Source organism: Ixodes scapularis, unplaced genomic scaffold (genome assembly GCF_016920785.2).
Source record: "Ixodes scapularis isolate PalLabHiFi unplaced genomic scaffold, ASM1692078v2 PGA_scaffold3__209_contigs__length_174095766, whole genome shotgun sequence".
Lineage (NCBI taxonomy): Eukaryota > Metazoa > Arthropoda > Arachnida > Ixodida > Ixodidae > Ixodes > Ixodes scapularis.
This window is the reverse complement of record NW_024609868.1, coordinates 18,334,329-18,396,536: the sequence shown is the minus strand read 5'-3', so window position 1 is coordinate 18,396,536 and position 62,208 is coordinate 18,334,329. Positions and strand designations below refer to the sequence as shown.

The 62,208-nt window shown below is 42.3% G+C and overlaps 3 protein-coding genes across 3 annotated transcripts; all 3 read right to left on the bottom strand.

The window, feature by feature from the left end:
* Window positions 1-4,280: 4,280 nt before the first annotated feature.
* Window positions 4,281-9,360, bottom strand: LOC115320545. The gene is made up of 5 exons (XM_040207315.1): window positions 9,235-9,360; window positions 7,573-7,733; window positions 7,304-7,389; window positions 5,747-5,827; window positions 4,281-4,432 (listed from the first exon to the last, which is right to left on the bottom strand). Exons 1-5 carry the CDS (start codon window positions 9,358-9,360, stop codon window positions 4,281-4,283), a joined length of 606 nt encoding a protein of 201 aa, XP_040063249.1.
* A 9,905-nt stretch (window positions 9,361-19,265) lies between these two features.
* On the bottom strand, window positions 19,266-33,874 carry LOC115320546. Its single transcript, XM_040207314.1, has 5 exons — window positions 33,752-33,874; window positions 24,652-24,812; window positions 22,443-22,528; window positions 20,250-20,330; window positions 19,266-19,420 (listed from the first exon to the last, which is right to left on the bottom strand). The coding sequence occupies exons 1-5, from the start codon at window positions 33,872-33,874 to the stop codon at window positions 19,266-19,268; spliced, it is 606 nt and encodes a 201-aa protein (XP_040063248.1).
* Window positions 33,875-50,030: 16,156 nt separating this feature from the next.
* LOC115320544 lies at window positions 50,031-56,613 on the bottom strand. Its single transcript, XM_040207316.1, has 5 exons — window positions 56,491-56,613; window positions 55,453-55,616; window positions 53,381-53,469; window positions 52,805-52,897; window positions 50,031-50,200 (listed from the first exon to the last, which is right to left on the bottom strand). The coding sequence occupies exons 1-5, from the start codon at window positions 56,611-56,613 to the stop codon at window positions 50,031-50,033; spliced, it is 639 nt and encodes a 212-aa protein (XP_040063250.1).
* Window positions 56,614-62,208: the final 5,595 nt, after the last annotated feature.

Here is a 62,208-nt window from a genome sequence, read left to right as displayed (position 1 = left end):
AATCCCCAAACATGCCTCCGCGAACTACTGTGACCTAAGTTGCGGAATTTTTGAGTCGACTATGTTTAGTATCGCTTTTAAAATAATACCACGTGTAGAACCTTTCAATGCCTTCCAAATTAAGCAAAGTTTGTGCCTTTGTCATGCACGAGTACTGAGAAATAAATTATGAAACAGAGAAGGTTTTCACTTTTCGTTCATTTTCAGCATGCTGTATTAGAAAAACCCCATTTTAATTTTTTTTTTCTTTTTCTCGCGTCGCGTTTTTTTCACGCCCTTCTTTTACCCAGAATACATTCCGTTAAAGGTATTTCCACTGGTTTTGAGTTTTAAGCCTCTAAATAATGCTAAGAAAGAGCAAATGCCGATGGTGGGTTTTGACGATTGTTGTGTGTGGCGTTTTTGAACCACTCTCAATCTCAAAGTATTCAAAAGAGAGCTTTATATATTTTTATTGTTATATATATGCAAGTCGGTAAAACGAAATTCCAACTACTATTCGTCGATCCAATCTTTGTAAAACATGCCTCCGCGAACAACTGTGACCTAAACTGCGGATTTTTCCTTTTGAGTCGACTATGTTTAGTATCGCTTTTAAAAATATTCCACCGTGTAGAACCTTTCATTGCCTTCAAAATTAAGCGAAGTTTATGCCTTCAACATGTACGAGTACTGAGAAATAAACTATAAAACAGAGGTTTTCACGTTTCGTTCAATTTCAGCACGCTGCTTTTTGAAGCCATATGTTTATCGTCAGTGATTAAAAATGACGATTAGCCCCATATAGTATGTTCCCCTTGCCGCATAACTCGCCTACACAGATCGAATCAGTATAGCTGTCGTGGCTTTTTTAAACAAATTCATAAAGCCTAAAAAGACACCCTGTATAATAGTATACTAATACAATAATGGTATACACTTGAAACCAGAACAAGGGGCAGCGCAATCAGATACGTGGGTTGGCTACTGCTGAGATCTGCAGAGACTATTGATAAGGCGCACTTTTTGTAGGCCAGTGTTTTAGGGAGGTCTTGGTTTTATTTCGAAAACACGTAACACCAACTGTTGTCCCTGACAGATAAAGAAACGAATGGCGTGGCGTCCTCCGAGCACTTTATGATCGCTCCGGAGCCAATAAGAATTCGACATTCCCCAATAAGGATGCTAAACAGCCAATCAGGAAGCCAGAAGCTTGGACGTAATAGGCCACGCTCTGAGTCTCTTAAATTATCAGCGACTATACTCAGATATGTTCTTATATTACATAAAAAGAGAGGGAGAGAAATAAAGAGAGAGAGAGAGAGAGTGCATGGAAGCAGATTGATACCAAAATAGTGACCTCCAAAATTGTTTCTAAGAGTCAAGTTAAAGAATAGGGCGGTTTCACAAAACGGCTCTTCCCTTACGGGAAGCCGGGTCCCGCTATTTTGACTAACAGCTTCCACCATTTCGACATTTTTTAAATGCAGACGCTCACTTATTGGCGTCGGTTTTTTGGTGTTGCTGAAACGCTGGAGCATGGCTAGTGGCCGTTGACGAGAAAACAGAGTATGAATGGTATTTGGGTTGCATATGCTCGAGCTTACTCCGATTTAATTTCTTTCAGAGTCGCTCCGCGGCGGCGTCTACTGGGGCCATTTTGGCCGCAGACGGGTCGACTTCTTGTTCGTCGGCTTCACTTAAATCCGATTAAAGACCGCTATGTATGAGAATCGAGTGCCAGACGATTGTCTTCTATATCGAATACTCCGGCAGACGCGGTCGATCACGACACAAAAGAACATGACCGAACTAGAAAACACTGCCAACGCGCTTAGAACGACATACAGGGGGAAAGTTTATGGCCTCCGGCGACATATCGAGCCGGAAGCACGTCATGTGAAACCGTCCTATAGCAACTGCTTGCCGCCGAACTGAAATCTGAGTTACATCTAAGCTGCATTTGCAACTGTAATCCGTGCTGTGCTTAACCGACCCCATCCGTCAAACCGGGGAATTTCACAAGTTGTTTTCTGTATCCACAACAGCTACATACTGCGACCTTTCGAGGTTCATGGGACCCTATTGAGTCTTTTTCCATGACGTCAATCGGCCATTTTTTTCATGAATTGAACCTGTGTTTTGTTGTTAAATGTGAGTGAAATATTTCTTGACGTTATGCAGCACTGGTTTTCAAGTTCCTAGCCGCCGTGCCCCACCAGAAACGCTGTCAGAAATGCAGCACTTGTGATATTAAACGAAACACTGATGCAAGTAGAAGCAGAAGCTAAACGCAATAAAAAAGTTTTAGCAGAAAACAAACACAAAAAAGTACACGTGTTGGTTAGTACTGAATTTCTTTTGGTGGGCGTTTAAGTGACGCATTCGTAATGCTAGAACCGACGCACGTGTGGATTAAGGGGTGAACGTTTCTCCAATATTATCTCTGTATTCGCAGATACTAAGGAGGTTGAGAATAGCGTATGCAAGCGCTTTGCGTGTCCAAGAATATTGACCTTTCGGCACATTATGCGCCAAACCTAAAAGGCATTCTGGGTTATGAAGCGCAGGCACTTCTTTAGAAATTGGGTAGTTGCCGCGAGTATTCAAAACTGTATACAATGTCCGGAACGCGTCTTCGATTAATGTGTTGAAGTCCGATTCCGCCCACGCATCGAAAGTTGTCCCGACGTGGCAACTAATGATGTCACAAAAGCTTGAGTGCCAGAAGTCGCGACCCTGATAGTTGATTGTAGAAATTCTGGCAAAAGAGCACGAGCAAAGGCGAACGTCACTGTCGTCGTAGAGTCCCAACTCCTGGCTGCCGAAGTTGCCGTGGTCCGTGGACTGTCGAGCTGGAGAGCGACCTGCGGCAGAACAAGCGCCTGGCACATCCACCACCGATGCTCTGTCGCCGCCGGGATCGCAGCCGGCGACAGCACGACACGCCTATTACGCAGTCAGGAGGAAATTGAGGGACCACTTTATTGGACGTACCAAACACGCCAGTCTGAGACGTGTTCCAGGCACCATTCCAGAAGTCTCCGCAAAGCGAAATTGCTTGACTCTTGCGAGACGTGAGAAGTTGGGAGAGGGCTATGCGGAACGCAAGTTCGTCTGCTCGTTGCACAGGGGTTGAGATGGTGTCAAAACGCCGTGATCTTCGGCGTTTTTAGTGCTTACGTCATGCTTAGGCTAGTGTCACATCTTCCTCGTCACTCGCAGAGCTCCTATACAGTAGACTGCTGCGAATTACTCTCCCAAGGACCCTGAGGACGAGTAGACGCACCAGATGTCTGAGAGTGTATCGCTTGGGTCACTTTGTGGGGTCTGTGTAGTTCTCAAATCCTTGAATTGCAGCTTTCCACTGGTGCTACGTTTTAAATTGCACGAACTTTATCGCTGCAGCTGTCGCGCGTTTATTCTTAAAGGAGCTGTGCAACGATATTCAATTGGAATGTCTTTCTCTCTACACGAGCTTACTCGCACACCTGGGACTCAAGGATACTCACACGCAACGCCATTGGCCAAGAAACTCCTTTGTTGCGGTGTAATTTCAAGGACAAAAGCGATCATTTTCATTCAATCTCTCCTTTGCAAAATTTGGTGACGTAACTCGGGGATCGCAGTACACCCAAGTGACGATATTTGAATGCGGTTCATAGATTGGACCCGAGCACTGCGTGGGCACTCGACTTGGGCTCGTGACAATTGCTAGCTCGAGAGCTCGAGAAGCATTCGGGTTGTGACCCGTGTCCAATCGCTGCAACGACGACAACAGCCGAGCCATAACAATATCTGGAACTCAGCGCGTGTCCTGCGCTTTGCCAACCCCAGCCCGTGGCTATGATCAACACTGGCGGCATATAATCGGCTCCAGATCACGTGGCCGCTTGTTCTGGCTGCGAGTTGAGGGGGTGAACGCTGCTCGTTTTTCTTAAATATTTTTCTGAGACTTCTATTGCGTGGGGTGAGAAACGAATGCGTGTTTCATAGGTCATTAACGTTAGGGATCCGTTTTAAGCGGTATTTGTGCACAGTAAAAAAATTGTTGCACAGCTCCTTTAATTTCTTCACAATATGCCGGGTCAGTAAAGAGTATCAATCAGCGTAATATACATCTATATAGTCAATGATGGTCTAAGAAGCGCATCACGTGACCTATTTTGGTGACGCTTCTCATTTCGTGGTTTTTCTTCAATGTACTTATCGCCGGCTGCTTCAACCTCATTAGCTGCTGAATAATAAAAAATAACTACAGTACATATAAACCACAGTTATACCAGTAATTCTTGTATTTTCTAGAGCTCGGTACGCTTAAAAACCCCACATTTTCTCCAGTCGAACGAAAGGGTTTTGTTCTGGTCGGCCGCCAAATCATAAATCAAGGAACACGAATATGGCACGTCGTTGCGTATTTCCAGGTAACCTTTTGTCACCCAAACTTGGACTCCTGTAAGACAAAGATGGAGAAAGCGTTCTGACGAGAATTATGTGAATGTAACGCGATTTAAAGACTTGAGGGATAATCCACACACACCCATCGTGGTTGAAATGATTAAATTTTTAGCTACGATTCTGCCGTCTTAAATTTATTGTTGTCCCTTATTTTTGCGACCAGAATTACGACAGGAAGCCTACAAATGCTGCCATTTATATTTTGTCAATTGTGTTTACTATTTAAAATATCTGATTTTTTTTTTCTATTCAACTCGTGAAGGGACGTGTCTCTGAACTATTAGTCGGCGCACGCAAATTTATCAGTAATTATAGTCACTGACAACATAGGAAAGGCAAGGGGTTATTATGTTTACGCTTCTTGCATCGTGATTCGTTCTTAACGCCCTGCATTTCTTGAGCTATCTTCTGCTATGCGAAGCGCCAGTTCATCTGCCTCTTTTGCGGGGTTTGTGCAGACGTCAGAAAGTTGCCGAGCTCTGATTGGCTCTGATTGAAGGATAATGGGTAGATCTCAAGACAAGCAGCCTTGAGGTCTAGCCCCCTATCCTTCCAATCGGGGTCAATGAAAGCTCGGCGTCCTGACGTCACCACAACCCCTGCAAAGGAAGCAGACGAACTGGCGCTCCGCACAGATTCCTCGTGTGTAGTACAAAACCACCATAGAGTGCCTCGTGTTTTCTAGACTTTCAAAGTAGCGCGCAAGGAATCTGCAGCACCATTGTCACTGGACCCGTCACCCGTCGCAAAGCCTTCTCATATAAGCCCGCGCTCGTTTCCAATCAGTGGAAGCATGTGTGCGTGGCCTAGTCGTTGGGGTCACGTGTCACGTGACGTCAGACATCGCCAAGGAATCTCATAATTCAATGCGCTCAGCCAGGTGTGACGTCACACGGGGCTGTGACGTCATGACCCTATATCGACCCGCTAAAATTAACATCAAATTTTCCGCAAAATTTCACGGGAAAGTTTTTCGCTAAATTTATCGGAAAATTATCCCGCCAAATTTAGCAGGTCGATAGGGTCATGACGTCACAGCCATGTGTGACGTCACACCTTGATGGGCGCGTTGAATTATCAGATTTCTTGGTTCCACCGACGCCGACACCAAATTTTCTGCGACAAGACAAAGTCATCCTGAATTACTAAGCCCGTCGTCCTTTTGCTCTAAATGATTATTAACGAACTAGTTACTAGTTCGCGATAATTTGGCCTCTGGTTTGTGTGCGAACAGGCAGTATATATGTCGGGTAGCTTTTAATTTGATTACCTTCTTTAGCGACGTCGTACTTGAAAAGAAACAGCTTACCTAGCAATGTCGACTTCAGAACAGCGCAAAATTTGTAATCTGAAAAAAGCAACTGGTACCTCTGTTGGCCGCTTTTTCTTCCTGATAAGAAAAAAAAAAAAAAAGGAGATTGAATTAGTCCCTGAAGTAACCGAAAAGTCAATGAATGACATATTAGACGTATAATTTAAAGATATTACAAAATAGGGTTTTTCTGAATGCATTGAGGCGTGTTACGATAGAAACAATCTATTAGATCACACACGAATAAAATAAAAACAAAATTACGAAATAGACTGTGAAAGACACTAGGGCAAGAGATTTACGTGAATACTAGCGAAATCGTTATCTAATAATTATTTTCTGAGAAGCCACATTGAAACCAGATACTTATTTCACATCTTATAAAAACATTATAGTAGTCAAAACATTTTAGGAAGGAAACTTCAGCCTTGGCACTGTTTACTTCCGAATTCAGACTTGGGGGGGGGGGGGGGGTTATTGAAACTAAAAGGGGACAAAGTTTCGAAAGTTCCACATCCGAAGAGACTCCAAAGTTCGTGAGCCTTGAGCCACTACCACATGACTCATATATATTGCACTGCTGGCTAATCCGCTCAACCACCCACTTCTAAAACCCAAGGGAAATAAGCAGGTATTTCGACCCTCTACCTACCTTAGTTCTTTCCTCAAACCCGCACACCTTAAATTATTCTCTGAATAGCACGACGATTTCAGTGCAGTAATGTGTTTTTAATATGGGCACTTCACCAAGAACCGTCCATACTGTATTTTTTTTTTATTTGATGAGACCCAGTTTGTCTCTCAAAATGTTGCCTAGTCTGCCTTTCCGTTCACGTATAGGTGACCAGCTGGTAGGCGCAATTGGATAACACACGGCAAAATGGGACAAATAATTGACGGCTTTATAATTGTTTTCGCTGAACAAAAGACGTCCATTTGTTTCTTTGTGCCACTTAAAAACTTTTTGGCTTAATGATATATGTTAAACTTTTTTTTTTGGCCGCCCCTATCCTTCTCGTCGCAAGCCTCTCCTAAAACAAATTCTTGACTTTTTCTTTTTTTTTGGTTTCGCACGTTATTAGGAGCGAACTTGCGAACTAGCTTGGAGACGACGAACAAGTTGGTAGAGGCGGTGCAGGTCGCCATTTTCGCTCTTTCGTCAAGATTTTATCACCGCTGAGTTGAGCTTCACAATTACAAATAGAGCTTTTCGGTAAACGACGTGAGTGAGCCCAATTTGAGGCATATATGCGCCTGGAGTTTGAATTTCTCGAGACGGCCCAAATGTGCTGGTTTTAAGGGCCACACTCAGTATGTTTTTGATGTAATAAAATATCTGGAATGTGTCGTTTTTGTGATATAGTGAGCAGAAAGTTAAGTTTTCTTAAAGTGTTTTATCGGACCCATTGCAAATAAAAAATCCTTCACAGAAAAAAGTGCAAGTATTACTAATTAGTATCAATTAGACTAATTAGAAAAATATACACTAGCACAGCGGTACATAGTTTTCTAATGAAATATTGTTTCTATTTACACAAGTGATGAGATTCTTACCCGGGATATTTTCCACAACGAACATATTTTCATTTTCGTATGCAGGGTCCGACTTCTGAGCTTTTACATTCACCGATCCAACTACTCTGAAACAATGCAAAGTACAATACATTTTATCCCGAAATGGTGATAACAAATATAAGCAAAAATAATTGTGATTCAGGCAGAACTGACCGGTGCGAATTAAGAAACAAAATATTAATACCGCCTTTTTTAAGTATACAAGTAATTGTGTCAAAAGCAGGAGGTGACAGAGTATACACACTTACTCAATTGACTTTGAAGTTAGGTAATAGAAGGCGTACTTTGCCGATTTGCTGCTGGCGGTAGTTTTCGATCTTGCTGCCATCAAACAATTATGATTTTTGTCAAAACCGGGGTTTTGTGAGTGATAGACAAGGTAAAATGGGCTACGAACTTTTCGAACAAGCTGCAAAATGAGAAGGGAAGGTCAGTTATAAATATTATTGAACGAAATCAGCCGTATGATCACGGACGTTCTTTGTGCGCTTGTAATTCATTTTACAAATTAATCGGTGAAACCTGCTGACCGCGCGAACAAAAGACAAGTTAAATTGTACAAGCACAGAGAAAAATACGATGTCGGTAACAAAGTTATCAGTGTGTGTGTGTGTGTGTGTGTGTTTTTCTATTTTGTAGTTGCTTACCAAAATGCATTTCAAACGCACGAAGCAGATGTCTTACATGAACTATGATTGTTTTATTACTTGAACAGGTACGATACACTTTAGTATTCTTGAACAGGAAATATGTTTTGATGCGAAAATACAAAGTAATTTGGTAGACACAAAAAGGGATAATTTCAGGCGCAAATAACCGCCGAGTACCCGGGGATTAAATCATAAACTTAGTGGGGTCAGGACAGAACCTACAGGTTTCCCAAAGCTTTGTTTCCAAACTTCGTATCGTCACCTTTGGCGAGAGAATGCATGACAGGCAATCCAGTCTGGCAACGGCGGGCACGCTTCTGTAAGGCTTGATATCAGACAATAAGCACGTATCCAAATGGCGGAGCCCACAGATCGTGGTTGCAATGATCTGAGGACTACTGCATACATATAAAAATAAACAAATCAAGGCAAGTCTGACATGGTGACGCAAAAGCGGGGGAAAACGTGTCTGTTTTTTTAAAAATATATTTTAGAAATTGGGCAAAAAGTGCATAAAGGGCATGCATTTTTATATAACAAATATTGAAAATGTAAGGAGTTTGTTTTCTACCGTCGGTTATGCATAGTGGTTTTTATGGTAGATAACGGTAAAGTTTTAAGATCGATGATCTAATGCTCACTTAAATTATAAAGAAGCAACTTTGAATCGTCTTTCCGTCCGGTTGTCCTGAACACAAATTTGTTAAATACAGTTCAAGTTCAAGTTCAAATACAAATTTAAGAGGCTTGAACCAATTCACTATATTAAAGACATACTAAAACAAGAAAATTGAGCAAAAGACAAATCTAAAAAAATCTGTGTTAGTGAGAAACATATGTTGGCAACTAGAAAAAAGAAAACATTTCGTCAATTGCGGTTGAACCGAAGTGAAGCGAGCATATAAAACGGGGAAAAGCATAATGGGCTCATAGCTGGGACTATGCACTGTTACTGACAAACGTTCCTGACGATTACCATAATTTACTTAGGTGGGCTGAACATAATGAAATAACCTGAGACCGGGGTTTTCGGAAACAAAAAGGAGGAGGGCAGTCTTTTTTTATTATCCGCTTAGTTGTGCATCATGTTTAGACAACAACGCAATAAATCTATTAAAAAAAAAAAAAAAAAAAAAAAAAAAACGCCGCCAGGGTTGTTAAAGGTTTGGAACGAGCACATTTCAACTGGCTGGAAGACATTTTAGGAAGTCAACCTCTGACACACGTCAGCGACAAGGGTGAAAATATAAAACCCAATACCTTCCAAGCATCCGGAGTCTCCTCGAAATACTTTTCCATCTCGCTGGGGTCACAGACATCGCCTTGGCACTGTGTCATCTGTACCGTGAGTAAAACCAGCAGGGAGGCAAGCATCGAAAACAACATGACTCATTTGACGACGTTCCTCGACAAAGTGAACAATGTTTCGCCTAGCTGGTTTGCTAATGCTATTTTTCTTTTTTCTTAATGCACACCCCGGCGAAGAGTGTATGTTTGCGTACACTCGACGTCATGAGGTTACACCCACATAGGCCTGTATATACTCGAAGTTCATATACAACAAAGATATAACCTCTTACACGTGCGTGCTTGTGTTGCTTGCCGGTTTTCTCCTGGGAAACTGCAACTGCGGGAGAGAGAAGGTCAAACGGGAAAGGAAGGGTCTTTTCCCCGCTGGAAGGTATACGCCACCTTTAAATCTACAAACTATACATCACGATACACGGTTGGCGAATAATCTGAGAAAACCTACAATCTAAAAGAAAAAATAAATCTTAGGTAGTCAGAAGTTTGGCATTTTTCTCGAAGAGCGAGTTAGGAAAGAAATAAGAAAAACATAGATGCTAGAGTTCACATTAAAGACACTGAGAGTGTTTCTGTAAACGTTAATTTAAAGCTTTTTTTTTTCCCCGAGTTTAGGTTATCGCATATAGCAACCGCAAAACATGGAGTGAGACACTCAAATACAACTATAGTGCGTGATGTCACGCCTGCTTATGGCGCGATATCGTGTGATAATGATAAAGACAAGGTCACCGTCAAATCGTTCCCTTCAGTCGCAATTTGAAGTTTTTTTTTTTTTTGGTTTTGTAATTTGCCGGGTCCTGTTACTATAGATTATGGTGATTAGCACCCCGAGTGCCTTGCTGGAAAGCGAACACGCTTAATCATTTAGATAGTAATTATAGTCACTGAGAGTTAACAAAACGCAGGATATGGCGAGTCCCGAGCAGACTTGCACGTAATCCATTAAAATTAACGAAATGATATGTATTACATTTTCAGTAATTTCTAGCGGAATAATTACATATTTTCTTGAGTAATTCTGAAATTATTTCTTTACGTAACGTCGCCATTGTAAATCGTTACATTTTTGTTCACGAAAAAAAGAAGCGGAAGTTTTGAAATTGATAAACCTTCAAAACTGTTTCTTCTTCACACTCAAGAAGAAACAAAATGGTGTTCATTTTGATAAACTTGACCGCAACGACGCCGTCACGCTTTGACAAATGCAAAGAGAGATGCTGAAATCCTTTCTTTACAATCTCCAAACCTTTGATTTGATTTTTTTTGTTGACCATAAAGGCAATATTACAAAAAAAAATATATAATTTCTAAAAAAAACAACTTAATATTCTCAAAGCGCGAGTAAGTTTCTGTGGTGTATTCAAATTACATTTTCTTTTTAATAACTTTGTACTTTATTTGCAATCGTAGACGGGAATTGGACACCAAGTGATTGTCTGCCTCTTCGAGAAGCTCGATGGAGTAAGTGCTGAGACAAGAATTAACAATGCCCCTCTCGGTTATTGTGACTACGACCATTTTCACAATGCCACAACAGGTAGGGACGTATTCTATTTCACTGGAAGTAAGTCGAATCCTAAAATCTACAAAAAAAGATGTGATAATAACTGAAGGTGTTAGCAGGAGTCCATGGAAAAATAGTCACAACCATCCTTGCTCGTTGTTGCTTAGACGATATTACAACACTTTTCATCTTAAAAAAAGAAAGATGTCTTTTCTAAGCTGCTTTTCAGTTTATTCAACCAAACACAAGTTGCTTTTGGTAGCGGCCAGCTTTTTTTTTGTCGAACTTTTATGGCCGGCCTGATTCCAGGTTACCTGCATTTTTGTCACTCTTGTTGTGCGTTAGCTTTTTTGCGAGCTTTCCTGAAATGGTTATGGTCTTTCTTTTAGAGCGCAGCTCTTAGGGGCCCGTTTCCGGCTTGAGCGGCGTCGGCGTCGCCGTCGCCGTCGCCGTCGGCGTCGGCGTAACCGCGCGGTGCATCATGGGAAATATCCCATAATGCACCGCGCGAGCCCCCCACCGGGGTCACGTGACCGTGGGGAGGCACGTGACCCCCCCGAGGTCACGTGACCCCCCGGTCACGTGACTCCACTGAGGTCACGTGACCCCCTCCTCGAGGTCACGTGACTCCCCTGAGGTCACGTGACCCCCTCCTCGAGGTCACGTGACCCCCCGAGGTCACGTGACCCCCGCCGATGTCGCGTGACCCCCCGATGACGTCATCAGTGATGATGACATCAATGATGATGACGTCATCAGTGACGATGACGATGTGGATGCCGGTGACGTCATCAGTGATGATGACGATGACGATGTGGATGCCGGTGACGTCATCAGTGATGATGACGATGACGATGCGGATGCCAGTGACGTCATCAGTGATGATGACGATGACGATGTGGATGCCGGTGACGTCATCAGTGATGATGACGATGACGATGTGGATGCCGGTGACGTCATCAGTGATGATGACGATGACGATGTGGATGCCGGTGACGTTACCGACATCCGCATCGTCATCGTCATCATCACTGATGACGTCATCAGTGACGTCACTGATGTCGTCACCGGCATCCGCATCGTCATCGTCATCATCACTGATGACGTCGTCAGCGACGTCACTGATGACGTCACCGACATTCGCATCGTCATCGTCATCATCACTGGTGAAGTCATCAGTGACGTCAGTGACGACATCATCGGCATTGGGGGTCACGTGACCCCCCAAGGTCACGTGACCCCCCCTGGTTAGTCTAACCCCCCCCCCCCCAGCGCCCTTCCCTCCTCCTCAAGAGCTGCGCTCCAATTCGGCGTTACGGGGAGTTGTAAGCGGCTTCCACTTTTTTAACTGTTTTTACCAAGTCAGGACACGTCTCTCGGACACAAATCTTTAATATTGAGAAAAATAAAATGGTAACTAATGTAGACTAGTAATTATGTAAAATATTCCAGATTTGAGGAGGGAGTAGAACTCACGAGTCACGGCTCGTTCTCTACCATTCGCTGCCCGTGGTATCAGGGGACGTCCATTTGGAAAAATATGGAGTGTACTACTGCTGACCGATGTGCCGTGCGTTCTAGAACTGCATCCAGAAATGGTATGTACATACGGCAAACAAGCGTTTGCATTTTCTTATCTTGACCGACGTTCTAAGGAAATGTTTTGAGGAATGTCCTAGTGTTTTTATTTAATTTTATAACTTAAAGTATTTATAAAGAACGTTTTATTCACTTGTTCAGCAACGTCTCAGACGAGACTCATCCTGGTCAGAAGAACGGTAAGGTAAATATAGAAACCACGTTTATTGTTTAATAGTCACGTGTAACTACCCTGTCTTACTACGTGCACCACCGTCTGTCGATATCGGCCGGCATATTTAGATTAGATTGATAGACTTAGATGTATACTTCAATCGATTCTTATTGCAGCTTTGGTCAGTTGTTTCATTTCGCCTTTATCAAGCGCCAGCTGCAGGAAGAAGCTTTGTTTTGTTTTTTCTCAGGGGTAGAGAGCACTTCCATTGCTTCCCTGGAGAAGCACAACGTAGTGCCTCAAGCATGCGTGAGGCATAATATGCCTTTCCCATCCAGTTGAAAGGATGTCCAGCCTAGAAGTCATTACCTTCAGGAAGAAACATGACAAGATGTGTTACGATACTTTCGAGATCCAACTGTTGCTCAAAATACTCAAGGTCAATAAAACGTTACTGACGGGCCAAAAAGAAAAACACACACACACACACAAATAGTCCTCTTTTTGTTTCTTACTCGATTACAGTAATATGTTGGAAACTTGGAAGTAATGCGCCACGAAAGTAACAGATTATTTTCGTGGCGGATTACTTTTACGGTCACTTACTTTTATGAAAGGGTAATTATAAATGCAATTAATAACAAAAGAGCCTCGAGTAATTGTAATTTTAACTTGTTACTTTTCTTAGTAACATCAACAAATCTGGCCTGATCATCCTTTTATTCTTCCACAGACAAGCAGTTTGTGGCATTAGCTGATCATAACGCCAATCATTACAGGACGCGTCCTGGATTTCATAAGTTTCCTGCGACTATCGGTGTCTTCGGCTATTAGCCCCGAGAGCGAACACAAGCGCCGCTGCGGTCGCCGCGCTCTGATTGGGTGAGGCGTACCGTGACGTCAGGGCGAGTACTCCGCTCCGCGATCTCGCATCGGCTCGCTTCCCAGCACCGGTTTCTTGGTTTGGCGATGTGCGCCGCAAGCTCTTCGAGGAGCTGGACATCGTTTTCCCGGTGTACAAGACGTTAAGTTAGGCCGATATTGACGTGCTCCCGTACATTTTATAAGCCTGCTCGTCCCTTTTACCTTTAAAATTGGGTTACAAATCCCGAAAGCAATCGACGGAGGCAATTCTGCGAGGGATCGGTGAAGCGGTGCCGCAAGTGTTTCAGACGCTGGAATTCTGTTCCTTGCACGTTCATCATTTAGGACGATATTACATCCCGCTTTCAAGGCATTTGAAGTGGCATTTATATAATGGGCCTTTGGGTGGTCGGCAAATTAGCTCGCGGCTCCGACTTTGCGCTGCCACTCTGCATGCGCTGGTTCGCAGATGTTTCAAAGGCCCTGTGTTTGATTATCTTTGAAGTGCTCATGGAACAGGGTTGGCTTACATAAATGTAGCTTCTTTGTGAATTAATTATATAGTTTATACACGTATGCAGGCATATTTCTTAAAAGATTCCCAATTACTGGAAATTAGTTTGTATGGTAGCAGCAAAGACGGCCGAATTGCCTCCAGTTGCCTGTATGCTATGTATTGAACTGCCCAAAATATGCACAGCAATAGTGCCGTAATTTGGAATGTTCATATTTTTTCCTGACATTTTTATTCCAGCCTTGGGTATTCACAAAATACACCGTTTAGTCTGAATTGTCATTTCCAATCAAGAGAGACACTGCTGCAGGTCTCCAAAAGCTTCCTCAGCCTCCAAACTCCCTACAGCTGGACTCTCTGACAACAGAGGAAAGCAGGAGTAAAAGCAAGGATTCGAACGTCTGTCCAGTGGTAGATGCAGCACTAGTAGCATAAAATGTGGAACCTGTGAAGGGCGACAGTCTGCGTGAGAAAAGCTTCTGGTATTTTAGCTTCAGTACATTTCGATTTAAGTAAAATCTCAATTTTAGGACTTAATGGACTAATAACGAGCTAGACACCTTCGCCTACGTTTGTTATACATTACTTGAGGGTTGATATACACAAGTCCACAGATACCACCCGTGTATTCCATTGAAATACTATCCGAATCCAGCAAAGGTCAAATGCGAGCAATGTATATAATAAATGTTCCTTGTTTTTTTTCCTTCGCCCCTGCACTTGGGCTGTCTTACTTGTGATTCTCTCCCCATGGCCCAGACTGTATTTAGCATGTTGCTCGAGCAGCATGCAGCTTTTCTGCTTCGGCGATCTTGTTTAAAAACGGAGACACAAAAAAAATAGTATACGTAACCTGCCAATTCATCCAAACCATCAGCAGCGTTTATTGTGTGAGATGTAAATCTATAGTGATGCTCCTGCAATTGCGGCCATATTTCTGTGTTTTCATATACCAGCTCCGATTCATGCGTTGCTTACCCTGTCTACCATGCTTAAAATGTTGGTTGAAGTTTCGCCTGTAGCTACAAGCCATACCTCAATAAAGGCACATATAAACGGTTATACTTCCTACGAAAAACATGCCAGAAAAAAAAATTATAGAAACGAGCGCGCCGACAGCTAGCGTCGTCACAGCCTCCACAGGGCGAGCGGCGCGAGTCGGGGAAAAATTCACTCCTCGCCGTGACGTCACCCCGGTTTGCCGTAAGGGGGCGCCACGCGAACTTCTCGGGGCTAATACTGAGTGACAGGTTAAATTTTTCTTGTCCATGTCCATGTCCAGATTTCCTGCTTCGCGGTTTGATTTGTGGAGATCTTATCTGGTAATCTTATTGTCTACGGAGCGAGAATATAAAACTCGGAACTCGCCACATTCCTGTGTTTCTTAAGTTTTCGGTGACTAGGGTGGTTCCATTCGAATAGTGCTGTGTCATACATAGCTTTTACAGTACCCGAGAGAACCACGACATATCCGATATCTTTGTAGTGTTGAAGCTAGGAATGAGTCTGCGCTATCCGGTTCAAAGCAGTATTTGCTAGCCCTTACCACAGAGATATTATAATGTACGCTAGAGGCTCAACTGGCGTTACACTCCGTTTCACCTTACGTCCGGGAGCAGCGGCTGCTACGAGCCATCGGAGCCAATCAGAGGCCGTGTGTGGGTCACGTGACCTTGGAGAGGGGTCACAGCGACGCGCGGAAAGCGTATCACGGACTGCGTCCTCAGAGCGGGATTGGCTAGGATAGCTCGTAGCGTCCGCTTCGTCCGGGCCTAAAGTGAAACGGAGTATATAGTGTCTATGCGACTTCCGGGAGGCGAATGAAGCAGACAGCAACCAGTCTATACATTTGCGGTGCCTCTGTTCATTCCAATGGGAAAACGCACGTACATTTTGTTTCTTCGCCGGAAGATAACGTGGATTTTTTTTTGTTATTTGGGCCTGTTAAGTAACGAAGGATTTGTAATAAGTAAGATTTGTTTTTAGAACAGATGATCTTTCTATAGTTGCGTCGGCATTTTTTTTTTTTATCTTTCTAAGTTGGTGTCGGCGTTTTGGAGGGAGCATTTGCGGGGGCAGAGTGTCAAATTGTCGCGTTTTCCCTATGTAATAATTTAGCTGTTGGCGCCATACAGACTGGGAAAAATGCAGGCAATGACTCTAGAAAGAATCAGGTTTTGGCGGTTGGAGCGCCAGGCTGACAGCTCGCCGACCATTAAGTAACAGTGTACCTTGTGGGAGTGGTGGAATTTGAAGGGAATGGTCGGTCCCTGAGGGGAAAGGTGCCCCTACGAGTCTACAAAAGGAGTGCCGAGAGGATTCTCGGGGATTGGATTGGATTCGGTTTTGGGAGACCGGGGACAAAAGTATGGGGTTGAATTTTGGGATTTTAACTCACTGTTGAGTTTATGTTGTTTTGAGTCGTAATAAACATGGCCGCACTGGCCACTGTAAATCCTACCAAAGTCGTAATGTATACAGCGGGATGTCGGCCTTCTCCATCTTGATCACCCCCCCTGGAAAGGTTGACTGGGCCGTACCGAATAGTGTGTACAGTACCTTTATAACATTGTAAAAATATAATTGCTTTAGTTACATAATTTTTCTTTACCAGTGAATGATGTTAAACTTCACTATATTTCAGGCCCCATCCTCTGTTCCATAGAAGGTATGTAAAAACGAGCGACGATATATAAAATAACAATCGAAAGGAACGCGGAGTGTGTTTTTTTGTTTGCCAACATTCCGGTGGCGCTTATATATAGTATTGCTGATATGCACGTCCTGTCACTATATAAAATAAGCACGTCGTTTATCTTGACGAGCGGTTAGAAAACGTTCCAAACGTAAAGAATAAAGTACGGGGGCTATAAAAGGTGTGTCTGTTTATTGTTTTCTATGTCGGGCAGCTTTTATCGGGCATCTGTTTTCTGGCTTCTACCTTTTTTCAAAGATTTAGGGCGTGCGGATTATGTGTTCAACGCAGAACAAGCAACTTCGCACATATTCATGAGCAGAAAAAAATAAAACAGTACTTATTTATTGTAAGTCGAACTATATTACGGGAACTTTAATTAATTTTGATCACCTGAACGCCGAAAAGGTTCCTTATCCAGTATTACTGCGTAGTTCTTCCCGTCTCTCTTACTTTTCCAGATGTCCTTCGTTCGTTTGGCACGTATATCCCCCATACTGGAAAGTGCCGACGGCGTGTTCGCGCTAACAGTGTCCGACAGTGCACATAAATACATATACGAAGCCATTTCAGCACCGTTTGTATGCTGCAATGAATCTGAAATAAAAACGCAGTAACTGACCCATTATATGGTCTGCGTGACTGAGAAATGTTCCGATCTACCTAGTACGCACGAATTATTCGTGATATTTGCTCTTATAATCAAGTCCATGGAGAAAAGGCACTCGCTTTTCCCCATAGAAAAGCATTAGTGGAAGTCAATTTCCGACTGGTTACTGTCTGCTTCAATTTTCCATAGGACACTAGTGCCAGTTGAACCTCTGGCGTACATTATAATAACCCTAGAGCCCTAACAATGTAAAAAAAAAAAAAACAAGTTGAAGCCAGCCTAAAAAATTTATTTTCGACGTTTTTTTTTTAAATTATTGTTAGCCTGAAGAACCTAGAATACTGGGCAAAGGCTAGTACATTAAGTATAGAATGTCACGAACTGTGGAAATCTTCAATCAAACTAGAATTTAAAATTCGTGTGACATTCACGGCAAAAAAAAAAAAAAAATATTGGCTATACTATATGTTTTACTACAAAGTGATACGCTTACATTTGCAATCATAAGATTTGAAAGGCACAATGGCGACATAATATTAAAAAACTGAAACTATTTGAACTCTACAAAATCTCGTTAACAGATAGAATAAATAAAATATGTTCAAGTGTTAAGGCATGCGGAATACTGAAAACATGAACATGGTAATGACGGAGTTCGGTATATAGGGACAAATAACTCAAGTTGAATGGTGTTATTTTACGAATAATATGCAGCTTTTCTCGATAACGTTACTTTATTGCAGATAAGAAGTGTCATGCGAACGTACAATGCTGTACCATATTGAAGAAGCTGCTGGTGGCAGAAGGTTGATATCTCTTCAATCGCGTTTCTACTTTAATGTTTCTTTATAGTATCAAAAATATTTCCTATACGATATTTGTCTTAAAATTTTAGCAATATCTTAGCTTACACAGCAAGTTTCTAAACTCAAATGCGATACATTTTGTTTTGATATAACAAAAAAGAGCTTAAAACATGCACCTGTCCTCCAACTGTTTTTTTTTCCTACATAACATATTGAAGTTTAGCTTATTTCAGTGAGATCCTGCATCGAAAGGACGTGCAATTTATGATCCTTGCGCAAAGGGCACTGTCGACAGCCTCAAGAAATTGGGCAGTCACCATTCAGCCTGAAGCAGAATGCTGAGTCAAAGTTATAATCAGACAACACCGCAAAGTGTCAAGCTCTCTTAGCATTAATCAAAGGCCGAACACTAATGTTACAACTATTACTACCACAACGTAGTTTAGAGTTATAATAGTTTTGCTATGACTTCAATCAAAATTAGACACGCCCAGAGCGTTAGGAATTCTCCTTCAAATAGTCATAATGTTGCCGATAGGTACAAAATAAATTAAAGCTTTAAGTATGATAACTTAAGGCGTTTTATGACTGACGGTGAGAACGGGCGGGCGTCATTTTCAAATGCCCGGCCTCCGAGCGTACTCGTTGCCTTCCACCGTGCGTCGGCTGGACGTGCACGCTTGAGTTTCACGAGGTGCCGAAGCCTTATCAAAGGTAGGAATCTCACGCCGGAACTAAAACAACATAAAAACCACCCTGCAGTTCTAATCCTTTCAGAGACATAGTTCATTATTAGTTTCTTACCCTTTCATGCGCACCTCACACGAGGGGTGACGATCTTTTCTTGAAAAATATTACCAAGGAAAAATTTTCTGTACAAAGATAATAAACGACAACGTCATACTTTTTGCGCGTTTTATTCATTTTTTTCTTCTTCTGATAATGATGTTTGCTTGACAGTCCTAAGGGCGAGAGAAACTCAGAGCCCCTAAACTGAGTGCACTTCAACTAATTTATGTGCTTTTCCGAATCCAACCGGATGACAAATACGTGACTTTATTCGGAAAGTTTGCTCCTTGATTATTGCGTGGTAATTTGTTTGCCTAACGTAGGCGTTATATTTCCCTCGGATGTTTTCGTGGAGCGTATTTGGTAAATAAAACAAAATCAAGATTTAAAAACCACAAATCAACCAAAGAAAATAAATCAATTAATTAGACCTAGAAGAATAGTCCGTTTATTTTCTCGCTTCCTTTAGCCGCAGAGGGCACTCTTTCCAGTCATATAAAACCTGTCTTGGCTTGTCCGTGGCCAGGTCGTATACAAGAGCGCATATCCAAGGAATTTCTCGGACTTTCTCTAAATGAGATTTGGACGCCCACATTTGAATACCTGAAACATACGAGCAAATAAAATACATAAATTGTTCGGTATCAAAGGAAACAAAAGTCTCAAAGAGGTGCATAAAAAAGGAAACGGAATCTCAAATAAATGAAATAGAAAACCAATCCCCCACGCCAGAGAAACGCCTAACTTGGCAGAAGCTTGGCAGTCCTCTGGGCGTAACATGGGCCTTATAGAGTATTATTCTAAGGCCTTCATTAATGCCAGATAACTTTTACTTTGGTGTTTATATGACCCTTGCCTGACTCGCCACATAAGTGCCGAAGTGCGAAACTTGAGCCACATTAGCCAAATGACAGCAATACCACCAGTAGTGACATCCTAGAACTGGCACCCTTTTTCCAATTCAGGCCGAAGTTACGACATGGAAACAAAAAAAAAAAAAGGAAGTGAAGCCTAGTCGTCGAACTTCTTTTGCCATTTAGGCCCAATCATGCCACATCACAACCCAATTGATCGTAGTGAAGCCTAATCTCGGCACTTGTTTGAGGGGCCAAGATGCCCGGACTCTCCAAAAAAAGTTAAAATTTCGCACCACGTTGGCTTTTTCAGGCTTTTAAGGCCCTAAATTCCCAGACATAAAACCAATTTTGGCCCAAAAAATTGTACTCCTTAGATATGATAGACCCTGCATTGTAGTTTATTAGTGTTCTGGTGGCAATTCAAATGCTGTGAGACATTTCGAGTGACCGTATTACCCGGCCGATTCTCTCGAAAGGGAGCGTCAGATGTCGCGCATATTAGAGCTGGCCAGCATTCACGTGAGATTATTTCAGCGTCCAATGAATATTTATTTTACTATTTTTAAATCACTTACCAAAGAATTTTGATTTTAATACAGCACAATTCATATAATCTGTATAAAGCAGCTCAATGTCGTGCCATATATAGTTTTCACCTGCAATAAAAACAGGTTAAGTTGCCGTGGATCATATGCAATGCAGCTGTATAATGAAAAGTACATTTAGTGTTCGTATCTCATTCAAACAAGAAAAGAAATGCAACTTGAATGTTGTTTTGTTGATTTCTACCTGTCTTAACAAGGATTTGTGCGTATAAGCTGTTCGGCATAGCGTTATCGCTTACAGCACTTTAATAACAGTCTTATTTTATTAAGATTTTCATGACACATTTTTTCTAAACTTAAATAAAACGCACTGTACCGGAAGGCACTACTTATTACATTGGTGTTTCTGCAATCTTATCAAAGTGAAGCTTTTCGAAGAGAAGCATGAACCTGTTTTTGACTATGCATGAATTAGACTTTCCTCAACTGCACTACAAATTTCTACCATTCATACAAATGCGAACCTATGCTTGAGCAGGCATTGAAGCAAAACATAGTATATAAGCCTGTAGGCAGCAATGAGAGTTTCATTAAGACGTAAAGCCACGGAGGAATTGTTACTATTTGTTTCATTAAAACGTTTTGTAATTTGAAATAATTTAAGCGAAATTTCGCAGTTAAAGGGGAAGGCGCACGCTTTCAAAAGTAAAGTCTTTTGTCACAACGAGCTTAAGCGGAATGCCTTCGTAGAACTTTTTAATTTAAAACATAATGAAAAATAACAATCACAGAGATGTCGTATTTGGCTCGATATTTTTATTCGCATCAAAGTTTCTGCGCGGAAAGTAATATTTTGCAGTCTGTAAGGAGTTGGTTAAGGTTCAACAAATCTGATTGAATTGGTTTACTGTTATATTACTTTTTTTTCGAGTCTAAGTTTATGATAATCTCTTGAGACAGATTGTATCGGAGACAGTTAAACCTGAATCTTTACTTTCTTTAAAAACAAGTGTAAAGTGATCAAATTTATATCACTTTTAAATACTTTCAGACACCCCTCCGCACTCGTTATCCACCAAAATGTTGAATCGCAACATTTACTTATAGTAAGCAGGCAATCGTATTTCTTTTTAAATATCTTCTTTTTCAAACCAAGTTTTAACATTATCTTATTTTTGCTATGAGAGTTTTATTTGTTCACATTTTGTATAGCTTTGGAGCAAACTTATGCCTAACTTGCGTGAAATTCTTAAAAATGAAAACAAAATATTCGTAAAAATAGTCAGAGTGCAGGCGAGCTGGTGTAAGTTAAACTTGACTGTAAATCGGAGACTTGGGTTTGAAAAGGAAAACGAAAAGGAAGACAGAAAAAAAGATGACTGTCTTCCTTTGCATTTCCCTTTTCTACCCAAGTCTTAGGTTTACAGTCATGGTCATAAAATATTCATTTGTTAAAAATGCAATATTCTCTATCTAATTTGCATGGTCTTTATGTTCTTAATCTTTTCCCCTAGGAAAATTTTTTTCTTGACCTATAGTAGTGATCAATCAATCAATCAGTCTTTATTTTTGGGCTTATAGCCAAAGGTAGCTTGCAAAAGCATACAAAAGCATACAAATCATGCAAAAAGCTGCCAACGGCAGCTTGACGGGGTCTGGGCCCGTAATACTCGTTAAAAAAAAACAAAAAAACAAACAACGTTGTGCACAGTGCATATAGAGGTATCTTAATATTGCGGCATTAGACAGGTCTGCTTAAGATAAAATCTTAACTTAAAAAAAAAAAACTACTTAAGCTGAGAACACACCGAAACTAAAATGTGGTGGGATGAATATTATCCAAATAGTGGGAGGACCAACTTTACAACTTTTGTAAAATATTTTGTTTCAGTATAAACTTCTGGGCTCCTAGATACTTTTTTTTTATTTTGCAAGAAACAAACAAAGCAGAAAAATAATCTAGTTCAATCTCAGTGGCTCTCACCCCACATGCCACATCCCACACATAAAATAGGTCCTAGATGAATTTTCTTTTTTTCAGCCGGTTAAAAGTCAGTTGATGACGATCACACAAGTGGATGGCTGTAAGAATAATTACGAATAAAAGGAAATACCAGGAAATCAATGCGCTTCGTAAGCCTTGGGCGTCCTAAGCTTAACCATCAACACACGATTCTCGTGACTCTTGTCTGTGGCGTAATCTGATGATATGCAAACACCTACCCTCGTGGTATTGCACAGAAAACACGTTTGGGTGGTTGTAGGCATCATCTTTCGTCTTAGTTTTCACCTCCTTAGTTCCCGTCAACCTAGAAAAAAAAAAAAAAGAAACAAGCTCGAAGCGCGATTTTTTTTTTATACTGCGAATCATTTGTTTTTCATTGATTGTCGCACACGAAGAAGGCTTTTTATTAGTTTTTTCTATCGTTTTACAGAACCAGGCTTTCTCAACTGGTGATGTCTCCTCTCCTACACATGAGTATGAATACGCTTAAGACAGGAATATTATTGATTATACAAATTGTGAACCTGAATCTGAGGGTGAATGGTCCACTTCTAAAGATGTAACACTTAAAATTTTTTCAGATGCTTGAGAACAACCTGAAATTAGTTTAGAAAAGTGTGCTTTAAAATTTCTTGTTATCACCTAAGGAGCAGCATTAAAGAAACGTTCGGCTCTTTGCGCAGTTTGACCGACTTCCCCTTATATTGTGCTTTATAATAGTTGTATGAATTTTTAAAATTATTTATTAGTAGACACGTTTAACGAGTAGGAACTTCCTCCTGCCTAATCTGAAACCTTATATAGAATAATTATTTTTCAAAAAATGGAGGCAGATAAAGAAATTGTAGAATACTGAGAAGTTATAACCTAAAGTTTGGGAACATAGTCGTTAGAATTTGCAAAGTCAATGAGTTTCAGAAATATGATAATATTATGAGGAAGTCTATTTTTGGTTTTGTTTCTCAGATACATTCTTAACGCCATGGGCTAATAGCAAAATTAGGGGAGAAGACACAACGAAATGCCTACCCAGTTCTAGTGACGTCAGGCTAGCAGTTACCAGAGTCGCTGTGAGCTTAAGAGAAGCAGAGTGTGGTGAGTTACGAGCCAATGAGATAGCGGCTTTAACCGACCAGAATGCGAAAGAACGAAGTACGAAGCAAAGAGCGCGAGCAAAGTAGGTCATGTCGTTTGTTTCTTAAGCTACCAGTGACTACGCGGCGTGCACGTTCGTCTGCTTCTTGCACAGGGGTTACGGTGATGCCGGAACGCCGAGCCCTTCTTGGCTGATTGAAACAAAACAGCGGGTAAACCTCAAGGCATCCAGCACTGAGGTCTATCCACTATCCTTTCAGTCAAAGTCAATCACTGCTTGACGTCGTTCTGACGTCACAGTCACTCCTGCGCAAGAAGCAGGCGACTTGCTCTACGCATTGGTACTGGAAAGTGTGAGATATGTATTCATCTAGAAATATTGATTTCCCATAAAAATAAAATGGCAGACAAAACAAAAACAAAAAAAACAACAACATTGTTGTGCTTTCAGCTGATCTCTCATATTCGATACTGTGGTCATCAACAACACAGAATAGGAAACAGCCAATAAGCAAAGAGCGTTTTCCAGCGAGAAGCAAGGCATGCTATTTAGTGTAGCTTTTCTTGAAAGTTTTGATTATACCATTTTAGTGCGGGAGTACAAGTGCTTCGTGGTTGTGTATTCAAACAAATATCCTACCTTAGAGAAAAACAGCTGCCATCAATTAAATTATATATATTTTTAAAGTGGTGTAGATATTTGTATTGACGCCTATCACTCATGGGTCCACCTTTATGGTTAGTCGCCTAACTTTTGACACATTGATTAAACGATTATTTGGCAGATTAATAAATTAACTGTTCAAATCAGCGTTCTTACGGGCTAATGCAGCGGTCCCATTGGCTGCAGAGCAATAATAGGGTAGTAGGAACTGTTTTTAAGTTGTCAGTGTCTCAAGCTATATATTTATTCATCCTTAAGCTGACAGTGCGGTGGACGCTGCGTGCTTGCTGAACCAGTAATACGTGTATCTTTCGGGACGTGACCACACCCTCGCCCCAACCCGCCCCAGAAAAAAGGTTCAGGTGATGAAAATGAGACGTTTGATTGATCGGGAGAGAGCGTAGCGCCCACCTTTCTGTCAGCTTACAGATGAACGGAGTATAGAAATTCACTTAAAAACCTTCAGACGCACATATAGTCGCATGATGTTTAATCTAAGAACCAAATGTTCTTCAAATGTCTTCACGCCGCGTAAGGACTATGCATAGAACCCGCTTTACTTTTAATGTCAGGAAACGTCTAGATATAAAGTAGAAAGACCTACGGTTCCACCTTTTTTTGTGCTAGAAAACAAGAACAACTAACTACTTGATTATAAACATACTCACGTCACTGTCGTATTTGATGCGTATTTGTAGACACAATGACCGCTCTTGCTCTGTTTATCCAACGTTGATTTTTGAACGTTGAGGCATGGAAAAGTGTTACTCATGTCCAAGTCTTTCGAGTAATAAACGAGATAAAATATGTCCTTCAAATCTTCAAGGAGCTGAAAAGTCCGACATGCTAATTTTAAATAAATAGTAATTTCATTTAAAAATACAACATTTTAACCCACATGGGCAACTGCTTCAACATTCAAAGTGAATAAGAACGGTGCATGGAAAAGTTAATGTGTTTAAAAGCTAGCAGCAGCTTCCGCGACAACACGCGCAAAAATCGCTCAGCACATGTGTGACTGCCATAGTCGTTTACAGCTTAAAAAATCCTGGGCATGGAAGGTGGCGAGCACGGTATTATTGCTCCTGGTGCAGTGATATTGCGGCATGTGCTGGTAAGAATGCTGCAGAACGTATGAGGAAGAAAGAACTATAGCAATTTATAAAACATAATTAGGATTTTATTCACAATATCGAATAAAATCTTTTCACGAGAGAAAGTTCCCTGTTGTGCTTGCTTCTGTATTTTTAATTTAATTTACATAAAAGTGTAATCAGACGTAGAACAAAAAACATTTTAAATTTATACTGATAATTTACGGCCTACAACAACAGTCCTCACTGAAACACGCACACCAGTAACAGGGAACCACTCTAAGCGCTGATCGAGCGGTGCCTTTTTACTGGTATTGTTGTTTTATAATGAATTATTCTTGTGCGCCGTAAATTATAAGTATAAATAGCCAACTCGCCGAATTCTCCATCTTAAGATATTTCATTCAGATTTATTCTGAAGCTGGCAAAATCAATGTTTCGTATGTATGTAACCACGCTGATTTCCCTGCCATACCAACGATCACACTGATTAAAATTTGGGTATTTATAGAATCTAGAAAATATTGTGCTTATATGGTTAGAATCAAAACCATCTAAAGGCGATACCGTTCCGATCTTATCACTCGCAAATGCTTTTTTTTTTAGATTTGTTTATTTTTTGGTAATTTTTAAGACGTAGCTTCGCTTATTTTCTAAGAATGCAATATCACGGGTGCTTGTAGTACACGCATCTTCGTGAATTACGTAGTATAAGCTTTTAGAGCGCAGCTCTTAGGGGCCCGTTTCCGGCTTGAGCGGCGTCGGCGTCGCCGTCGGCGTAACCGCGAGGTCACGTGACCCATTCAGGTCACGTGACACCCCTAGGTCACGTGACCCCCGAGGTCACGTGACCCCCTTAGGTCACATGATCCCCCGGAAGTCACGCGACCCCCTGAAGTCACGTGACCCCCTTGAGGTGACGTGACCCCCTTAGGTCACGTGACCACCAGAAGTCACGTGACTGCCTTGAGGTCACGTGACCCCCTAAGGTCACGTGACCCCCTGAAGTCACGTGACTTCTGGGGGTCACGTGATCCCCTAAGGTCATGTGACCCTTCAGGTCACGTGACCCCCGAGGTCACGTGACCCCCAAAGGTCACGTGGGCCCCATGAGGTCACGTGACCCTATGAGGGTCACGTGACCCACCCCAGGTCACGTGACACCCCTAGGTCACGTGACCCCCCGAGGTCACGTGACCTAGGGGTGTCACGTGACCTCGGGTGTGTCACGTGACCCCAGAAGTCACGTGACCCCCTAGTCACGTAACCCCCTTGAGGTCACGCGACCCCCAGAAGTCACGTGACCACCTTGAGGTCACGTGACCCCCCTAAGGTCACGTGACCCCTGGTCACGTGACTTCTGGGGATCACGTGGCCCCTAAGGTCATGTGACCCTTCAGGTCACGTGACCCCCGAGGTCACGTGACCCCCAAAGGTCACGTGAATCCCTGAGGTCACGTGACCCCCGGAGGTCACGTGACCCCCTGAAGTCACGTGACCCCCCTTGAGGTCACGTGACCTCAAGGAGTCACCTATCCCTCAGTACGCTTCCATCTTCCTCCTCAAGAGCTGCGCTCTAACCGGCGTTACAGGGAATTGTAAACGGCTTTCATTTTTTTCCACTTTTGTTTACAGCTAATTAGATATCCGGTGTGACAAAAACTCAGGAACTAAGGAATTATCTCGCACTCGCGTTCGTGTAAGTTTGCTACTTGCCCCATCCTCCCATTTTCTTTTCTGTATTCTCGCATACGCCAATAGTTAAGGTCAATCTATATCATGACATCAAGGCTGTGTTACAAACCTTACCTAAATAGATGCTCTCGTCACCCAGGCACGTAGCCAGGGGGACGGCCCATAGGGCCCGGCCCCCCCCACCCAAAAAAAAAAAAAAATCTTCCATTTTGCTGGGACTTCCTCTCCCTCCTCCCCCTCATGCAGCATTTTGTCGTGAGCGCCCCCCCCCCCCCCCCCCCCCCGAAACAAAATCCTGGCTACGTGCCTGTCGTCACCTATGGAACACGCATGTTGAAGCGGAGAATGCGACGTTCGAACAGTTTCTACTTCTCTAGAGCACAGTCGATGAAGAACCAACGAAGCTGGGGCATTGCACGGCATTTCACTGCATGGGACTATGCTTGAGCGCTGGGTTGTTGTCAAGAATCGCCGATGCGTGGTCTTTTATGTAATACCACCATTTTTGTCTGGTATCACGGGTTTTGAAAGGCCATAATGTACCCTTCATAAGTTTAGAGTGCAAAAGAGGATTGTGACATTGAGTGGGATACTGCGATCCATGCACGAGACATTATATTGGTTCGACTTTGCAAAACAACATCGCTTGAATTTTCTTGGGAACCAAATGAAATGTATTAAGGAGTGTATTTAGGAATAGCTACCGACAGAGACCATTTAGATTCGCTAGCCTCACTTGATTCAAGGTTGGCATTTATTTATTTATTTATATATTCATACTGTGGGCCTATTGACCGTTACAGGAGCGGGTTTCTTTATTTATTTCAGTTTACCCCGCAGCACCAGAGGCATTATAGCAGGGGGGGGGGGGGTGTAGTACGTTTGCGTATAAGATTATATGGTACTTGCGTACACAGTGTACAAATAAGCAAAAACACAAGCTCACAGGTGAATATACACTTGCACAGAATCAACCAAACACGGGACAAAAAAAAAAAAAAAGTTCGAGTGTTACAAAAACAGGCACGAGCCTCTCCACTCACATCAACCACAATAGAAAAAAAAGAAGCACACAAATCAATAACATAAAAAAAAACTCAAAACAGTGCAATACAGTGGCCACAGAACCCGGCTTATTTTCCACAAAAGAAGGTAAACGTAGGGGAGACATTCTATTCTCTTCATTCATGACTCCTGCCCAACCATCGCGCGGTAGTCTGTCGTAAAAAGGAGACTCGGACACGATGGAAACAGTTTCGTCAGAAAGTTCATTCTACTCTTTTATGGTGTTAGGAAAAATTGAATATTTAAAAATGTTGGTTCGGGCTGTGTATCCTCTTATTTTCTTAGAGTAGTCCCATCTTCGAGAGATAAGGTGAGGTGGTTGTATGAGCTTCGGTTTACTAATACACGTACGATCATGATATATTGCGTGAAGAAACTTCAAGCGCAGTCGTCGTCTTCCTGAGCATAGTGGTTCCCATTCTAATTGGTTTTCAAGGGCAGTAACTCTTTCTCTGTAGTTATAATTTCCTGTAGCAAATCGAGCTGCTCTGCTCTGAACTTGCTCCAGTTTGTTTGCGAGACAGCGCTCTTTTGGGTCCCAGAAAGCACTGGCGTACTCTAGGATTGGTCTTATGTTAGATGTATAAATGGTTGCTTTTACATTCCGGGAACATTTCTTAAAGGGCCGTCTTAGAAAATTTATCATGCGGTTAGTAAAATACCCAATTTTTTAAAGTACACTTCCGCGAATGAGACATACAATATTGATTCAGACATAGATGCATTTAAACATATATTAGTATCAGTAAAGTAAGGAACAGAAAAGAGAAACGAAAGGACACTGGATTATATACGATTATATATCGTTTGGCGAGGCCTCTCAGGCTGACTTCAAAACCTTCAACGGTGTCACATTCAAATACATCTTGCAGTAGGTTGTTCCACTCAGTTATGGTCCTCAGATGAAAAGATTACTTTAAAAGGTCGATCCGGCCTTTCATCGGCATGAGCATTTCAGTATGACGTTTTAGAAGTCCTCTAGTAGAAAGAGACTCGAAATATCTCAGCGAATGTATGTTTAACCTTTCCTTTTGTATCAAATAACGCATTTTTTTATTTGGCAACTCTCCTGCGTTCATGAGCATCGCACTGACAGTTGCATGAGCATCGCACTGACAGACTAGCTCTGTTCTTCAGTATCTGGATGTGATAAATCTTTCAGCTCTCCTTTGTACCTTTTCTAATTTTTCAATCTCATTTTTTTAAGACAAGTCGTACAAATGTTGTAGGATGTTAATTTTGCTTCATCTGTTGCTAATTTGAGGTCACGGCTCAAGAAACACAATTTTATTTCTGCGGTGCTTGTCAAATTGTCGACATGGGATTTCTAAATAATATCGCTCGACACGGTTACACATAGTAACCCTAAAGCGGGGGGATAAAAAAGGGACGGACAAACATGAAACTCCGCTATCCCAGATAACGAAAGTGTCTGGAGCAAACTAAATTTCTGCGGCATTATTTTATCGTTGGAACTGTGTACGGGCCCCGAAATTCCCCTGAATCTTTCTTACAGGATATTCAAGACTATCTGTCAGTCCCTTTTTTGTTATTGTCTCCTCGCTTCAGGGTTACCATGTCGGTCCTTCACAAGCTCGCCTGCCTACTCGCTTTAATGGTTACACAGAGGTATATTAAATATTGGTGAACGCGATTGGACTCTCGTAAGGTTCATAACAAAAAAAAAAAAAAAAAAACAAAAAAAAAAACAAGAGGTTTTTAATTTTATTTGTAATAGGTAAAAACACTTTTTTTTTTGGGGGGGGGGGGGGGGGGTAATTTGCACTTTCGACCGCTTGCATTACTCATTTATAGTCCCTAACGTCGTGTTCAAAGCGATCTGATCTTCAGGGCACACAATTTTGGAATAAATTAAACAATCATCTGGGAATAACCGAGTGGTAACTTTAGAGCTAATTATTATCTGTACTACTAATAATATAACTTATATAAGGTGACTTTTAATATAACTATTAATAATATTTAATATAATTATAACTATTATTAATATAACTTATATAACGGACTTTTAATGTATTATACCTAGCACGATTAACTTCTTCAAAATGGGTACAATTGGTGAGTTAAGCTCTGATTCATCTCATTACTGGTACATTTAGTCCGGTGCCTACTAGCTTTTTAATGAAGTGTGCATGTGGAACGCGATCGAAAGCCTTTGAAAGGTCCTCGCAGATTACATTTGTTTGTCCGCTCTCATTTAGCGAAGTCGCAAAATCGTGTATAGTTTCTGTCAGTTGTATGACTCGATAGCCTGAGCCAGAATCCGTGCTGGTGTGGGTTAAAGGCGTTTAAACGCTCAAAGTAATCGAAGAGGTAACCCGATAATACGTGCTCTAGTATTTTGCAACAAACGCGGGTAAGGGAAATTGGACGGTAGTTTTCAATGTTATGTTTGCTGCAAGTTCTATGCGCCGCAGTAAGTTTTGCTGTTAGCCAGTCGGTAGGAAAAACGGGTGGTTCTCATTTGAACCCGTTCGCATTTCTACCTTCTCGTTTTTACCTTCTCATTTCAACCCAGCGCAAAACAACTTTCGCGTTTCTCCCTTTACCATTTAAACCGTTCTCAAAACAAACTTTCGGGTTTGGACCCTTCTCAAAACGACTTTTCTCATTTTAACCTTTCTCATTTTAAATTTTCTCAAAACATACTTTCTGGTTTTGACCATTGTCAGAAAGACTTTTCTCATTTTAACCTCTCTCATTTCGAACCCAAATTAATCCAGCATCATGATCTTGCAATCTTTCTGCGGTATTTATGGCGAATTCGGGTAATTAATTGCCTTCGAGCCCTTGCCTGTGGCACCGGCGAACAAAAACGCGTCAGTGGCGCATCACGTGACCCACTCCACCCGAATGCAAAGCACAATGAACTGGCGTTTTTATTTGACTGGGTCGCGAGTGAGCTCTGTTAACTTCTTCTTCGATGATTCTATGGTACCATGAGCACGCTGCATACGCCAACAACATAAACTACGACTCTTTGAGATGCGCGTAAACAGAAGCGGCTACACAAAACTTTTCAAAATATTGGCATTACCACAGTCCGTACAGCTGACAGAATATTAAAATATAAAATCAATGAAAGGGCAGATGTATAAATCAGTGTGGTGCTGCCTGCACGCGCGTCAAATTTCAATAAACTTCGTTTGGATTTTCGATTAACTGTTGCCACGGAGGCTTGCCAGCGTCGCTTTCCATATTCTGATTACTGTTAGTAGAGAGTTTTAGTAGATCGTTCCCATGACTCCGATAACGGTACCCGGTACTCCGCCACCGCCTCCCTTGCGCATGCATAGTATCGTTATCGGGGCTATCGGGGGTATCGGAATGATCTACTAAAACTCTCTAGTACCTTTTTTGGAATCCTCAGTCTTCTCATTGCACCCACCCTCCTTGAGATTGTAATGCGTGTTCAAGTTTCAAACTGCATCACTATGCAAACTTTTTTTTTTCAGCGGTGTAATAACTTGTTATTACAGAGTTGTAAAATAAAGTGATGTATGATGCAGCTTGTGTCTCAGAGCAAACATACCTTGCTCAGGTTGGATAAATTCTTCCAAAAATGTTGACTTTCTTTGAAACATAAATTATATTCCTCTTCGTTGTTTTTGCTATATTGTCTCAGAGCACAAAAGGGCGTCTGTCTCGATGGCTTCGTTTGCCACTCGAACCCGCTATTTGCCGCCTCAGCGAGCATTGTTTCGTTTGGTTCCCTATCCCGATTCGGATATGACGATATCGGATACAGTCTGGCAGACAAGCTGCCCGACCTCTTGGAGCTCGGGAAAACTTCTGCTGGTAAATTGCCGGTAAACGCCTGAGAAGCGCAACCCAAAAAGCTTGCACCCGCCAGCCTTTGACCACGCGAACGCCCTTGCCGAAGATAAGGGAAAACTTTTTTTCAGGGAAAATGAACACCCGAATTGGCCATTACAAGCAATAACACACGACTAGCACAATGATCCATCCGCTCCACACGACTACACCTTACGACATACAGCGACAGAAGAGAAATGAAGTACCGAATCTGCGCTAGCACTTTTGAAACCACGTCACCATGTGACCACGTAGCTACGTCAACAGACTCGGGGTGGCACGCAGGCATAAGGAAAATTGTTTCATGTGCTATGCAAGAGATGGTGCCGCTTCGCTTCATCTTCAACCTTCATCCTTAACTGTTTTTCCTTTCTCTATACCTCACTACGGAGTTCAAATGACAACGGGTTCAAATGAGAAAGGGTCGAAACGCGAAAGGTTAAAACGCGAAGGGCGTTTTGCGAATGGGTTCAGACGAGAAGGGTTCAAATGAGAATGGGTTCAAATGAGACGGGTATAAATAAGAAAGGGTCAAAACGCGAGAGGTTAAAACGAGAAGGGCGTTTTGCGAATGGGTTCAAAGGAGAAGGGTTCAAATAAGAATGGGTTGTTTCGAGATACACCCGGAAAAACATGTCGGTCCAAGTGTGCGCGGAAGATGATTGTCCGACATTCGGACAGCCAGTCCGCATAACGTTTCAAAAATTTGTTAGGAACATTATAAGGCCCTTCAGACTTATTACAATCAAGGTTCAGCAAAAAACAACAACAACAACAACAATACCCTGTTGTGATATACAGATATCAAAGTCAGCTTGAGACCCTCCACAAGCGCGCTTTCCATATACTGTGAATCACCAACGCGACTAAAAAAACACAGTGAGAAAACTTGTATCGGAAAGCCATCTCACTAGGATCAGAGATAGCTTCATTGTTCGCGAGCACATATTTTTGCTTACATCACCAGCTCTACTGAATTCCCATACGTAAATGGGTAGCTTTCTTTTATTGCGTTGCAGTGAAACGTTTTTCATGCACAACGACACACGCTTATGGTCCAACCGCCCATCTTCCATTGATACTGAGTAGCCTGATTCATGGCCATCAAAAAAAATAAAATCGAGTAATGATCCAGCAGTTTTTCCACATCTCGTAATCTCGTTTACAATTTGAACAAGTTCATTTCTAAACGTAATGTCCAGAAGAACTTCCGAGCTTTCTTTTTTTTTTTTTTAACATATGTTGACACCGTTTCCAGCCAATCCCAATTTATTTCTGGAAGATTAAAATGTCCCGGAATAATAACGCGAGAGTTGACCTGAATCTAATTTGTTAAATAGTCCTGAATAGCCTGTAAGAAAGAGACATGGGAATTCGGGGGCCTGTACACAGCTCCGAGAATAAAATAATACAACAGAAATATGTGTTGCTCCAGACACTTTCGTTATCTGGTATATCGGGCACTCGAACTAAGTCGATACTATCAGTACTATAGCAACGCCCCCGCCACGTGCAGTGCGGTCATTGCCTATCATTTTGTACTTGGGGGATAGTGGAAGCAGTTCACTATCTGTCACTTCAGGGCGCAGCCAATTAAGTTCAACCACATCCGGACCGCAGGTGATAAACAAGAGCTCTTGATTCCCAAATTTGCTGGCTGTACTACGTGCGTTTACATTAATCTGCTTGAATTCCCCGCTCGAGTTATTCGACTGCCATTCGGATGTGCTTCGGTTTGCCACGGATGAGGCGAGTTTTATCTTACAACTATTTTCGTCATCCAAAGTATACAATTTATTATCGATCACAATCTTATCGTAGACGAGTCCTACTTACACCCCCCTAGCTCTGTCGCCTCTTGTGATCTCCGATAATTGCTTTCGTTTTCTTAAGGTGCGGTAAAATATAATCCAAAGGAGCGGTATGTTTACTTCACGCAATCCATGTACTTAGTATTTCTGCTTCTCTACTCTGACATAACAAATACCCGACACTGCTTCAATGAAGGAGTGTAGGGTAACTAAATTAGTTCGACTTAATATGTTTTGAAGAAACAGTATAGGAAAAACTTAATTACCTTCCAAGCGTTGGGTGGATGCAGCAGAAGACGCTCTATGCCTTTTGGGAAGCATTTTTGTTCCTCCATTTTACCGAATGAGCAATCAAGGACTATGAAGGCGGTGAATAAAAAAATATACATCGGTTTTTTCTTTCCGTTCGCACAAGTTTGTTTCTACAACGTTCCGAAATTCACAAGCTTGTGATGTTGAACGAAGTTTCAAGCTTGAACAAACAATGAGGCGCTTTCGGCGAACTTCTGACATTTAGCCAGTGTTGCCAGAAGGCAATGTCGAGATCCGCCCAAGCTGCATGTTGTGATATGCGCCAACTGCTTGTTAAAAAAAAAAAAAAATCTCCAGCGCTCAATGTAAAGGCGCTTCGCACCTTTATATGAAGCGTTGGAGAAACTTTTTCTCATCTATTGTTATACTTTTATATATATTTTTATTTATTGTTCTTTTTTATATTTTCATAGTCACGGTACTGACGTATTAGTATCTGCAGTTGAAGCAATTCAAAATAGATTCGTCCGATTCATACTTACTAATTATCACCGCACTGCCAGCGTAACATCCATGAAATCAAGTTTGAACCTGCCCAATCTTGCATCGCGTAGTGAAGTTTTCCGTTTGTGCCTGTTTCACAAAATCTACCACCACAATCATACTTTGCGTGACGAGCTATTAGCATTTCCTTTTTACATATCACCACGTCTCGATCATCGACACAAGATGGGCGTACCTTCATGTAACACTACTACTTTTCACAATTCATTCGTACCCCGAACCACAGTGTTGTGGAACCACCTTCCAGCGTCTGTGGTATCCATATCTGACAGCGTTGCTTTAAAAAACTTGCCTTAACAATATTCACATTTCAGCGTTTCACCAATATGTACATATTGTTTTGCATTCATAGCTTGTTATTTATTGTATGTTGTTGATTTCCAGTGATGTAACCCGCTCCCCTCTGTAATGCCCTCGGGCCCGGAGGGAACTTTTAAATAAATAAATAAATTGTTATATGAAAGGCTGTTTACCCGCCATCTGCTATTACATTGATTGTTATATGTTTCACATTCACATGTAAAGAATATAACAATAAATGTAATCGTAGATGGTGGGGAAACAACCTTTTCGGGTTATGGGACCCGAGTTTAATGTTACAATATGAAAACTCCAACACGTTAACCTTTTCGTATAGTCTTCCGAAAAAAAAAACAAAAAAAAAAAACAGTAACTGACAAGCATTACATTGCACATGATCGCGTTCCCAGAGAGAGAAAGCAAACTGCGTTGCTAGCAAAAAACGATTTTCAGTTTTGGCATTCACAGAACATTCTCGACTTTGATCGCGGTGATGAGAATACCAAGTATTCTGCGCGAAAGAGCACTGACACGCAAACCTGCGACCAGAGCTGAGCGAATATTATTATGAACCAAATTTGTTAAAGAAGAACTATAAAAAAATGGTTGTTTGGTCTAGTTTTTGTCCCTGGAAACTTTACGTCATTCTGCGCCTAGGAAAACATTAGAGTTATACTTTTTCTACTTACGTATTTGGTACCCTGTGTTAAACAATCATTTTAACTCGATTAGGTCTAGGAAAGGGTCTAGATTGGGTCTAGTGGACGGAATTAAAAATTATAGAGTTAGAATATCGACGTAAGCAGGCAAAGAGTGATGCTGAGGCGGCAGAAACCCAGGAGTTTAGAACATGGATTTCCCTTAGCTTAGTTGCTTGAGGATTGCAGTTTGCATATAGTCAAGGAGAAGTAAGAGTGACATGGTAAGAATTATAAGTAATATCGACATTTCAATACTGGCGTACAGAAGGCCACAAATAGCATAAAAATAAACGTATTTCAGTCGACCGTATTTTATCATTTTCAGTTTCATAAACTTATGATTAGCTATATACACTCTAAAAAAAGTCTGTGCGTCTACTTTCACGAACAATACTCGGAGAACCAATCAGCGCAACTTACGGAGGCAGCTCAGCGAATGACGATGCAGAGACATATGTTTAGACTATAAAACGCAGACTGAGTTGGGACATTAGGCAATGCAAGCGTGACATTTTGCATTGCTTAATGTCACAACTCAGACTGCGTTTTTTGGTCTAAACATATGTTTCGGCATCGTCATTCGCTGAGCTGCCTCCGTAAGTTGCGCTGATTGGTTCTCCGAGTGTTGTGCGTGAAAGCAGACGCACATACTTCTTTTAGAGTGTAGAGCGTGTTCAAACTAACTTCAGTCAAGATTTAAATTATTTCGATACATTTTAGGAAGACGAAACCAAATGAATAAGTTTGTTAAATATTTGGAGCATGTCAAGGTATTTTTGTATTTTGCGTAATGAAATAATTAATTAGAATTAATTAATGAACTTTTGAAATGTTATATATAGATCACAAGTTTAATTATAAAGTTGTACAGCATCCTCAAAAACATCACATTCAGTGATTTTATAAAGAGTATCCTAAGTTAATTTTTTACGGGCTTCGAAAAAAGCTCTCGTATTACGAAAATAACATGTGATTTTGCGCTCGCCTTCCCTAAAGGGGCTTTAGAGTGCCTTGTATTGTATCGCTCACAACCGTGGCTTGAACTAACTAGACCCAAGTGCGGGAGAGGGCGCTGTTGACAGGGCGCTGCTGACAGATTCGCGCTCTTAGTCCCGAGAAGTGTGCGTGACGCCCTTTTACGGCAAACCGGGGTGACGTCACGCTGAGGACAGAATTTTTTTCTTACTCGCCCCGCCCACGTTGTGGAGGCTTTGGTGACGCTAGCTGCGGCACGCTCATTTCTATTTACTTATAATGCGAAAGCATTAACTGTCCCATGGAGCGCCGCCGACGTTGTCTGTGACCGCGAAAAACGAGCAACTAATGCGACGCCAATGGAGAAAATACCAGACATTTATTTATATCTAACAAAACGTGAGGGCGCAAGTGAGCTGGTGTATACTGAACATATTAAGCAACACGAGACTGAGAAAATACGAAGTTTACATCACGACAAGCGAAGGAAAACGTTTTCCTTCTCTTATCTTGGTGTCACCTTTCGTATCTACTGAGTCTCGGGTTTCTTAAATATGTTATTTATATCTGTTTACATTGCTCGCGCTTGACCTCCGCTGGATTCGGATAGTATTTTAATAGACTCTACTGGGGTTACCTGTGGGATATTATATTATATCTGTCAAGTAATGTACAACAAACGTAAGTGAATGGGTGTCTAACCCCTTATTAGTCCCTCCTCAAATATGAATGTTTTACAGGGTCTAAAATTGAGATCTAAATCAAGTTGTCCTAAAGCCACAAATAGCAGAAACCTTTCTTACGAAAAGTATCACCCTTCACCAGGGATGGGCAGTATTTCAAATACAAGTATTTGAAATACGTATTTCAAATACTTTGTGTATTTTGCATTTCTATTTAATTACAAATTGGGTAATGTATTTGACGTGTGTATTTAAATACTAAAACGTGGGTATTTCAAATACAATTGTAATTAAATACAATTTTGTGGGCGAAAATACATTCTCAAATTTATTGTTACTGTCCAGAGCAGGAAGAAAATTACGTTCTCCACCGAATGCAGTGTCTCTCAATCAAGCACAGGCGTTTAGTGACTTTGTGATTACGGTGCTAGTTCAGGACAAGGATAGTGACGAAATCGACGTTCACAGGCAGACTGGCTAAATAAGCGCCTGTGACAGCTTGTGATGCTTTCCAGCCTGATTTCCGTCCATATTTTTGCCTGGAACATTTTAAGTGCGCGGGTCGTCCAGATTTTCGTAACTAGTGCGAGTTGCAACAATAAAAAATTCTCTAGCTAGTGCTGCGCGTCTTGGTCGTCTCGGTTCTTTGTTGGTCTATACCAAAATGTAATCGACAAAAAAAGCTGCTTGAAGCTCTGTACTTTTTTCACCTAGTACGTCCAAGCTGATTACATCTTTTCTGTGATTATATTTGTATTACGTTACTAGAGCCTCGCACACTAACTCCCGAGTGTGCGATGCAAAAGTAAAATGAGATACCCAAAAACCCGTCGCAGGTGCCCTGAAGTCGCTGACGCAAATTTTGAAGAATGTATTTGGAAAAGTATTTGGAGGAGACCAAATACATTTGGTTGTATTTGTATCTTGTATTTAAATGCTTTTTTGGAAATGTAATTAGATTTGTAATTAAATACATTTTTGACGAAGTATTTTGTATTTGTATTTCGATACATATTTACATGTATTTTGCCCATCCCTGCCCTTCACAGATTCCACAGTTCCTGCAACTAGTGCAGCATCTTTCACTGGACAGCCGTTCGAACGCTTGCGGTTCCTCTTGTTTTTCTCTGTTTTCAGAGTCCAACAGTAGAGGTTTTGGAGGCTGAGGAAGAATTGGGGGGCCTGACGCAGTGTATATTTTTATCTGGAAATGACAATTCTAACTAAACTGTGTATTTTCCGAATACACAAGGTTTTAATGAAGACAGCAAGTCAGGAAACTATAAACATTCCAAATGACAAAACTATATTGCTGTGTATATTTCCGGCAGCGCAATACAACATCTCATTAATGCTACTCGGGGCAATTCTGACGTTTTCATTGCTACAATACAAACACATTTTCAGTAATTGAGCGTGTTCTGAAAATATAAAACATGCCCACATACATGTACAAACTATATCATTAATTCACAAAAAAATTATACTTTTAGAAAACAACCCTGTTCCATGAGCACTTCGATGACCTTCAGCCCTACCCAGGCAGCGCAAGACGCCGAGATGACATCGAAATAAGGTCCTAGACGTTGGGCGACGTCAAAATCCTTAACAAACTTTTTATCGACGGCATTGGTACGTCCACATGAGAGGTTCCGACAACGTCGAACACGCAACATAGTAACGACGTCATGAGCTTCACCTCGACGTCTTCAACAGTAATTGACGTCTGTTGAACGCCTTGTATGAGAAGTTCTTTGAACGTCAAGCACGAGACGTAATAAAAATGTCCTGAGCGACACCTTGACGTCTTCGATATTAATCGACGTCAGTTCTACGTTTTCTCCGGGAAGTTACTTGAACGTCGAGCACGAGACGTCCCAAGAATGCCTGAGCAACAGACGTCATCGATATTACTCGACGTCAGTTTTACGTTTTTTTGGTAGGTTATTCAAACGTTGAGCGCGAGACGTCCCAACAATGTCTGAGCAACATCTTGACGTCATAGGCAATAATAGACGTCAGGTCTACATTCTCTCCAGGAATTCTTTGAACGTGGATCACCAAACGTCCCAACAATGTCGTGAGCAACACCTTGACGTCATCGACAATATTCGACGTCATTTCTATGTTTTTTTCTGGAGATTCTTCTAACGTTGAGCGCGAGACATTCCAGCAATGTCTGAGCAACGCCTTGACATCCTTGGCAATAATAGACGTCAGCTCTACGCTTTATCCGGGAAGTTCTTTGAACGTGGAGCACGAGACGTACCAACAATGTCCTGAGCAACACCTTGACGTCATCGACATCATTCGACGTCAGTTCTACGTTTTTTTCTGGGAGATTCTTTGAACGTTGAGCGCGAGACGTCCCAAGAATGTATGAGCGAACACCTTGATCACTCTAAACAAGCACCTTATGGAGCCCCGAAGTGCCGTCATATCACTTTTAAAATTTCTCGCCAATGTCAGCATTTTTGATACTGTGCATGCAATCCACATTTCAACCTGGCTGAGCTGCTGAAATCTATTGCAATATTATCATTCTCATGAATGTTGTTTTAGCAAGAATTACCTAAAAGCCGAAAATTCAAAGCAACAAAAACAAGGACTTAGCTCGGAGTCAGCGGGGCTGTTTATAGCACCTTTAGCGTTTCTAACTTAATATTAGCGTCTTTGAAGCTGTAAGAGAATGATAATATTGTAAGAGATTTCGGCAGCTGAGTCAGGTTGAAGGGTTGACAGCATACACAGTATCGAAAACGTTGACATTGAGGAGAAATCTTAAAAGTGATATGACAGGTCCTTGGGCACTATAGGGCGCTTGTTTAGGGTGACTTCGAAATACACCCAAAAGTATGTGACGATGGAGGCGGTCGAAATTACCGATCACTAGGGAGCTGAAGGAACACCGTTCCCATGATTCCTGGATAGCGGGCGGTGCGCTTGGGGGATTTAGCAAATGGTCTATTTTGTCCGAATATACGTGCTTTCGCGAACATACCTTTGAGCAACGAAGCCAGATCCGGTTGACTCCATTGTTGCACGGTGACCAGGTCGATACCGTTATCAAGTGACATCCCGTTCAGTCTAGACATGTGCTCGACGTTTTATGGTCGTTAAATGGGACGTTATTACAACGTTGGCATGACGTCAGCACAGACGTGCGCTCTACATTTTATGTTGTTAAATGGGACGTTCTGTTATCGTTAATATGACGTTCTCAATCGACATCCCGTTCAGTTTAGACGTATGCTCGATGTTTTATAGTCGTTAAATGGGGCATTGTGTCAACGTTGATATAACGTTATCACTTGGCTTCCCGTCCAGTTCTGACGTGCACTCGACGTTTTAAGTTCGTTAAGTGGGACGTTATGTCGACGTCAAGTTCACACTTTTTTCCACACATTAGCCTTTCCATATTACGTCGAAGGGACTTGACGTTCAGACTTTCGAGGTTCTTTCGACATGTTGTTCCTGACGTCATCACGTTCTTTCGACGTCTTTTCAACGTGTCTGTGCCGCCTGGGTATGGCCATTAAAACATCTTCGAACCAGCGCATGCAGGGCGGCACGCAAAGAGTCGGGGTCGCGAGCTGATTTGACGACCGCCCAAAGGCCTTTAATATAAATACCTTTTGAAATGCCAGCGAAGCGGTGTGGAATATTCACCTAGTTCGTGAACATGGGAGAGGCAGCAATTCAGGGCCTGAAACACTTAAACCGTCGCTTCACCGACCTCTCGCACGATCGCCTTGTGTCGTGCGAAGAGAATTGCCTCCGCCGATTGCTTTCGGTAGTTTTAACTTAATTATAAAGGTAAGCAAACACGCTTAGAAATAGCAAGAAAGCACGTATACGTATCGGTCTGCGTTTTGTACACCGGGTAAACGAAGTACCGTTCCTCGGGCACACAACGGCCGACGCTGACGGCGCCTTTCCCATCCTTAGCTTGAAGCTTGATTCCCAATGCTTACTTTAACCTCGACGACTTGTGAAAGCTGATACCGACTTCTTTTAGAGATTTGCATTACGGCACTGGGGCCCCAAGCTGAACATTCGGCCAGAAATAGAGCATGTCCAGAATGTTTTTTTTTTTTTTTTTTTTTTTCAGTAATGTCATACCTCTGAGGGTTTCTTGAATGGCTCAGGGGATGAATCTTTTAGTAAAAAGTAAACACTCTTGCCGTACTTATTTGAAAGCCAATAAAACAAACCGCTCCACGGTTTTGTTCAGAGCCATGTGTTTGCTCCCTCGCACGGCACGTCGCAGCCAGTTTTTTTTTTTTTTTATTGTAGTATTTGCTTTCTGTTTGTTTGTGCTGTTCGTGTGCTGCTGCAATTATCGTCTTGAATTAATCGCTGTAGAGGGAGTATTCACTCAGCTGGAAGCGATGCTTCACGGGCCATGAATCGCTTTTCGATAAACTTGAATGCAGTCAAAGCCGCGACTTGCGGCAGATGTTAAGTGTACGGAGCTACGCCGTGGTGAGCTGGAAAACTTGTAGCGCTCATCTTAGCGCGTCATTTGGAGGGAGTTTCTCCACGAACCGTTATATATTTAAACAGCAAAATCTAGGATAGCTTTTTATTTTTGTCAATTTTACCTATTATCCTTTCTTAATGCTAAACTTCCAAGCTGTAAATATACGCACTTTCTGTCGTTGTTCCATAGTGTTCAGTCATTTCTCCAGAGCGCGATCGCTTTCGGGTTGGAGACAGCAGGACATCGCAGACGGCAGTCGCGTTGGCCACTGTACGATAGGAGCTATACGGTTCAGACCAGCGTTACAACATGACTATCCGCAGGTCAATCAATTGCACCGTAATCCCTCAAGAGGTCTTAAAAGTCTTTAATGTAAAGCAAAATGTCAACCTGCGACATTCCCTCCCCCCCCCCTCCCCAATCACGGCCCCACAAGCGGCATCAATGCCCTACAGTTTGCGTCATCTCATCTTGTTGTTACACCACTGATACGCGAACACACGGTCACATCGGCGATAATTCCAGACTTCTGTTCACAACCCACAACACTGCCATCGCGATGTTGCTGCTATGTGGCTGACACGCATAAATACAGAACCACGTTGAACGCCGGTTGGCACTCGGCATTAAAAGCAGAACCGAACTCGGCACAGAAGGCAGCCAGGCAGCAACTGTCTTGGACGCAGTTTCCACGGTTTCCATAACGTCATCAACGTCGACACGTCGTTCCGCAATCCGGAGGCGTTCATATTAACCCAGTGTACGTAGCGCTGCTGGCACTGCTCCGGAACTTCGCTGTTTCTAAAGGCTTCGTTTGCTCGTATGGTCAAACTAATGGTAGAAACATCAATGCAACCGAAATGTTTTGCACGTTTGAACTGGGAGACAGAATTACCGTCGGCCTTTGCTGCCGCTAAAGCTGAATCAACTCAACAACATTTATTAAACAACGCGCGCGACGTGCTCGAAAAATGAAATCGAAAGAATATGATGCGGGAAGGTGGAACCTTTCTTCCGTCTGCCTACAGAAGGAGAAAAACGTGTCGTTCCTCCCTTCTTTCCGTGTCCGCATAAGGGCGCGTCAGGAGAAGGGAGTAAAACGCACCGTTGCTACTTTTTCCTCCTTGTTTTTTTTTTTTTTTTTTTAGAGTGTAAAATCAGACAGCGCAAAAAGCGCAACATCATGGCGTGCTTCCTGTGCTAGATAGAATGAACCAGCGGAGGATCACGCACAGAAAGACGGCAAACACCGGCCGGTCCTCTCGAATGGAGAGAACACACCATGATATTGTGCCTTTTTCGCTGTTTCATTGGCCCTACGGCTCATAACATCGGCCGTGCTCGCGCAACAACTCGCTGTCGTGTATCTCGCGTCGCAATCATTGCCTCGTTTTTGTTTTTGTAGGCTAAATTATTTCGAGTCACGTTAATACACCATAAGGGCCACGCGAGCCTATGGGATGTATATTAGCACTATAAGGACGTTGCAAGGACCACGCGCCTTGTAATATTAATACAGTACAAGGCGCGCGAGCGTGCAGTCACATGTTTATTTTCGTAAATCTTGGGCCCTTTTCGAAGCCCGGAAAATGAACCGCGTTCAAAAGATTTTTGATAAAAACAACTGAATTGGTTGTTTCGGAGGACGCTGTTCAACCTTAATATTGAAGGCATTGCTCTAACTAGAATACATTAGAGCTTCATTAATTAGTGTTAAAAATTTTTTTATTGAGCAAAAACATTGCTTGACTTAGTTCAAATTATGAAAAAACCTACTAGTTTGATTTCATCTTTCTAAAATGCCCCAATATATTTGTTGGCCGGAACGATGCAATATCCAGTCAGCGCTGTGTTCTTGCAAATATGCCGAGCTCGAGAGCGGTCGGGCCGTTCCCACCTTTCACACTCGGGGGTGCTTTGACAACTAATATTTTTCAAATGTTTTTGTTGCTACATTTGTACTTTAAATTATAATCCTTGCCTTAAGATATCTGCTGACGTAGATCGGTAATGAAAAGAGTAGATATCGCAACTCTTATTCAGCAATAGAAAGGTAGCCTCCATGCACAGCCATGTCTGACCTTGGAAAGCCTCAGGCAGAGCAGCGGTGTTTCGATAACGGGTTTTGGGTTTTGCGAACGGCTGCTGTCAGCTGACATTTGCCGGCGCTACAAATCTGGCGATCGCCAGGCAACCTCGATCCTTCAGAGTTGGCGTGGATACAAGCCCCGCGTGTCGCCTTTCTTTCCTGCCGGCATTCGCTCGTTTCTGCCAATCGTTTTCAACGCGATAGCGTTAAGGAGCTCGATTCGCAGAAAAGCCGGCGTCGGTGGCGTGCGCTAAAATCCAGGATTAGTCGATAGCCACATGAGCTCGTGCGTGAATGCCACAACGCTCACGTGAAACGAGACGTCACGCGTGGAGTTAAACTGTTTAAAAACATGACATGTCATGCGAATTAAAGGTCACAGCACGTCCAAAATTATTTTAATTTACAAAGTAATTAATTTGCCTAGAAAAAGAAGGGAAGAATTTTAGACGGGATTCGAACCAAGTATACCCTTCGGTTGCGAGCTAGACACGCTACTGACTAAACCACGCAAGGCTTTTTTTAAATTTTTTTATTGCTTGCTTTGACATGATCAACATAAGGGACGGAACCAGATACCCGCACCCACAAAATGTTAAAACGCGACAGCCAAACACAGCTGCCGCGATCACGTTAAAAGCGTTTTGAGGAGACTAAAGGCCTGTTCACACATGCAGCGGAGCGCTACAAGCGTAGCGCTGACCTCGCGCTAAGCGCGTGCTGACGGGAGTGTTCACCAGCTTTGTATGGCACCGTCAATACTGTTGTTCATGGCAGACAATAAGCAGCGGACGACACGTGAGAGGCGCTACATTAGCGCTTCGCTGCATGTGTGAACCGGCCTTAAATCATCAAGCCTTCGCAACCATTCAGGCGGTTCAGGCAGCGCGCGGAATACCTCGCGAATATTGGCAACGTTTTCAACGAAATAATCTCTCGCAGAGCCTAGCCTAGCCCTCCACAGGCTGTGGAGGCCGAGGAGCATGAACGGATGCCATTTTTCGTTCTCTAGCGGCAAGAAACGAATCCCATGCGTAGTAAGAGGCATGTCGTTCTTCAGCGTGCGCTGAAGAACATCCCACAGAACAGCGTCCCAACAATCGATGAACACATCCTCTATAGACTCGGCAACCTTACAGAGAAAACAATTAACAGATCATGGTAAAAAATACCTTTCGCTTCGAGCCACGGTTGAACCAAAAACGCGCCGCAGTGCAGTTTAAAAAAAAAAAAAATGTTCTTGCCGATGGCTTGACCGGCATTCTTTTTACCCTTTTAAGTACATCCTGCCCTGGGCCCTACCAGTACAATGACCTGTAGAGGAGTATGGGCAACAAAGCGTCTGCTAAATCTTTATACAGCTGTTTTCGAGGCATTGAACTATGATTCTCTATAGAAAAGAAAACGAACAGAAAGCACCGCTTCACGGAGGAAACCTTGAATACTGGCGCAGTATCCGTCATCAGTCGACACTACACACTCGGGCAGCGCATTTCGCAGTCACACCTGCATGACTGTGCGTAAAACAAATCTTGCTGGTAGCGGAAGAACATAAAACGACACACTATTTGTCGTATAAAGGATGGGACAATCCCAGATCCCCATTGCGAACAAACAGATCGGAACAAGTTTGTGCGAGCCTAACTCTCCTAGCACGAACTCCAAATAAAAACGGCGAATACCCTGTGCAACCTCCGCACGTAAAGGCCGCGACATTGACAGCTCCACACTCCACAGTTGCGTGCAGTCCCGGTAGTGCTCGAGCGGCACACCAAGCTACTTTGCGGGCAAGGCTGCCCACTGAACGTTTAAAATAACCTCCGGTTGGAAGTCCCAGTTTCCGTTTCAGAAACCGGGGCATTTCTCCAGTTTATTACACTCCCCGTATTCTTACAATACGAAGAAGCAACAGGACCGACTCACGCACGCTGTCTTGATCGACGAAAAAAAAACAACAAAAAAACCCGCAACGTCGTTTGCGTAAGAAAGAACTTTTATCTCGCAAGACTCCAACTTAAACCCACGAATGTTTTCATTGATAATCAGTTTTAAACACAAGGGCTCTAAGCACTACATCGCAAACAGCGAGGGGGACAGTGCGTTGCAGACGAAAGGACAGATACACTTTCACTAGCTTTCGTATTTATAATAATAGACGTCGTACAATTGGCGTACGCCATTTTTAAACCACCTAAGATCACAGAGCAGGTAAATACGAAAAAAGTACCTTATGCGACACCCTGTCGAACGCCTTCTCCAGGTCTAACTGCAACAAAGCCACACGGCAATCGAGAGCATCGCAACATTCTAGCGTGCTACTTGCAGCATGAATATTCGTAAAAATATATTGCGCCCTTTAGTACCGCATGTCTGATGCGGTCCCACAAGACTAGTTATGACATTCTCTAAGCACCTGGCCAAGACTTTCATAAAAATCTTATACTGTAGTCAACATTTGTCAGACTTAATGGCCTGCAAGAGTCGACTGACAAAAAGTCTTACGGGGTCGTCAACCTTTGGAATGAGGACAATGTGTGTCCCCAAAAAGGGGGACGACAGCACACGCTTACAATACGCCTCCGTCATCGCCTGATACGAAACGTCAGCTGCCTTTCTTTTAAACACATTATAAAATTCGCCACAGTGGCCGTCTGGGCCTGTCGTTTTGCCAGCAGTTAGCTTATCGATGGCCGTCTCAATCTCGCAGGCTGTAATCGGCGTTTCTAATTTTTCGCGAACGTCATCTTGCAGATTGAGCATCAAGGACAAAAAAATTATCATTAAAGCTGTCGTCAGAAGGAGCGCTACGCGCAAAGAGATCACGGAAATGCTCAACAAATACCCTCTAATTATACCGTTATCGCGAGTTATCGTGTTATTATATCGTATTTCTTTAATCTCCTTTTTCTGCGCTTCCCGTTTTCCATCTCTAAGTGCCCGTTTCGTCGGATTCTCGCTTAACCACAACCTTTCAGACAGCGCCCACACAACAGCCCCGCGGTACCTTTCGCAGTCGATGACTTCCAGTTGACTTTTAACATTTCTTATTTCGTCGACAAACTCGCATGGCTTCGCGCTTTCTTCGATCAGAAGGATGTACAGCTGGCGGCGCAGCTTCTTCTCTTTCTGCTTCATCTGGTTACTGAAAATAGTACCCCTTTCAATAACAGTCATTTTAATTCCCCCTTTAAAGAATCCCCCCCCCCCCCCCCCTCCCTCCAATATCTGCGCATCCTCGTATAGCTTCCTAAATAGAGCATCTACTTTACATTTAAAACTTCATCCTTCACGAGGCTATGGTGCCTGGAACGCGTCTCCGACTGGTGTGTTTTCCGCGGCCAAAACAGTGGTCCCTCGATTTCCGCCTGATGACGCCATATAAGTGTCATGTTGTCGCCGGTTGCGACCCTGACAGCGTCTCAACAGTTGTGATATAAGTGGCAGACGCCTGCTCTGCTGCAGGTCACTCTCCACTATGACAATGGACCTTTTCCACATACCGACGGCACCAGGCGGTGGCTGCACTAACTAAAAATCGAGGAAGTAACCTACCTGCGCTACCAATCGATAATGGGAGCTACGCTACCAGTTTCTTCGCTCTCTGAGCAGCGGCGCCTACCCAACACGACTTTAAAGAGGGGCATCCGTGGCGTCCACCCAAACGCCGTGTTTTCCTTTCCGTCGATGTTCTTTTTTTGTGTAACACAATTTTGTATATGCTGCAGTAACGTGTTCTACTCGCTGATACACAGCCTCCTTCTGAATTTCCTCGATTTTTTGTTCCGACTTCCGCCGCTTGGCATCGGGCGCTCGCGCGTGCGCAGAACGCTTCTCGGAAACGGTCCATTCACGGAAGCTAGAGCAGGCGGAAGTTGGGACGCCTGGGACGTCGTGACGACAGCGACACTCACGTTCGCTCGTGCTTTTAGCCAGCATTTCTACGGCCAACCGCCAGGATCACGACAGGCAACAGCATGACACTCCGGCTTCTGTGACGTCATTTTTTGCCACACTGGTACCACTTTTGATGTATGGGCGGGATAGGACGCTAAACACACCAGTCGAAGACGCGGTCCAGGCACCATGACGAGGCCACTGTTCAACTTTTATAATGACCAGTTCCACCCAGGAATTTTGACTTTGCTCCCAAGAGTAAACAAAACTAGACGTGATCACTGAAAGACACAATCTAAACCGAGTAATGGGAGCACAGAGGAACTGAATCCAGATATATATGTATGCTCTGGCTAGTCGAGCGTGGCTCTGGCCTTGGAAATGTGTGAAAGGAACGCTGCTTTTTGAGGAAACAGATGCGACATCCTCCAATAAATTTTCCGCGACAATGTCGTTTAAAAAAAAAAGCGCTCTGGTCGCGGACGCGTTCCTGATTCGAACGATCATCAGGCGTACAAACACAGTTAAACTCGAGGAGCAAAATGACAGCCCTCTCACAGTTAAGGTACTCGTTAATAGTTTAAAGCTTTGCGCTCGCACTCGCTAGTCGGCTCGTAAACGCAAATGTCACGCCATTCAACGTCAGAAAATGGAAAATCGCAAACAACAAAGCGGCCGAAAGCAGACGCAAGCATAGCCGTCTCCGTGACACCTAATGACGGGCGAACAAACAAACAACAGCCGCCCGAGGTTCCATCGGCGTGCGAAATAGATACATTAAAAAAAGAGTTCGCAAAGGCTGCACCGTGCGGCCCGTCCGCTCTTGGCTCTCGACCTTTGTCTCGTAAACAGCGATGATATGAAGCTCGTTCTCCGCAAACGGTCGATTCAGCTGGTATTGCCGGCGCCGGGCTGCGAGCCCGCAGGCATTCATAGTTGCCGTTCTTAGTGGCGCTTCGAATCTCACCGCCATTCAGAAGGAGGCAGAATGTCGACCCGATATTTTTATCGGTTAGGTTCGGGTTCATAGCTTTCGGTACAGTTCCGGTTCAGTTCCGATGAGCAAAAATAGCCTTTCGAACCGGTTGAAACCAGTTTGAACGGCTAAATTGATAATATATTTTCCGCGTTGTTTTGCCTTTAGGCACTATTATACACCCATGAGAAACTTTATAGATTCTTATCACTCGCACAATCCACTTTTATTTTCAGGTACCGAAAGTGACTAATTGCGTTATTTAATTTCAGCGAAACAGTAAAAGAAAAGCTAGATTAACATACAAAATGGCGTCTTTATATGACTTAATATCTATTTTTTACCTTAATCGCATATATTTTACCTGAATCGGAAGGGTAACAGCCTGGTAGGCCGCCTAAGATACCCGTGACTTGTGCAACTTTGCGTCGCAGTATTAAAAGTTGAATGCCTAGTTGTGCTCGTGAACTTAGGAATTAAATACAGTGCATAAAATTATGGAATGGGCAACTCCTCGCCATTTATATTGGGAAATCTAGTTTTGCGAACTGCTTTTCACAAGATATATGATGACGACGCAAATGAGCTAAAAGCAATATTATTTTTAAAATGTCACGAAAGTTTTAGGGCAAGCCCTTGCAGCCTACATTTTATTGAAACACCAAGCGGCAATCGCAACGCTTGTTGTCCTGATCAACATTGTTTACAAGCAGCACCGTGATGCAGGTGAATAATCATGCAGAAAAGAAAGTGCCGTTATAGTTGTTCACTCTAATCTATATGATCCTTCTTACTCAGATCGAATCTAGTCTAAAATAGCGCGGATCCAAGTGAATATTTTCGGCAGAGCTTGGCGTTTGAGGTTTGTTGACAAACTGCCGGTAAAGTTATTTTGCAATAAGCATCACCCTTGTTAGTTCGTAATTTTTTTTTGTTAAATAGAACAAAGTAATATTTTATATTCTACTCGACATTGCCGCTACTTAAAGGGCAACTCCGATCCATACTTTCGATTTTGGGATTATGACAGTAGATCTGAAGGCGAATACACAAAATGTGCAGAAAGATAATAAATAGTATTCTTCTAAATAATCCCACACACAACGCGTTACCCCAAAAATAAATACATAGAGATGCATGCAATGATATTCCTGATTACAAATAAATGGTACGAAGGACAGACAATATATTTCTAGTATAAATCGCATTTAGACATCGGCCTGAACGAGCTCGAAACTTCGTGAAAAAAATATTTTAAAAGATACGTGTCCTACTTATGCCCTTCAAAAAAAAAAAAAAAAAAAATTGGTTTTTTTTGGTGTGCCTTTTTAAGAGCATATTTCAGATTCTAAAAGCTTACTAAAATATACATTTAGTGTGAAATTTGTTTGATAAAAGTACAACATTAGTATATACTAATTTTGTACTTTTATGAAATATAAAAGCATATTTAAACTGTATGGCATTGGCAACTACACTTAAAAAATCAGTCCAAAGAAGTATAAACTTATTTTGTATTGCTTTTTACCAATGGTAATTAAATTATTATGAAATTTAATTCAGCGTGACATAGAGGTGGGAAGCAAGTTCAAAAGAAGGTCGACACATTGGTATCATGACTTAAGGCTTCATCTTGGTGGCTTTGTCAGTTGCTCAGCATTTTTAATTTTAGGGCATATAGTCCAATCGTAAGCCCATTGTTTTTTTCGTCCAGCGCAGGCTTCGTATATAAACGTGCAAAGGTACGGTAGACCGCTGTTTCCGGTGGGGTTCTTTCCCGTAACCCACACTTGATATCCTACAAAAACGAAAGTAGGCGTTTCATTAACTTGCATACTCTTATATTTTGAAAAAAGAAAAAAAAGACAAAAAAAAAACGCACTTTTGGGAACACAAAAAGAGATTGATTGCTAATATTTCGAACTACTTCGTCACCCGCGATATTGTTTTTATCAACAATAAGAATAACACAAAATAATAAAGCAACATCACGTAAAATTAATTTTCTGAGCGCAGATTAGACTTATAAGAGATATAATGTCATTATAACGACTGAACCTCATAATTTCAAACTTGACACAATAAAAATACAAATTAACATCTGTGGAGATCTCGCTGCCCTCCCCCGCGCCGACCCTCCGGGCCCCAAATTCCGGCAACTCGGACCCAATGCCTCCGAGATGCGTCATGCCTCGGGGGAGCGGCGATGGCCTCGCGCACCACAAGGTCCGGCTTCGCCGCTCCCCTAAGCCAACTGACGTCACACGACTGGCTTCCCAGAACAAAGGGGCGAAGGCCAGGGTTGCCAGGTTGGGCAATAAATAGCCAAATTGGGCTAGTTTTATTTGCAGTTGGCGGGAAAAAATGGTAGTTGGCTATTTGGCTAGTATTGGGCTATTTCTAACCTGTGCATTCAGCTATTTCTGACCTGTGCATTGGGCAATTTCTGACCTGTGCTGGAACCAAAATGCCTGAAAGCACTTGGGTTTAGAGGTTTGAATGTATTTTTAGAGTAACTTACGTGAACATTTGGCGCTTCAGTCCCTTAACCCTGATAAGTTTGCGAGAGCAAACAAATTCGTCTTTTTTTTGCGCACCTTGGTACAATTGTTTACCTCCGAATGCCAAGCATGTGCTGTTATTCCTCCATCTCAACAAGTGACGGCGCGTTTCCTTGCGGCCTTAACAGCACCTGTTCTGCGCATTCTTTAGATTGTCTGAATTCTGCATAGTTCTCCCGTGACGTCATTCTGGTCAGTCCCAATATAGTGGAAGGTATGTTGTCATGCACTTGCACGAGCGTTTCAGGAAGTTCGCCGAACGTGCAAGGGACGCCATTTCTGGGGCATTTGATGGATAAAAATGTATTATGTGTCTTTTCTGCTCAAAATAAACGTTTCAAATGATAAGTTTTTTTGGGATATTTTGGGCTATTTTTCTCGATCGACATTTGGCTATTTTTGGGCTATATCTCGTAGACGTTTGGCGGGTTGGAGTTCAAACACCTGGCAACCCTGGCGAAGGCTTGAACAATTGGACGCGGGACAAAGAGGAGGCTCTCTCGGACGGCGGATCTCTCGGGTGGCGGACACGAAGGAGCGTGCAGCGGCGACAGAAGACGAGGACGATCGCGCAGGATTCGGCGGGGAGGCGGACGCAGGTGCGGGGAGTGCGGGCGCTACGTCGGGCTGCGGACTCGACAAACGGACCGGACGGCGGCCCTAGACGACGACGTCCCCATGACGCGGTGTGGACGACTACCACTGGGACTTGGAGCAGCTGCAGTAGCAGCGGACTTTCCCCCGGCCTCGCTGATGACCGTTCCCCGATCCCGAAACCCCCCAGACAATAAGTGAGTGAATAAAGCCTTTTGCCGAGAGCGAAGTATTACTGTGTCATATTCATCCGGAAACAGGGTCTGAGGGAATCGGAGTTAGAAGCCCGCAAATCCTGCTGCAAGATAAGTGCCACCAAAACCTATTTGTTGTAGTAGCGAAATGAAGGTAATTGTTGGGAGAAAAAATAAAATTGTGTGTGGCCTTTCTTCTATTAAAAATATAATAAAATAGAATGCCACGCCCTTTTATCTGGGATATACCTCAAAAGGCGCATAACCTGATCTATGTGTCGATTTGAATAAGAAAAATGACCAAGTGTAGTAGCAGTTTTGAGATTTCAGGATACTGAGAGCACGTAGTTTGAAGCTGTATCATAAAAATGCGATTTCAAAGAAATGTTTAGTGTCATTTTAAGACAATTGATGTCACCACCTGAGTGATTCGGCCTAAAAAATGAGTCTTCTTTTTGAGCCGTGTAGAATCACAGCACTCTTCTGTCGTACACTTTACATATCGCACGACAAAAAGCCACTCAATATTGTCGCGGATGGAAGTGATGGACGAGCGTAAAACTGAAAATGAAGGTTTAATCGGCGAACTTGTGCCAGAAAGAAAGGGAAGAACGAGCGCCGCCGGGAAAGGAGCCGCGAGCGTCGGAGCGTCGTCGTGACAGCTGGTTAGCGCGAGAGTGCGTCGTCGTCGGGAGAGTCTGAGTGAGTGGGCATGACCGCACTCGGCTCCTTATCTACTGCACTCGGTATCTCGAGTATTCGACAGAGATGTTCGACAATGAGCTATTGCGAGACTGACTCGGCAAGGCCATATGTTGTCTCTATCTTTTACGCTCGAAGTAAAAGTAACCTTGAATATTGTAGAAAAACGGAGAGGCTTTTCTTCTCCGTCATGCACATGGCAATATGTAAATGGACGTTATGAAAAAAAATTACATTAAAGAACGTGTTCGCAGGATTTCTTTTGGCATACGCATCGGTAATTTTAATATAATTTATAAATTTGTTACAGAGACCACATTATGTCGAATTCCTATGACGTTTTCTACTTACCAAGTAACTCTGAGAAGAGAACCATACAGGTGTCAAAATTTGTGTAAATTATTTCGCTTATGTCGAATCTGTCTTCGTATTCCCCCTCTTTTACTGAAAAAAAATTAAAAAAACAGCATGTTTTAATACATTAATGAATAGTCAATGACGCTTACGGTGTACTGATATAGTTATACTCATGCTATTTTTTTTGCTTTTGAGAAATAAATATGCGCCTAATTAATATATTTTATCCGCCAAACTTTAATAGGAGCCAGTTCACCTGACTCAGTTAAAAGTAATTCGATGTGGAAAGATGCTGAAGTTTTCCCTTTATATTACCATAATAAAACAGTACTTCATCAAATATCTTACAAACACGTTATGCACCGCGTGCGTTAGAAGAATTCTCGTTGACCTTTGTCGTGCTTTTGTTGCACTTGCACACACTGGAAGCTCACAAGGCACCGAAGCGTTATTAAAGGTAAGCTCGCGCTGGAAGCGGCAGATGTAAAAAGACCTTCGTGAAGTTCTTATCCCCTCAGTGGTATAAGAACTTCATTCTTCATTCTTCATGTTTCCTATATTATTACTTACCTTTTTCTTTGTATGTTGTCTTAAAAGCATCATCAAAAACAAACGAGAGATTCGTTTTAGTTACGCCAACATTCACTGTGCCACTCAGTCTGAAAATAAAAAGAAACAATAACATATGTTAAAAATGCGCTCTTCTTTGAACTAGCTGAACCACTCCCATGTAGTGTTTTCTTAGTGAACCGCATTTCAGAGATGCATTTCCTAAGATCCACTTATTCTTTTAAGTAAAATATCAAAGAAATTCTCAACAATTTATTCTCGGTAAGTTATTATTTGCGCTACATAGCTGCAATAAAAAGTGCTTCCCTGTTTACTGTACTTCCCAAGAAAACACATGCCCCGTCCTTGACGGTGGTTGGCGGAACTCATCGTGCGACTGAAGAGGTAAAAGACTATTTCGGCCAAAAAACAGAAACGCAATCTGCTAAGGACAAACGAATATCCTGTTCCGCGTGCTCAATTTAAATCACCATGCCTTATCCACATCAGAATGTGTGCAAAAATAGACTATGGGTATTTAAAATAAAGTGTGGGCCAAAAAAACTTTTCTTGCGCAAGAAATCCTGACCTTTTGCTCTAATTAATGACAAAATTGGTTACAGTGAGATTGTATTTCTAGTTATGTAAAAATTCGTAATTTGAGCAAAACAACTGATAACATATACTTCGTTTCACCTTACGTCTAGATACAGCCGACGCTACGAGCTGATGGGACCAATCAGAGTCAAAAGCGCACGGTACTTGTAATATATCTCTACATGTTCCATCATCGCTGAGTCAATCATAAACAGAGAAGGCCCAATGGCTTGCGCTTTCGACGCTGCTGGATTGGTCCCATCAACTCGTTACGTTTGCTGCGTTTGGACTTAAGCTGAAACAAAGTATAGGGCTATTAGATTGCACTCTCTTTAGTGCACATGAGGGGTTTTAATTATCTATTATAACACATGAGGGGTTTTGATTATCTACCGGGCGTCCCAAGTAGCGGCCAGGCACTTTAAATCGACCGCAAAATTCGGTTTCTTAACCTATCGCGCTACGACTTTGTGCAGCGTTGCCCACAGATGGTGCACTTTTTTTTTATATAAAATTTGCAAAGAGAAAATTCAACTGAGAAAAAAAGTAAAGAAAGAAAAAGACTTAGCCCCTGTGAAAACTCAGCGAAGCCACCGGTCTTCAAACAATACGGCGCCGTTTCGCACGGGAGACAAGAGATGGCGCAAGCGGTCGCGACGCCAACTGCTGCCAACGAACGAGAATACGGCGTCGACAGCGGGCGTCTTTAGCAGACGATCTTTTCGACTCGAAAACGGCGCGAGCTTTTTTTGATATCAGTTGCCAACGCATTATTTTATCATCTTTACTAGTAAAACACATTGAATGGACACATAATCGATTAAAAAAATGGTTTGTCGGAATATTTTGGCTGTTTTTTTGTTTTTTTTTCGTGGTACGTATGTTGTCTGCTTTGCAGTTCCTTGTTACCGCACCTGTTTTTGGTTCTGGGATTGTCACTGCTGCGGAACGCGCTCCGGTTTTGAGTCCAAAAGATCGTCTGCTAAAGACGCCTGCTCCAGGCTCGTAGCCAAGATTTTGTTTCGGGGGGGGGGGGCATGACAAATTGCTATATGACGGGGAGGGGGGAGAGGAGGTCCGAGCAAAATGGAAGATTTCAGGGCAAGAGCCGGGCCTTATGCCCCCCCACCCCCTGGCTACGTGCCTGGCGTGCTCTCTGCGTCGTCTGCTAGTTCGTTGGCTGCAGTTGGCGTCGCGACCGTTTGCCCATTTCTTGTCTCCCGTGCGAAACGGCTCCGTATTGTTTGAAAACCGGTGTCTTCGCTGAGTTTCCACCGGGGTTAAGCCTTTCTCTTCGTTTACTTTTTTCCTCAAGTAAATTCGCTCTTTGCAAATTTTACACAAAAAAGCACCATCTGTGGGCAACGCTGCACAAAGTCGTAGCGCGATAGGTTAAAAAAAAACGAATTTTGCGGTCGATTCAAAGAGCCCAGCCGCTACTTGGGACACCCGGTATTGTAATACGGTGTTGACAAAAAGGGTCGACGTTTACCTACAAAGTTATGTTGTCCAAGGTGTGGCCATAAACTAAAATGGTCATCCATGGGATCATAGGCTTCTCATAACGTCTAATCGTATGCAAGCACCGTTGTTCGGATCCTAGTTCAGAAATCTTTGAATAATACGCCAAAAAGAATTGATGCGTGAAGTTTCGGAGAATCTGAAAAAAAGAAATATATATATATATATATATATGGGGCCGTAATAATAAATTTCGGTAGATCGTTTGAATATCCCCAATGACGACACGATGCTTGAGCAAAGGTAGCGGCGGAGTATCAGCTATCATTATCGGAGTCATCGGCACAGTATATTAAAACTCTCTTATGACCGTGGTAAATATAAATATTTGTTTTGTGTTGTTTACATTCAATGACTCGATTTTAAATTTCCAAATAAATATGAGAGAATCTTTTGGTATTTTGTACCCTTATATTTATTACACTCAAGTAGAACAATAAAACATTTAAAGAAACAGTGTTAGTAGTGCTAAGACATTAAACTAATTATGGCTTTCAAAAACAAGTTGCTGTTTTTTATGTCTAATATTGCTACGTTTTGCTTTATAAGGTTAAAGAGTCGTTCCACATTACATCAGTATGAATATTCTTTAAAATAGTTAATTGCTATACATATTTTCTTTAGGTATTTGAAGTTCCTTAACTTCAGTTTTGAAGTATTTTTAATATCAGTATTTCCCTTTGACTGAACGCAAAAGCACGATAAAAAGGGAGGGGTTTACTTTGCCGTTCACAGAATATACTAAAATTATGATTAATTTTAAGAGAGCTCTACATTACTTCCCTGCCCAACCTGCATGCCTGTATAAAAGAATTGTACTGACTGTGTAAACTGTGCTTTTTGATAACTGGGAAACTTGCCTCGGTTCCTAAGCAAAACACAACAGTAGATAATTTCTGAAAACTCTTAGGAGTTTATCATTTGCACGTTCACTCAATCTGTCGTTAAAATAGATAACATCATAAATGCCATAGTTACGGGAAAAAATTTTTTATAGTGCCAATATTACTTACCCTCCATGCGTCTGGTTCCCTCCCTAGACGTTGGGCAAAAAGTTCTTTCCGGCATGTTCCCGATACTTTTACCGCCAAGACAAGTACGAGTCCCTGAATACACCGAAAAACTGAGAAATTCATTCCTGTTCTTTAGTTTTCCACACAATTTTAGTCTTGATCGCAGTGTGCTCTTCAAGTAAAGGGTTTTACTGGTTTCTCTCCTTTTGATTCTTTGGTAGTTTTATTTTGATTTTGATAAATTAGTGATGACGCCAAACTTCCGTTCAATTTTCGCTTTCGTTCTTGTAAAATGAGATATTGCCAGCTGTTGCGGGTTCAAGACCTTAGCGGTCTTTATTTGAGAGCCGTGCCCTTTAGTTGCCGTTTTTGTGTTTTCTTGAAATATCACGGCTTCGATGGAAATATGTTCGAAAATAACAGATGTTCTCTACTATACAGCACCCGTTTGCTAACCACGCACCCTTTGACTGGTGCAACAACCGGCGGATGGCGGCAGCGGCCCCGGTGGCTTATGGCAGCTCATCAGCCGTCCGGTCGCGCTAAAAAGCAGACGATGCAGGCACGTAGCCAGGGGGGAGGCCCATGGGGCCCGGGCCCCCTCCGAAATCTTCAATTTTGCTGGGGCCTCCTTTCCCCCCTCCCCCTCCTCGACCATTTTGTCATGGGCGGGCCCCCCTTGAAACAAAATCCTAACTACGTGCCTGAGACGATGTATAGATGAAATTACTCGAGGAACCGCCGGTTTTATTTGTTTTGCTTTCAGCTAATATGTTTTATTGGGAACGAAAAAGATATCATGCACTGACTATTATAGCACTAAAAAAACGCACGCCGTTTATTATTCGAAAAGGTGTCTGCTTTTGTAGCGACGGGGCGGCTACTGAGCAGGCGTAAGCCGCCGGCGCTGCGGACGCTATCATTTTTGTTGTTGCTCTGTGACTTATGTTAAGACAAAAAAAACAAAAAAAAACAAGATTGACAAGTAGAGCAGGAGACTAGTTACCAGCACATAGAAGAGAAGGCCTGAACCTTTCTTCCTATATGTCACTGCTGGTGGATGGACGGACGAATAAATACGGGCCAACATAAATGTCCAAGGTAAACGTCTTCGTGTCTCGACGAATCAATTTGTAGGGCGCGTCATAATGAGGATCGGGTCATTTTCTGTGTTTGTCTCTCTGACAAATACATTGGCGAACTGTTCTAGGTATATTTGTTTTTATGAATTTATGTTTATGTGACGTTGCTCATGGTTTAACTGGTTACTAGAGTTGCGCTTTGTAGACGAGCTTCATAACCTACGATGTCAATGGCTGAGAGGGTATTGCTTGTATAAACTGGTCAGTGAGATGGAGGCTTGTGCCAGATAGCGCCCCGCTGATTAGCAGCTCAGGTCTTTTAATGCGCACCGAATACCAAAGAGTACTTTTGAAAGTTCAATTTTGAAAATTGTTCAGTTTTGAGAGCTGTTCGATCCACTGAGTTGCCTAAAAGGCTCAGATTGTGATCTTGAGGTGCATCACCTTATTAGCTTCTAAGTGAGTGATGTGGTGTGTATTCGAGTGCTTCCAAGAAGAAATGTAAGGTCGCTGAAAACTTTTGTCTCAAATTGCCGACCAAAATCTGAATTGATGACGGAAGGATAGCCCTTCCCTGCGACCCATCCGGTAATATCAGCTTCATCCACAGTAGATGCAGTAATGTTGGTTAGAAAAGTAGCTTCCACTCAGGGCGTGAAGCGGTCTACGAAAACAATCAGAACCTTTTTGTCCAGTGTCCTCGACATAAATATGTTTTAATAGAGTTCAAAGCTCCAGGAACTAAAAACGTGGGACCATTAGATGGTGGCTGAGTTGAAATACGGTAAACGTGAATATGATCGAATCACTGATTCATTTTTAGTATTAAGGACATTATTTGAGTATTTGAGAAAGAATGGATGCGCCCACCCGCATCCATTCTTTCTCAAACGTAGCCTGGTGTGGCCAGCTTCTGCGTAGGCCGAATCTTGGGTTAACGAAGGAGGTGACAGTCTTCGAAGACAAAGACAACTTGTAACCTCATTTAAATGTTTCTTTGGCACGCTAAATATCACCTCATAGACCTAATTTTTTTAAGTTTCATTGGATTCATTTTAGCCTCGCCGTTCGCCGGACAACGTCTATATACCATTCCAATAATCACCTTCAGCAGGTTACCATCTTCGTGAGCTGGGATGTGGAACGTGTTCTGAGCTGGATCACTTCGCGGGATATCCGACCCCACGCATCCGTGAAAGCCCCATGATTCGGCATTTTGTGCCTTAGTGATAAGCGCTATGAATGTGTATAGATCGCATTGGTTGGTTCTCCCAGTGCACCGCTGGAAAGTCGAAGTGAGGAAATTTTAAGAGGGTGTTCAGTTTCTTAAAGGGAAGCTGAAGAGGTCACCGAATTCGAACAAACAGTAACATTCGTAATTCAGAGTTTTCTTTCGATCTTATTAGTAGGAGCGTCGTAATAGCCAATCAAAATGTCGACGAAGACCCGCCCGTTGCGGCGCGCCAGCGGTAGAAAAGCGCGAGAGCGGAGAGAAAAACTAGCAAAAGTGACGTCATACGCGGGGTAAGAGGACCCTTGCTCGCCACTAAGCTGGTTCACGGATGCCGTCAATGACGTCACAACGCTTTGGACAGATAACAATAGGCAAAGAAGATGGCCGTATGCGGCAACCGCTGCACGTATTCTTCAAAATGAATGCTGGTTACGTTTACTTCTGCCCAAAACTAGTGCAATAACTGAATTCACGGGACAAAAAGCTATAGAAGTCCACTCCTAACTCAGATTTCTTGAAAAGTGTTTCAGTATTCCTTTAAAGGGCACCTCCGGTCGAAATGTTCAAATTTGGGATTGCGACTATTTTCAGTTCAGTTAGTTCCCTGAATTACAAAATATTTGTTTATCGATATTTTCTGTAGTTTTGTAAATATCACGGGTAAAAGTTCGGTTTCTGGCGTCTACGGGCAAACTGAAACTTACTGAGAGGGATTGCAGCGCTGATCATCAAACAGCAGCGCTGGTGCTGTGGTACGCTGCACCAGCGTGAGAAACATTAAACAGAGGGAGTTCCCGAAACACGATAACTCTTTTTTTTTTTACGGTTCTGGTGATTAAACTAAGCATCGCAGAAAGCTCAAACTTCGTGAGAATGTGACGCCAGCGGTTGGGGTAGAACACGATAGTTTGAGAACATGGCTTCACCTAAATCAAAACATAATTGACAAAAAACGAAATTTTTTTTTTGAGTTGACGTCTAACTAAGCCCGATATCGTGAAAACAAGAAATGATACTGTGGGCGACTATAATGTCTATTTCGGTGAAAAAAAAAAAAAAAGAACGTGTCACCAAGAAAGAAAATAATATCCTCTTTATTGCTGAGAAGTTTTTTTTTTTTTTTTTTTTTTTTCTGAAATGGTTGATACATGGTTCCACAGTGTCATTTCTTGTTTTCATGATATTAGGCTTGGGTGGACGTCGGCTCCTAGAAACTGACAGCATCACATGCTCACAAAGATAGAGCTTTCTGCGATGCATAGTTTATTTACCTGGGCCGAAAAACACGGTTCTCGTTTCTCCGAAACTCCCTGTATAAATGTAACAAGTTAGTGCTTCGAAGTCATTTACTTCCTCGTCACTTTCTCATTGCTTCAAGGGCACATCACATAAGAGGTGGCATCGACGGCTGCAAAATAGACAAAGTAGGAAATCGGCAGTGCGATCACTTCTACACAAATGAATAATTTTATTCCGGTACTGGTGTTCACCTAAAAATTCTTCTTTAAATTTTCTCGAGTATTTTCCTTTTTACAGCCGATCTGTAAAGGGCTAGTTTACCCAGTATCGTGTCTATCAGCAAACAAATGATGACACAAAAATCTGGACAGCTACCGCCACCTATAAGCGACGACGGGAACCAGACAACAGGCTTACCAGTTGTCTGGTTGCCGCCGTCGCTCATAGATGGCGGCAACTTTTCCAGCCTTTCCACTCTCGCTTGCCGACTTGAGGTCGGCCATTACTTCTATCTCACTATAGTACAGCTTCGCTGGTCTTCCTTCTTCACCAGAGTGGAAAGGCTGAACGTTTTTTTTTTTTTTTTTTCAGTGCCAGCCTGAAGACAAGAGCACAGATATCCCCTTGAATGTTCTGGTGCAGTCCCACGGACTTAGCATTTTGCATCCATAACCAGCCTTTAGCAACTGCCCCCCCCCCCCGCCCCCCCCCTTAACACCGCTTCTGACGGTTAGTCTGACGGTTAGTCCTATACAAGACAGGAAAAGCATTCTCACCGAAAAACCCTTGATTTCCTTAACATGAAAACCATGATGGGCATTGACATTTTGAGACAGAATCATCAACAAGGATGGCTTAATGGATGCATGGTAACCTCTTGATTCGGCTTGTGTTCGGCTTTATTTATTTGACTTTCTTTTTTTCAGATTAAATAATTTCAGATTAAATAATTTTCAAACAGATTAGCTAAGTTACAATAAGCCGGCTGTAATACGTATATTCGTTCTCTCGCCACTGTGGCTCTAAATATTTTGCTTTTCGAATAAGTATCGTGATGCAGGCGAGTTGGTTCATGGTAAGTGGAAATAAACAGCACGCAAAAATAGACAAGGACGAAAGGAGGCGCGAACGACACAAGCGCTGTTTCCGTTTCCGTTTGCTTTCCGTCAAGTTTTTTTTTTCTTTTCGGCTACTTATGAGCGATATTTTTTATTAGTTTTATCGATCACTTACGCACTACTGTGCAATAGTACATGCCAAAATGTTCCAGAAGACAAGAAAATGCATGACCAAAATTGTTTATTTCGACTTAACAAAACAAATACATACATAAAAATTAGTCTTTTCGTCACCTATCTAGGTGGCACCTTCATTCGCGTCAGTTAAATACTGACGCAACCTATATGCATAGGTTGCGAAACATATATTTATTGCTTATGTCTTTGTTGTATTAAGTAAAAGTATACGTTTTTAATCGTAAATAGTATATGAATATAATGGGAAGCCAGCAACAGAGCGAAAATGTTACATTACATGGGAACGATTAGAAATATCCCAATATGAAAATCATAGAAATACGTCAGGATTCGCTTGTAGTTGGTTTGAATATAAAAAAAACACAGATTGTGCAGGATGGTTTGTTTTCTAAGTGGTAGGCGCAGCTCAAGAGTCACACATTTCAACACAGGGTCTTCGTCGAGGTTTGTTTAGACACCAGAAGAGCTTGCACTTAGAGCCTGTCATCACATCAATCCCACAGGCGTCTCACTATGGCAGAACTTCTCTCAACGTTAGTTTACCTGCGTAGCAAGTGAAATTTCGGCTGCTCTAATGAGTTGGTAAGATTAAGCATATTTTAGCCAGGTAGTTTTACTCCAGTACTATTCATTTTTTCGAATTCAAACGTTTTGTGATGTAATAAGCTATTCTTATTAGACACCTTTAGACTTTGATCTGAACTCTTTTTTCAAGACACGTTTGAACTTTTAGATTTTATGGTGCATGATGGATTTACCGAATTTTGCACCCAAAACCCTTAATCACCCGTTCAATCCATCAATCAATTAGCACTCCGCTTTCTACTTGAGGCCCAACCATCTCTCTCACGCTTAATTCTTCTACCCCTGGTCTACACAAATTTTGAATCCTGGCTTCTGTTGCAGA

Excerpts from the sequence above, each read along its gene's own strand:
- LOC115320544 (XM_040207316.1), bottom strand. The coding sequence starts at position 56,613 with ATGAATTTCTCAGTTTTTCGGTGTATTCAGGGACTCGTACTTGTCTTG. Across the intron at positions 55,617-56,490 it reads GGGAACCAGACGCATGGAGG|ATTCTCCGAAACTTCACGCA; the intron begins GTAAGTAATATT and ends TCTTTTTTTCAG. Across the intron at positions 52,898-53,380 it reads GACAACATACAAAGAAAAAG|TAAAAGAGGGGGAATACGAA; the intron begins GTAAGTAATAAT and ends ATTTTTTTTCAG.
- LOC115320545 (XM_040207315.1), bottom strand. The coding sequence starts at position 9,360 with ATGTTGTTTTCGATGCTTGCCTCCCTGCTGGTTTTACTCACGGTACAG. Across the intron at positions 7,734-9,234 it reads AGACTCCGGATGCTTGGAAG|CTTGTTCGAAAAGTTCGTAG; the intron begins GTATTGGGTTTT and ends CTCATTTTGCAG. Across the intron at positions 5,828-7,303 it reads CGTTGTGGAAAATATCCCGG|GAAGAAAAAGCGGCCAACAG; the intron begins GTAAGAATCTCA and ends TTTTCTTATCAG.
- LOC115320546 (XM_040207314.1), bottom strand. The coding sequence starts at position 33,874 with ATGTATATTTTTTTATTCACCGCCTTCATAGTCCTTGATTGCTCATTC. Across the intron at positions 22,529-24,651 it reads GCATCAAATACGACAGTGAC|GTTGACGGGAACTAAGGAGG; the intron begins GTGAGTATGTTT and ends TTTTTTTTCTAG. Across the intron at positions 19,421-20,249 it reads ATTAAAATCAAAATTCTTTG|GTATTCAAATGTGGGCGTCC; the intron begins GTAAGTGATTTA and ends CGTATGTTTCAG.